This window comes from Barbatula barbatula, assembly GCF_947034865.1.
Source record: "Barbatula barbatula genome assembly, chromosome: 21".
In the NCBI taxonomy this organism is placed as follows: Eukaryota; Metazoa; Chordata; class Actinopteri; order Cypriniformes; family Nemacheilidae; genus Barbatula; species Barbatula barbatula.
Window position 1 is genome coordinate 2568894 of NC_136784.1, and position 54388 is coordinate 2623281.

Genomic DNA, 54388 nt, shown 5'->3' on the forward strand with positions numbered 1-54388 from the left:
AAATTGAAGCTAGTTCTGTCTTGAAATCTCGAGGTGCTAGCATGGGCATTGTTTAATATAAAATAAGTCATATTTATCCACTGCATAATAGGGGTTTCAATTCGGTCCTTAGCTTGAGAAACCTTACAACAATTTACTTCAATTTAATATTTTCTGCACTGACCCCCATCATTTTTAGATATGTAGAATTGAATGTGGCAAACTCTGTCTTATTCCAACAAATGTTTCATTTTATGAGTCTTTTCATTAACTGGCACCAAGGTGAAGACGTCAGGGAAAATCCTTCAAAACCATCATTGTCCAGTTCAAACTTTTCGTCAAAATGATAATATAAATAAATATCTATATGAAGCAAATAAACTTTGTAAATAATATACCTCAGTAGAACTGACCATTTTCCAAAAGATAATATTTAGGCTAAGCATTGCTTCAAGTATTGAAGTTAAATTCTCTTTTTTAAAACATCTCTTTTAAGAAATCTCTAGACCAGTTAAGATCGTTCTGTAGTTCCTCTATCATGATTTAACTCAAAAATCAGGGGCACTTTTCATTATCAAAACTGCATAGTTGAACAGTTTGCACAATGCCGCCCTACCGAACCCAGTGTAGCTCTCTAAATGCGTAACAATGTGGCGACATTAAAACCAAAAATGTCAGTTCCTTCACTGCCAACTATCAACAGTACGGTAAATGACGTTGGTGGCAAATCCACAAAGAAAAAAACTCCTATGTACAAACTTAGTGATGTCACTTCCTCTCACTGTAATTAAATAATATGTGCTTCTTAGATTGTTTTTTTTCTTTGCTTGTTTTTGGTTGCCCACAATAAAACTATAAAGAAACTTTGCTGTGAGGTTGACGTGTTTAAATTGGAGCAGTCCAACGTCGCCAGGTGGTAACGTTCGGTTGACTAATAACGTAACAATGAGAGATTTCGTTTGAACGTAAGCGATCACTCGTAACTTCTGACTATGACTATTGTCTATAACATCTATACAGTCAATAGGTTATTATTCATAATGGGTCTATGGTTTGCCAAACACCATGTTATGCTGGAACGTAAAACTATTTTGCATTTGCTGGCACTGTCCTGGATGCCCCCCCAAAAATAAAAGCAAAGCTAAATAAAAAAGAAATAAAAACGAAAATGTATTTTATTCCTTTGCAGGTAGTAACCCATGTGCTGCTTTTATGTTCAATACATTTACATGTACAGTTTGTAAATATTATGTTTATTTGAACCCACTTTTGTATATATTTTAATCCGCTAGTACGTAACATCTCCTTTGTTTATTTTGTTTTCGATTGTATGATTTTGAATATTCATTCAATTTTTTTAAACCCGATACCCAACCCCCCGTTTTATGACAGTTTCCTCATTTCATGTTTAAGTGGATAAAGCACTCGGCTCTCCAAGTTTTCTTCTCTCGTCGTGTCGTTTAGAAGCCCAGGGTTCCTCCGATAGTGGATGCCAAAACCACTCCCAAAATTACACAGCAGATGATGATCATGATCTTCTTCTACAGAGGGTCAAGCGAAAAAGATGTAAGCAAACATGACAAGCTTTTCATTCTAAAGCTTTTCAGACAAAAGCTGTAGAGTCCACACAATAAAGACTGTTGTCGTATTATCTTGACATATTACTGTAACTGGAAAAACTTTTTTCATTAAAGTCAATGGAAATCATAGAAGCAGGTGGCAAACCACCAAGAGTCTGCGGTCTTTGGAGCACTGCTGCAATGGCCATTTGCCAGAAACGTCAAAAACTGCAGCTAAAGAGCTGCATGCAGACAGCATCTGTTTAAGAACCTGCTGGGTGTTTCACGCTCAAAATCATGAACTCCTGGCCGATCTGAACCCAAATGCACTTCTCTCGCGTCATGTTTAACACTCATAAACTGGGTCAGTTTAACACCTCACATTTGTTAATCCAGGGTTAATGTTCTCGCTTGCATGATTATAAGGTAAAAACTCAAAAACACTCTTATTCATAAGTCATTATAAAATGTACAAAACATATAAATGTATAAAGTGAAAAACAGGCTTGTGCATTTTACTTTAACCCACGGTTGAAGAGAGCTATTTTTACAAAACTAAGAATATGAAATGGTGATTTACCCAGAGTTTAAAGAGGGCTTAAACCTGAGACGGTAGATTTGATTTCTCAATATAATTTAGGTTAAGTTGCATGAATATGAAGGGATCATTGCAAAACACTCATCTCTTGTTACGTTTTACTACAGAAATATTTGATTCAAAAGTGAATGCTCTGTCATCGTTTATTCACCCTATTGTTTCAGCTCTGCATGACTCTTTCACAAAATGTTAAAATGCAGCCTCGGTCACCATTTAACGGTACAATATTTTATACGCTGAAAGTGAATGGGTACTGAGGACTAACATCTCCTTTTGCGTTTTACAATAAAAAGTAAAAAAGAGTCATAAAGGCTTGAATAAACATGGGGGTGAGTAAATCATGGCAAAATTTTAATTTTTTAAGAAAACATTCCTTCAATACAAATTGAGAGTTTTGACATGATCCCCAAGCGAACTATCCCTTTAAATTGTATTTGTGATAAAGGCTCATCAGTGAGCTGTCAGAAAGACAGGAAGGACATGAATCATTGTACATAAAAGATGTCAGGTGTAACAGTTGAGAGGGACGTCATGTTTTACCTTGCGTGCCTGACTCTGGTATTTGACAGCCTTCTTGGTGTCTGAAACTGCTCTCTCTACATAGTCCACAGAGTGTTCCACGTTATACTCGATTCTGTCAATCATTTCTCCCTGAAAATGACAAAAAAACCAAGTACTTTAAAGAAGCATCTTCATAATATCAACACACGCTGCAGTTGGAAACCCAACCGTGGCGGATCCTTGAGTTATCACCACTATGCCCTTGAGCAAGACACTTGTCCTATTTACTCTACATGAAGCCATTGTACAGCAATGTCACCTACACAATTTCCGTTGTCCTTGGTCATGTGGACAATCTCTGCGACTTTGTGTCTTGTTGAATTAAAATTGCACACTTAAGTAGGCTGTAACAGAGGACTTGCGTCACAAGAGTGAGTTTTACCTGACTCTCCACCAGCATGGCCATATCCACAAACATGTCGTGCAGCTCACGAATGCTGTTCTCCAACTTGATGATCTCAGTGTGTCGGGTCTCAATCTCATTTAGCGCCTGCTTGGTCATCTGAGAGTCCATCTTGATCTGTTCAACGGAGAATCAGAAGAATTGTGTTTGTTTTAATGGTGTTAACATAAATGTGCACAGACAGTTATTAGACAACAAACTATATAGTTCACACTTAGAAAACCATACTTTTACAAAATAAATGTATGAGCATAATTAAAACATCAAAAGCAATAAATGGTTTCTACGTTGTTGGCTTTGAGAATTAAGTACTTTTAGTGATTTAGCTTTGAATATAGAATGTTGAACGTACATCATCGGTAAAGATGGCCAGCTTTCCGCTCTCCAGCATATCCTCCAGCTCCTCATTGGTGGTTGTTCTGCCAGCTAATGAAAGAATAAGAAACACACAATGTTTTTATTGTGTTTTTTAGTCTTTGAAACAGGTGCCTTTTGCAGTTAGGTAAGATAATATTAATATAATTTTCCCTTTAAAGAGCATGTGTTCTGGCAATTTTAATCTGCTGAATTGGAAAACAAACTTCAGGAATGACATAAAGCCTCCAACAGCAATGTGAAAGATACTTGAAAGCTGTCAGCCTTATTCCATAATATAGTCATTTTTGAACTGATCCTAAAATCAATTTAAAACATTAATTTTGTGTTGCTGAAACATGAATATGACCTTGTTTTCTTTTAAGTATTCAAGATATAACATAATGCTTGTTATTCTTGTTTCTTTTGACTAATTTGTCCTGTCTCAATTTTCTGCAAATAAAACAATAATTTCATTTGGAATTTGGGAAAGGCGTTGTCACTATTTCATAGATTAAAAAATTATTTATGATTTGACTTCAACACATCTATAAATTGTAAATTAATTAAGAGGAAATAACTTTTGGGTGGTTTGGATTTTTCCATAGCTGTATTTTAGTAACAGGGTTGACACGACATCCTATAGGCTCACAGCTTCAAGTCCATGAATTCAAACATTATGTCGCAGGTTTTAGAAACATAGCTCATCGTGGTTTAAGCAGTTTCTCCACACATGTATGTGAAGGACACAAATGGCTCTGGTTTTTCAGTAATGTGGAGGTTGTTATTAGCTTGATGCCGTGGGTGTACATGTGTCTAGATTCGTGCTCGGAGGACTCACTAATTTCCAGTTGTCTCTGAATGCGGTCCTTGCAGCGGTCCCTGTATTTGGACTGCGTGGTGTTGTACTCTGTCATCACTTCCACAAACTTACGTGACAGCGTGGAATGCTGTGGAGATGTGGAGAGGAGAAGGTTAGAGACGTAAAAATGCCGGGAGTTTTTTGGGGGAATCCAGGTCGTGAGTTGACTCGCTGCCAGTAGGCAGTTTGGTTTGATGATATCGTGGGCTAAGTGTGACCGCTGTGAAAACAGGCTGATTTTTACTGCAGTTTTAGAGATGCCGCACGTGTTCTTGCTGTAAACAGCAGATGGCGCTACGGAGGGGGTTTCACAGAGTTTCTCAGGGGGAGGACAGAGGTCACAGGAAGTGTGTCTCTCCGCTTCTTACAAAATACATTAAACATGATGAAGGTCAGTTGCAACAAACTTCTTAAGTTAAGAAAAACCTCACAGTTAGAAAATCACAGATGAGATCTCTTCCACATCTCAATTATGTCTTAATTGGAAGGCAAATGGAAAACGTGGAACGCCACAGATATTTATCGTAAGAAAAAGACCCAGAAATCTCACAAATGTATCCATTGGAGAATCAGGAGAGATCTTAACAATGTCACAAACTGAGCTCAATATTATTGAAGATCTCAATATGAACTCATCTCAAATCTCATCCAGAAACATCCGAGACGGTGTTTTTACTTAAAACAAACCTGATTGAGAACTTCATGAGCTAGGAAAGAGCAACATATGAGCAATAACATTTTCCTCAATCACTAAGGATTTGTTTAACATGGGAATTTGAATTGATTTGCTCAATGTTGTTTGTATTTGAGAAACATTTTCAGATACATATCTATGACATTATAAAGGCTTTAAAAGTTTCCCTTACCCTTACATTTATAAGTAAAATAAATCACAACATGCAGTAGGAACTATAATATCACAGTACGAGTTTCAAGTTGTTAAAATCTAAATTTATGTTTCAAGAACATGTGCACATACATACAAAAAATATTGTAATCGGTAGTTGTATAGAAATAATGCTTTGACAGATGACATGAGAGATATTACGTTTTATATCTTTCTTTTATATACCTGTGTCTTACGGATTCGCAAATCTGCAGACGATCTGTTCAAACCTTCCTCCTGCTCGATACTTTGTTCGATTGCTGAGGAATCGGGAAAAAAAACACTCAATAAAATAAATTGTTTAATCAAATATGGACTCACATTGTCATATCATATAGCAGCTGTCTCGCTCTGGTTACCCGGTTACAACAGTTACAGAGGTTTCATAGCAACTAGCCAATGGTTAAATTCACAGTAATTGGTTGACTGATCTGCTACAATATAGGTGCGTACGGACAAGCTATCGGATAAAACGCTCCTGAAGTAATAACAATACTCTTAATCTCTATAGGACGATGTATCTCATTGTCCACTTTACGGCACAATAGGTTTCTCACTCCATTTAGTTCTGATGGAGCTGTGTACACGCCATCACTGGCTACATCTGTAAGCGTCTAGATGACAAACAAATGTAGGATGGGACTTGAGTTTATCCTTTGGGAATTTCCAGAATGTGAAATGCTGTGTTTTTGACAGGTGGTTGGGTTGGAAAGCTATTATGTTGATAAAAGATTACCAACACCAACTTTTTCTTCAGAATAACATGCACATTCACAACAAATTAATACTGGAAACCTTTATTAAGAAGGTAAAACCCATGCTGTCCTGTCAGATCTCTTCTGACCTACACTAGGCAAAACATTACATTAATACTTAAAAGGACATATCATGGAAAAGAAGATTTCCCTGCTCTTCCAAAATAAAAGTTTTATGCATCATGTAGTCATACTGTAACGTTCCCTACGAAAAAAGCCCCATCCGCCGTCCATCTAAAACATTTATTGAAACCATTAATCCACAAAATGGGAGTGTGAAACATTTTCGATTGGACAAGATGAGAAAGTTCAAAATGAGTCATCCATGTCCATGTAAACTGTAAGAGGACATAAAGACCTCACATAGTTACAGATTAACTACACAGGGCAAAATAGAGGAAGGCAGATGGGAGAGGACATTTTTTCGTGTAAATCACTAAAAAGTCTCACATAAAAAAGGCGCATTCACATAATGATCAACACAATCTACCAAGGGTAGCGCAAATAGCTGTACAATGATAAACTCAAACTTTAGCGAATCAAATTGCGCGATTCATTTAAATACTCTACTCCCGTAACATTTGCGTCTGAAGAGGAAACTCCTACAAATTCATATGCGATAAAGTAAATCGCTGATTTTCGCTGCATGTACCTTTTAATTTAGAGCGCACTTTATTGGCTGTCTTCTTGATGTCAGCTGTGAGGTCCTCCAACTCCTGCTTGGTCTCTGTTAAAATACAACGAGAATACAAAAAGAACGGGTTTAAATATATACAATTTTACCTTTTAAATGCAACTGAGCAACATGAAATATTACCATTGTCATGTGACCCATTACATTTTTGTACATAATTAACATTTTCTAAATGAACTTTACAGACGCACCGCCAGGATTCAGATATTAACCGCACATACGAACCAGCTGTCTGTCTGACCAGCTGTCTGATCATAAAAGGTGTGTCGTTCTATAGATTTACACTCGAATGAGTTTGTTTGTGATAGCGAAAAACCCTGTTATTGATGGGTAGCTGCTTTTTGCTGTGTACCAGACACCGTATCATTTTTAAAGGCTTTAACCTTTAAAAATATCACAGCTCATGTAATGTTGTTGCGAGTGTTGTGTGGTTGAACTGTGGATGTGTGTCCGGACTGCAGGCTGCAGTCATGTGTTGATTGATAGCTGCTGCAGTGGCGTTCTCTCTCTCTCTGGACTCCACCTCAGCCCTCCCACACACTCCACCTTCCTATGACTAATCCAATGCCTCGCTACTTTCATTTCTCCGGCCACAAAAGTTGCATTTTCCTTCTCTACAATGTGAACATAAATATCGCTTTATGATTGGGCAGTAAACATGTCTGGCTTACGTATTAGTCTAGCCTTCATGTTAAAGAGAACCTCATTCCCCTCCATGGTATGAACACAAAATCAGATTTCTCAAATGTCTTCTTTTGTGTTCTGCAGCTGAATCAATATTTTGAAGGACATAAAGGGGAATAAATGATGAAAGAAATAGTTTGGGGAACGGTCCCTTAGCATTGCTAGGTTTGTATTGCGTATTCGGACCTCTTTACGATCACAACTTTAAGATAAACTGATATAAAACGGGGTTTAATTATATAAGAGTTTTGGGATAGGATATGAGGGATGGGTAATATTGTTTTTGTCTATACATTTGCTTTGTCATTCCTTGATCAAAAAACGAATAAATGATTTCTTTATGCCATTTTAAGGACAAAAACATTCAAATGTACATTACAAATGCTTTATAAAGTGTTTACAAAGCTGCATTACACTGTTAACGTTAAGTCACTCGTGTCTGTTGAAATGCTGTAGTCAGGGTGTGGCTAGTTTGTCTGTCAATCGATTCAACAAAAGTGTAACGTATCCGCTGTCACTGAGTTAACATCATAATATTTGCACACTATTGTCCTTACGGCCAGATAAATGCGCTCCGGCTCTATACAGCTTTGTGAACACAAGCCATTGTCTCATGTCAGCTTTTTTCAGAGATCGATTTTACCTACAAGGATGTTTCTTTTCACACCCACAATTGTAGATGACTTTAATAGCTCTCTTACATTATTTTCTTTTGTATTTTTTGAGGCAGCTGCCACTATACTATTACATATAGATCTACACCTGACAGGACTCTGCGAAACATTTCACGTCCAGAACGCAAATGTAAATGAATACAAACTAACTATGCCTGAGGAATAGGAGACATTTACGTGCCAGCGTCACACCCCCCCAGGGCAGCGTAAGGAACTTTGGGGGCAGGAGTTCAGTGGATGCTATAATTTTGATGGCTAATTTAGCCATTTAAGATGATTGGGTGAAATGTTTTAATGAACTACATCAAAGAGGGCCATTAGTCACCCGCAGAGCCAACAGAGGTCACGTTTCTTGCTCAAGATGATAATTTCAGTCATTAGAATAGGGATGGATTCTCAAGCTTTGCCTTTCGCTAATATTTTAGCAAGCTGGCTTCGTCACATCTATTGCAAACAATTGCAAACATTCAAAACTAACATTTTGTTTCATAAACTGGATGGAAATTAATGAAAAAAGTTTGGATGTATTTTTCTTTGTTACAGCCTAATTCCTATAGTTCCCTTTGTTTTATTTCTTCATTCTGATAAGTCTAGTATATACTGCATAGTTTCTACGAGTTTACTATTATTCTATGCGAAAATAAAATGTACTTGGGGTAGCTTCATGGAGATATTGGGTTGCTCTTAATGCTGTAGATTAACCAAGAAGAGATGACCGTGCTGTATCACTTGGGGTGATGGGGGACTGCGTTCTTGGTTAAGGATCTAAGCAGCTAACGCAGAGTGTGCCCTTCCAAATACAGATGACTCGTGAACTTGCAAGTAACTGAGATTTTATCCCTGACGTGTCCTCTTGAAACCATTCTACAACAGGCGATAAAAGGCATTTACTAAATGGCATCACACCGTCTGTCTTTTTCTTTGTTTCAAACCTGTGCCTGAAGGCTTTCAGAAGAAAATAAAGAGGAACGGTCCTTGAAAACAAGCCTTAAAGACTTACATATACATTATGCAATGTGAATAAAAATACAAACTCCATAAAAAACAGGGACACGGGATCTACACACACAAACACAACTGGAGGAGAATGACACGAAGAGGAGAGCAGTAGAAAGCTAGAGTACATTTCTAGGGAAGGATCTTAGGCAGAATGTCTGAGCATCTGTTTTCATTACAAGGACTGTGGATAGGGATTTGAAGTTTCATCTGTGAAGCTAGACTGTATATTTGATGTTTTTGCATCTGTCTTGCATGCTGCAAATCGCGTTGGAAACAAAGCTAATCGTCATACAACTTCACACTGTACAGATCAGACTAGCCTGACTTTTCAACAGTGGAGCTCACACTGTATAAAGATGATGTGCAGTTTGCGCAGGCCCGCCCGACTTTATAACTGTAAAATGACGCGTGTCTGCACGGCCCACGTTGTATAAAGAAGATGCGTGTCTGCACAGCTTGGGTTGTATAAAGAAGATGCGTGTCTGCACAGCTTGGGTTGTATAAAGAAGACCAACCTCACTTTATAACTCTTTTATTGAATATAACATCAGAATAACAGTGGGGCCCGCGTGTATAAAGAGGACGCCCAGTTTTAGGTCGCCCAGACCCACCTGACTTTATAACTGTATAAAGACGCGTGTCTGTGCAGCCCTCACTGTATAAAGAAGACTTGTGTCTGCGCAATCCACAGTGAATAAAGAAGATGTGTGTCTGCGCATCTCTCGCTGTATAAAGAAGACGCGTCTCACCTTAGAACTCTTTTATTAAATATAACATCAGAATATCAGTGGAGCTCGCATTGTTTAAAGACGACGTGCCTCACATTACACTTATTGAATATAACATCAGAATAAAAATACAATCTAGCCTCACTTTGTAACTGAAGTTTGCGCAGTACAGATAACACATGCCTGAATTAATAACTAACCAGCTTGTGCTGTTTAAAGATGTTTCCCCCACTTTATAACGTTGCAGGGTGATGTCATCGTCCATCGCGATGTTTCACTATAGCCATCGTCCGATGCCAATTTGGTAGACATCGTCCAACCCTATGCTCAAGATATATGGAATATCTGTGGTGCTTCCTTGTCCTTTTATGAGTATGAATCATCACAGCAGCTCAGACATTCTGCTTCACTTTGTTAAAATTAAAATAAGGTTTTGGAACAACATAAGGAGTGGATGATGAAACAAAGTTTATTTTGTATTATTCCTTTAAGAGTTCTCCTCTAAGCACCTGGCTCACAATGTCAGACAGACACTCAACTTCACGGGCTTCCTTAGGCGGTTCCTTCATGCTGCATGAAAACAAACAGGAGAAGCAAAAGAAAAAAACAAGAAAGAAATGATGCACAAGCATGCAACAGAAAACAACAACAAAAACATGCATTGCAGGAAGAACATGCAGTCAGATGCATTAGATGTATTCAGAAGACATTGTGTATTAAAGATTCATCCACAGCAGCTGAGTCATCCGTTAGGTGTGGATGTCTTGAACTAATCTGAGGACACATTGAGGGCATCTGAGGCACATTGAGGGCCTCTGAGGGCATTCGTGCAAAAAATGAAATATCAGCATTGTAATAGTTTTGGCCAGCACAGAAATAGACTACAGAAAAATACAGATTCTTGAACTTTTCAGTAGCCTTCACGTAATGTATTTCTGTGTTTCCCAAAGTTGTATAATAATATTCTTCTGTATACCCGCTCTAAATGGACTCAAACGCATAGTATACTATATTAATATAGCAAATTCTGTTTAACATCCTATGTAGCCCATATTAATATAATGCAACACAATTAGATGTGTATAAAGTAAAACCATTATATCAAGAAGGTAATTTCCTGTAGCTCAGTGTTAAGAGCATTGCGTTAACAATGCAAGGTTGTGGGTTGGATCCCAGGGGATTGCAGATACCTATGTATAAATGTAAAGGGTAATGCAATGTAAGTCGCTATGGATAAAAGCATCCGCTAAATGTCTCAAAATATTAGAATACAAGGCAGATTAATAAATCGGATGCATGTGAAGAAACGAATGTAACTTTATGATGTTTGTTAAGATCGACAGAGTCTGAAGCATTTTCTATACAATGGTTTGTCTGTTCTTTATTTTTGCATGGTAGTAGGAGTGAAGAACTGCATTTAGTGCTTTTAAAGCAAAGTGTCATGCTTCGATGTGGATTATGGGATTGACAATTGCGTGAAACGTTGTGAGGAGATGGAGATGTACAGTGAACCTTTCTCGCTCATGAAACCGCAAGTGTGCTGCAGGTGTGACAGAGAATGTACAGTAAATTCAATCCAGTTACGATTTAATGCCAGACATATTGACCTCAGAGAATAGAGCCGCTGAAACAAATTAAGAGACAAAATCGTTTTCGTTTTTTTATTTGCCTATTTATAAGTATGTGTTTAGTTAAAATTATCATTCGTGTTTCATTCCGTAAACTATTAACAATATTCCTCTCAAATTTTAAATCAAATATTGTTTCTAGATCACAGCTGTCTCTGTTAAGATGAAATATATGTTCAAAATAAAATAGCAAAGGCATTGTCATGATCCTGCCTCTACTTGTCTTGGTTTTCGAGTCTTGTGGCAGGGTCATGTCAGTCCCATGTGTTTTGTGTGGAGAAAGAGCATTGTTTTGGTTTGTCACGCCATGCTCTCTCTCCGGGTGTCACATCCTTTAGCCCCGCCCCCTTGTTTCCCTGTTGGCGGCCAATTAGTGTTAGTCTTGTCACCAGCCCTGGTCCATCTTTCCCTTAGTGTTTCATTCCCCTCACCTTACTCTTCCTAGTCTGTCTTTTGCTACCCTGCCTCGTTTTGGATTACCCTGTTTCCTGGACTCAAGTTTGTGGACTTATAGTTTATTTATTATTCTTATTACTAGTTTGTTTTGTCCCCCTTGTGGGAAGTTTTAGGTTTCATTTGTGTCTTGTTTTTGTTCATGTTTTCCCCATCGAGGGTCTTTGTTTTAATAAAGTTTTATTATTTAGCAAACTGCTGCCTGCGCTTGGGTTCTGTCCATACCTCATGACAGGCATCTCTTTTTAAATGGGTTATAATTCATGTCAACGTGTAAATGTTTAAGGAGCCTAATGGGAATCACCAAGAGTTTGGGTATTAGAAGGGCCTCGCACATTAGTCAGAGAGAATACAGTAATGAAATACACTCCTGCTGTAATTGAAAGTGTTGCTGGGGAAGGATGAGGTAAGCAGGATTGTTTAGGAGCTAGAGAAACTAGCGCTGTAGATGAAGTGTGGGTTGGTGCACTATGAGTCGTGTGGGTTTGATGTAACGCACACTTGGAGCGATGTGGCGGCGATGCCTCTCGTAGAGTGGGTGGCACAAATGCAAGGTATCGAAGAAATGCTCGAATAGTTTTTCATCAAACACGCTTGTATATCTTACCAGAGGACTGCAGTAAAGTCATAGAGCTTGTGTTGGCCAAAAAGTGATAAACAGTTTCGGGAATTTACACCTCTGACATCTCTGCATTTTTACTGCATGTGCGCTTCACCTTTTTTAATTTCGTGAAGCTGTCCGTTTGAACATAGGCCTATATTGTAAATGTAAATTCTGTTGTCATTTACTCACACTTATGTCATTTTACTCTTAGATGCACGACTTTCTTCTGTAGATCACAAAAAATTTGAGCGTGGTAGTATACTCTCTTATAATGTAAGGTAATGAGGATCCAGATGGATTTAATTCAGTGTGCCAAACAATTCATGATCTATATCCCGAAAATAAAGGAAAACTTGGCAAATAACTTTTAATTTGTGTAAAGGAGTGGCCAGAACATTGTTTAACATGTACGATTCTTACTTACATTACGGAAGAACGTAAGTCACATGGGTTCACAATTACTATCCCATAGACAAATGTTTTTTATAAAAATTTGTTATTTGTAGATCTTTTAAATTGTAATAATACCATATATTTTGTATTCATGTATTATATTATATATATGGTTGAAGGAGTAATATGCACATTTTCCCTATGGTGTGACGGCAAAAATGTACATTATATATATATATATATATATAGAGAGAGAGAGAGAGAGATAAAAGTGGACTGAATTAAATTAAATAAGGTTGGATAAATGACACCAGAATTTGTATTTTTCATTTTATACTATTAGTATAATATGGTGTATAGTATAAAAACATAATAAGTATTTCCATTACATCGCTTTCAGTGCAGTCGCTTGTTATCTTGCCTTGAGTTGTGCATACATTATGAATTTATGTATGAGTTTCTGGTTGCTTTACACACGTATTGGGATGAATGGAACTTGGAGGGAGATAAGGGGGAGGTAAAACATGTTGAATTTAAATACCAGATGAGATCTCACTGAGGCATCACATACGCTCAGCTTATGTACTTCACTCTATAGACATGCGTCTAATTTTGTCCCATCGGTTAGACCTTAGATGGACAGCAGAGCTACTCAGGAAAAACATATTTTGGATCATAACAAAATACTCTTTACAAAATATGAATGGCTTGGTGGAGTCTCAAAACAATAATGTAGCAGGAATCTAATATATTTCAGCAAGCATAAATGATATTAGTCTCATTCTCGATGGGATAACATGCAAGATATATTGGTGGTGGGTTTTAACAGGATTCTAGAGGCAGTATTTTCATTTGGTTCACATGAAAGCAGAATGGATGCTTGTTCATAGATGTTCAGCATAGATACAAAGCGTGGTGAATGGTGATTGGTTAAACTCACTTTCATCAGGGTTAGGTGCTGCTAGAATGGCACTGTGCTGCTTCTTCACCTGTTCTACATCCTCTGACAGCTTTTCAATACAGCCACGGATCTCCTCCACCTGTCAGAGAAACATGCATCAGAATGTGCTTGCCATGTCTCAGATTTGTAATATTCATTGACACATTCGTATGCGTATTAATGGAAGTCAATGTAACGAAAGGTCAAGTGTGAACGCGGCTTATTTTGTGTTTGTTATACAGCCTGAAAACAATTGGGACCACTCCAAAATGATTTTCAGTTTTTCTGTATTTATATGTGGGTCACAGACGTTTAGATGTCCCCATTAAAATAAATACAGAAAAGTGATTTTATGTCCATAGAAAGTTATGTTAAATGTTAGTAAAATGTCTACATTATGGTTTAAACCAAAGTCAAAATTAGGTTGAAATAATGTTACATTGTCATCAGTGTAACACAGTATTTATGAACAAATTCAAACAACATGCTTATACTGACTTTTGTAAATATACAAAAGAATAAGGGCGCATATTACATTTGATTGCGCTTTAAATGAGTGAGTTATTATTGACAAATAGGCAAAACCTAGGATTTTGAAAATATTTTTCAAATGTAAAATAACAACTAATTAGCATTTGAGGTGAAAGTAATAGTCTTTTAATATGTCATAAATATATTTTTGTTGTAAATATGCCTGACAGGATTATTGCTCTGAATGACATTTTAGTGGGCGTCTTCTGTGAATCAGGGAATGTACGATATTTATTTTTGCTTTATTTTTATTAAATGCAGATTAATTAAACAGAAAACTAAACAGAAAATTAACAACAACAACAATTTAAGGCAGTATAGCAATTATTGTTTATATGCTTTAACGCTTTTTGTCTTTGACCCATGTGTATGTTTTGGTAAAATGATCAATTTTGTTCTAATCTGTGAACCACTGTGAAAACTGGACCAACTGGTCAAAATAACAAAAAATATGCAACGTTTTTCGATATTGAATATTACAGTTAAAACAAGTTCGTACTCATTTTTAAAAACAATAGTAATTTTTACATGTATTTTAAGAAGAACTTGCGTGTAGACTAGAGTCGTCTCTTATTTTTGAATATTCTGCAATGTAAAATCACAGATTCACGGATCTGTCGCATATTTAACAGATGGTTTGCTTTATGATGAAAATGTTATCATCAACTTGGAATGGGCACGAGTATTCGAGTTTGAAAATTTTATTTATAGACCCAAACGATCATCGTATTCATCATCGATCGTCGTGTCCGAGTACTCGAATACGATGATCGTTTGGGTCTATAAATAAAATTTTCAAATACAATTATTTTCTTTTCAATTATAAACATGACATAATCAGTTTTCAACCTGTGTTTTATTTTATGTTAAATCAAACTGTGCCACTAGACTACCCTAAATTACATTTAAATAATCTCACTAAAAAATCTTTTGATCATGCTTCGGGCACCGGTGACTCTGTGCCAGCGGTGCCCACTCAAAACAACAGGTGCGTGACGCCCATGGCTGGATCCTCTGACATTTCCTCTAGGTTATTCTTACCTGTTCAAAAAATTCATCCATAAAGTGATCTCGGTCAACATGAACGACTTCTTCATCATCATCACTGTCCTTGGCCTGTAAAAAAACAACATCCGTTAAGACTGTGATGTCAAAGCAGATTTCTTCTCTCAAAGATTATAATACGGCTTCCTGAAATACTTGATTCTGATTGGCAGTCTGATATTTCTCAATGACTCAAAACATCTGGGGAGACCATTCACATGAGCTTCTTTACTGGGGCATCCTAAATGTTTCACGTTATAAAATAAGTAATGAAATATTTAATCCCAAATCAATATTTAGCGTGCAATTATTTACTTAAGTGGCAGGTAGGCGAGTAATAAGCGGTATAATGTACATTCAGGCGGTCGTTATCGCAAAAACAAACCCTTCAGTGTGATACGAGACCCCTCCGCTCCACGAGCATGCACCGGTATTAATGGTTAAGGCCATGTGTATGCATGCTAAAGAAATAATAGAGCAAAAACACTTGATATGAGCCGTGCCGTTCAACCACCTTCTCATATAGAATAAAGTAGAGCGAATGCAAATCACATGTTTTCAAATGACCAGAGAATGGCACATTTATAATATCATTTGCTTTTATTGGGCTGAGAATTGGGGATAGCTGGAGGCCTGTCTCAGATTAGCTGTACGGCCAATCGGCACCAGACGGAACTGGAAGATTTATCTCCGGCGCATCTATCTGTAAAGACCGTAGCCCTTTCCAAAGTCCTGCTCATCTCCAGGGAATCAATAAAGCTTCCCAGGTCAGGCGGACTGCTTCCCACCCAATAAAAAGGTGTATATAACAGACAGGAGATTGATCTGGAATGTTCACATTTACTGGAAAATTCAGATCACTGTAGTGGGAATGTTTGAGGAAAATCTGGCGGGATCACAATTGACTGCAAATGTAGGTATATTGATTTTGCCTATAAAACGAGAAGTGATGTTTTGAGTTTTTATGAACACCTCATACAGGATTTTGATATCTATTGAACTGTGATCAAAATGTAATATAAAGAGCAGGGTGCATATATTACACTTGTTGAGAGCAAAGGACAGACAATGTTAACAGCTAAAAAGGAAATCGCTTCTTGCAAGATTTAACATGCATGCGATTTCCAACCCAAAGAAATTGAACAGTTTCATTTTCATAGCATTTGATGCGTTTCATATGAGTTTCAACTTTTATATTTTTCCCCTGGGAATACTTTACTAGCAAGTCAAAATTTCCTCATGTTTTATTCACCCTGGATGGTGGCCCAATGGTTAGAGCGTTGCGCTTGTGATCAGAAGGTTGCTGGTTCTAATCTCAGTGCCAGCAGGTCATGACTGAAGTGCCCTTGAGCAAGACATCTTACCCCTGATTGCTCTGCAGTAATGTGCCACTGTATAAAACTACTTGTAAGTCGCTTTGGATAAAAGCGTCTGCCAAATGAATAAATATAAATGTAAATACCACGTATCATTTCACTGATACCAAGCGGTATAATTTTAGAAGCTCCAAACCATCCATCGATCGAAGAACTGCTCGACACATGGACTTAACAAAGGTCTTCTGAAGCAAATCGGTGCCTTTGTCTAAGATAAATATCCGTATTTACAGCGCTATTAACGTTGATGTCTAACTAACGTCGTCTCTCGAATGCACGTGAACCAGAGGCTTGTTTCTTCGGGCAGAGTTTCCATTTGCTCGGCATTTAATCTCATTAATGTCTAGGCGAAATAAATTAGATATTCGATTCTTCCTTCTTAGAGGAATTCATGTCAATTTTTTACTGTCATTTTCCATTTAAACCCTTATGCAGATAATTTTTTTGTAAGGAAATAAATTTGACGCTGTATGCAAGTGACAGGTTGGGATATTTTTACAGTAGCGCTTGGCTAGACGCAACTGTCTGCCAGATAAGTGATGGATGCATCAGGCCACCGAACGTCATTTAATCTATGCAGAGGCTATTTTCATTCCTCCGTCATCAGATAATGACAATAACGTCTCTTCCCCACGAGCAAAGGTGAACCATCTGATGTCTACTTTTAGCCTGACAATCGCTTAATGATTTGCCACTTTATCCCCCACTTCTGTTTTAACCTGCGCATTCTATGCGTTTCCCTACGCCACTATAATCGCATGTCAAAGCACAATGACCAAGCATCAGAAAGCAGCTCTCGTGTTGTCTCATCAGCCTCGCTAATGTTTACTCTCTTGCTCCTCTTATCTGGCCGCTCCCTTCCCAAGCCCTGCCCCCTCAGCATCTGGTTTCATGGGGAGTGGCTTTGGCTCCCCTGTGTTCTGTATGTCTTTGCTACTGCAGTATATTTACATTTATGCATTTGGCAGACGCTTTTATCCAAAGTGCTTACATTGCATTGTAATATACTTTTTTGTGTCGGAGTATGGACAATCCCCAGGATCGAACCCATGACCAGCACCATGCTCTAACCACTGAGCTACAGGAAAGCAGTACCAGTCTCTTATGATCTTCACCAAAAATGTCTATAGCAACAGATTTCAGGAGCAGAAGCAGGGGAGGCCCCACGCATTCTGCATTGAAGGGCTGAATTTGATCAGCGGTGCGCGCGGGTGCTTGATGGCTGATTTCGGAGGACACATTTTGTGTCTACAAAGCTGGGAGGCACAGATAAGGTCTGGGGGACGAGTTCGGAGACGATAAATCTCCTACCATGTTAGACTGGGGTCACAGCAGGGCACCAATAAACAATTGGTATCCCTTTTCATCTCTCTTGTGGTTGATTGACAAGGGATTGAAAAGAGCATAGGGAGACATTCTTTGGTATTGTTTTAGATATAATTGGTTCTATCTCACAATATGTGGGTGTATAACGGATTCGAGGCTTATATATAGTTGCTATGATAACAAAAAAATTGCCATAATTTGTTCACCCACACATCATTTCCAGTTTTGAACTTGCTGAACTGATTTGTTCTGTCGGGGATTACACACTGCTACTGCTCACATTCAGGCTCTTAAAGGGATAGTTCACACACAAATCTAAATTTTGACATTTATTTACCCTCTTGTTGTTCAAAACTTGTATTTGACTCGTTTTATATCGATAATTTGAGAAATGGTCGACGGTCCATACAATGGAAGTCAGTGGGGGACAGTGTTGTTTGGTTCTCAACGTTCTTAAAATATCTTATTTTGTGGTTTTCATACAGGTTTAAAGTAACATGAGGGTGAGTGAATAATGAAAGAATTTATTTTAATTGATTTAATTTGAAGACGCCTGAGATTTTCTCTAAAAAATTGTTTATATTCCTTGTACACATTTCTTAACAGTAGCTCAGGATTTATTCATTATAAGAGCGATAGAAAAGACATTTTGCTCAACGTCCTTTATGGTTCGTGACAGGTGTAGGACAAACGGACATTTCTTCATTACAACCCAAATATAGAGATATTAAATATAGATATTCCTAATGTTCCTTTTGACATTATTCTGTATAATGACCTTTAGAAAAAACACTAAGCTCTGCTTTGGGATGTGTCACATCTACTCATCTCCTCACTTATGACAGATCCACTGCAAAACGGCAGAAGGCAACTCAAGGTCATGCTAGTCTATGTAACTGCAAAGCCAATGACTGATGGTTTTATAATAATACAAACCGGTTATTTGGAGATGTGTTTGTAGCTACAAGCAGAATGTAGCTTTAGGACCCACATACAGAATGTTATGCAAGTCAATAAACGGCATATTTAATAAGCGAAATATCACTTTTCTGTTTTATCATCGGCTAGGAAATGGGTGGCACATATCAGATATTTACCAACCGTTTACATATGACAGCCTCAACCTGGATTTTACATCGGACAAAATGTCTTTAATAGTCTTAAATCAATTAGGGAATAAATTATTTCAATTAATAGAAGAGACTCGGCACTATGCTATTATTAAGTGAACTGTTAATTTTGTAATGCATACAGAACAGCATGGCCATGTTTAATATGGGTCATGTTTTCTTTTACCTTACACACTTTTTCATGTTTTTTGAAAATGAGGGCAAGTGAAACATCTGTCCATGCTGGCATCCGCTTCATTTGGCTATAGCAGCTTCAAGTGACACGTGAGTCTTCACAGCAAAATACTTTGAGTTTGATTGGACGACCAGCAATTGATGTCAACAACAAAAGATATCGGTAGCATTTTCTCCTCATAATTAAAGGCTTGCAAGCTTAATGATGTCATTGATATGCTGGGAAAAAGACACACAAGTGAGGGGACTTGAGCCCTTAACCATAAAAAGTTCAGCTTTGGTTATCGTATATGAAGAGAAAATATTCACCTTTTTAATGACAAATGTAGTACATTTGGAAAATGTTAAAACCAGCAGCTATATATCAGGCTGGTTTATGTTATATAGTAAACTTAGTATATTTTATATAAAAGTTAGTATATTTTACAAAAAAACCAACCAGATTAAAATGATATGGAGTTCTCTGTTGAGTTTAAGTCAAATCAAATTTCTTCTGAAATTTCTTTGGAGAAAGAAAAAACAATTCACTGTTGTCCTTCTGAAACCTCATATCTCCATATTTGGTGATTAGAATTTTTGGCCATAAATCATTCTTAGTAGTCAGCCTTTGTTTTTTCACAGAGTTTTGCAAATATCTAACCAATAAAAGTATTAAAAAGTATTTGTCAACTTTGACAACACAGTATTTAATCATTTAAAAAGGACAATGTTTTTTCATTTCCTGAAAAACATGGAATTTGGACATCCGAGGATTCAGAAGGACAGCGACGATATGAGACAATTATTCACATCCATGAAGATTATGGAGGTGTAAAATAATTGTAGATTGTTGCGGTAAAATAATATGGATTTGGGTCAATTTAATGAGAAATGTTTGAGTTCATATTGAGACCTTCAATAATATCGACTTTGATTGCAGACTTGACAAATCTGAGCTCAGTTTGTGACGTTGTTAAGATCTCTTCTGGGGGCATTTGTGAGATTTCTGGGTCTTTTTCTCTCAATAAAATACCTGAGACGTGCAAAAAACATTAGGAAAGTATATTTTTGCCCTCCATTTAATCACACTAACATAAATAATTGAGATATTAAAGAAAGCTCATCTGAGCTTTTTCTTTCTTATGGTAACCTCCTGCATATAAGAATATTAAAAACCACTTTTGCCATTCTTCTCATTGTTTGCATTATGTAAGGCGTGTACTATTATGATTTCTGAATCAGATTGTGAGAAATCCCAGTAGGGCATCCTGTTGCCCTATTTCACTAGGAACCTCTGGAGGAAGCGGCTCAGGTAATTGACTCGTCTATATAGAACATCAGGATAGTTTCATGCATGCGCAGCTCAGTATAAATCAGAATAAACAGATCTGGAGTCCGATCTTAGCCTTTAAATTATTAAAGGTCCCCCTTTATGCTGTCAAGATAAAATGAAGTTTGTTGGCGTGGCTATTTACCATCTTACATTGAGTTGATTCCGCCAGGCCGAGTCCATTATGCTACTCGCGAGATTTAGTGACCCAGAATGTATAACCTAACCCACCGCGTGCACAATTACCAATAACAAAATAAATGTAGCGACTGAATGAAATATTAAAGGGGATAGTGCATAATATGGGACTATTTTTCAAGCCAGCTGGGAAGCCATTTTGTCGTAGTTGGGTTTTGTTTCTGTCCTAATGTGCGTCGTTTTAAAGCAGCTTTACAGAATTGGTGGTGTTACAGATTGGTGGGTGGTGCAGCCGAGGGGACATGACATTGTGCCTGCAATAACGCTGTCCTCACATTAGACCGGAGGCGTAGTCGTACCCACACAGTGATCGGAATACAAACACACATGTTCGCTTCAGCTTTTATGCCTGTAGTCTCACAAAGGGCAAGGCAGAATATGCAGTTAACGCACAATAAAATGTCAACCCCGTAAGAGATGTTTCAATAAAAAAAGCTCATTCTCACGTATTTCAAAAGTCAGATTGTTTTGTAACGCTGTTAATAGTTTTAAAAAAGTTCAACTTTAGGCGAGCCAAGGTGAAACTTGCATTGAAATGTGCGATGCTTTGACAAGACGCGTCGCCAACTCCCATGTTGGGAGACAGGTGTGGAGTCACCAGAGACTCGCAGTGCGAAGACAAGAGCGAGAATAAACAAACCTAAAGACAGAGAGTCGCAACACACTAAAAGTGCGCATCTAATAGAGAGTGAAGAGCGATGAAGACCTACAGTACAGAGCCCATGAACACCAGTTTATAACATATACTGTACTCTCATTGTTTGAGCATATATTCAGATTTCATTGTTATACATGTTGTCTATCTTCCTACTGTATACATATGATATATTAAATAAATATTTATTTCAAATGATCAGAACTTGGTTTGATATCTAGATATTTTCATAAAATAGTCAGCTGTGGCCTAATGGTTAGAGCGTTGGGCTTGTGATCAGAAGGTTGCTGGTTCTATTCTCAGTGCCAGCAGGTCATGACTGAAGTGCCCTTGAGCAAGACACCTTACCTCTGATTGCTCTGCAGTAATGTGCCACTGTATAAAACTACTTGTAAGTTGCTTTGGATAAAAGTGTCTGCCAAATGAATAAATGTAAATGTCATAACTTGCCTACATTATAACTTTAGTGAACATTCAAATGAATTGTAACAAATAAATAAAAGTCAATCTAAGAAAAATGCGGTATAAGATATAGAATTATAAACGGAGATTGTCCCGTGAAATATATCGTTACATGATAAAAAATGACTCCTTCTGTGAAAGCGAATTTTGGTCATTCCACTCATCCCTAGATTAACAGTAAATACATGAAAAGATGTTTATCCTCTATATCCTCTTAATGATTAATATTGTATTGTTATTGTGAAAAATCTCTATGATATCAATTGTATTTTTTAGGCGTCAACGAGAATTGATAGAGAGCAAATGGAAGCCCTTCTTACGTCCTCTGCCCCTCGGATATTTCTTCTGAGAAAAAGAGTCAGAGATGTCACAAATGTCGCTGTCATTAGTTTCAGAAGAGATGTCAACAATGTCTGGAAAGTCAATATTATTGACGATCTAAATATGAACTCAAACATTTCTCATCACATTTACCCAAATCCATATTATTTGACCTCGGCAATCTACGTTCATTTTACACCTCCGTACTCTTCATATATCTGAAGGATTGTCTCATTTGTCTGTTTTAAGAAATTTTAGGAGAAACATCTGACACTGTGTTGATCCTTAAATGAAACGCTTAACTCCATTAAATCTCTTGAGCTATAAAAGACTATCTGCTGTGCAATAAAAATGTCTTTTTGCGTGTGGTTTTAAATGCAGCTATATTTCATTTGAAATAATATGGCCCTTAAAACATTGAAATATTTTATTTCCCAAAATCCTGACGAATACACTTACATTCATCAGTTTCAAGAACGTACCGAATTGCTCAAGTGGGGTTTTCCGTTTTTTCTTCATCTGTTTTATTTACCCACTGGAAAAAAGCCCTTGGAAGGGATGCAGCAGTAAAGAGCATGCTTAGGAAGCAAAAGCGAGCGTGTGGCAGTGAGAATCAAGAGGAAGAGAAATGTGCAGCTGTAGGGGGGAGGGTCAGCAAAGTGCAATGAGAGGGGGATGGTGATAGAGAGAGAGGAGCGAGAGACATAGACCTCCATAGGGAGAGAGGGAGTGGCGGGGAAGGCAAGCCAGAACGATACGGAAGAAGTTGTCATCAAATAGGACATGTAAAAAAAGACATTTGACGATGGATGCATGGCCTCCTAAAAGTAAACCAGATCCATGCTATCGCAATAATGCTGGAAAACCAGGTGCAGGGGTAATGCAACAATGTCAGAATCCTGCATCCCTGCCGACGGCCCATCTGTGCTAGGGATGGCCGATGGCCACAGGCATCAAAATCTCGAACCTCCGGTTATGCCATTAGCCTTGTTATACTAGATTAGGTGCTGTTGACAAACATAAGGAACGGCGAGAAAGGGTGGAAAATGCGATTATATTTCCGAAGTGGACGCAAATTACATTCCCTCACATTCTAACACCGTAGATTCTTTCAACAGAGTGGTGCATTCTGGGATAAAAGACATTTGAGGGGTTGCATTTGTAAAGCAACATGTTCTTCTAAAAGACAGCTTTACGGAGAAAGAGAAAAATAGGCAGTAATAGAGAATGACGCATGATGCATTCAGTGCATGTGTTGTCTCTTAGAGGTACATGATGTGGTTTCCTTTCCACCCAAGGGACGGGGTTATCCCCAGTTCAACTGTGCCATAAACCGAGCCTAATAACAACAGACCAAAGGGACGGAGAACAAGCTATTAAGTCCTTTGTCAAAGAACCCAAACCATATATATGTTAATCCAAAGAACATCTACAACAGGAGAATGCAGTCAAAAATCAATCCATGGAGATGTTACAGGAAGCAGTCTAAAATGCCATAGACGAAGCTACAATTATTTTCATTATAGGGCTACAAAACATCTTCATAAAAAATAAATACAAAAAAATAAGTTAAATAACGAGTTCTGCGTAATAAAGTGTAAAATGCAGAAGTGAAGTTTTTATATTCAGATTACTGTAATGGTTGAAATAACAGCAGGGACTATATAATATAATCTTACAAACGGTGAGAAAGAGATTTACGGATAATACTGTGCCTGTCAAATATTTTTCTAGCAAGGCAACTAGACCAAGAGAGAGCCACAGAAAAAAAACTATTCTACAGTGTAATAGGACAGAATGATATGATATTATTTTTTTTTGTCGATGCCGTTTGCTATGGAACCAATGTTATCTGACAAAAAACAATTTGTCAATTTAAAACCATTTTATTTTTTACCTTTTTTAATATAACATGCTTATATGTAAAACAACCTAGAAAAGGTCAATTTAGATCAACTTTTCCTGACAGTGTTTTTGAGGTCCAGAATGACAAAACTATTTATTTTGTATAAAACAAACAAATGTCTTAAGAAAAGTGAATTTTAGAACACATAAAAATGTTAAGTGTCAAGACACGTGTCTAAAAAGTTCAGAGAGCCGCAAGAGTTCATATTTTAGGGCGAGACTGAGACTCTCACACCATTTATAAAACTGCTTTCGGTTTTCTCATCGAAATAGCCTTTTATCACATTACCCAATAATGACAGCAAACCACTGGAGAATAAACGACAAACACCCTGACTCATCCAACGTCTGCAGTCAATTTACAGAAGAAATCCTTCCATAACTTTTTAAATCATATCAAATCTGACAGATATAATAAAATAGCCGTCGGGTTGTGTTTTTGTGGACAGGACAGAATGAAGTTAAATCACCGCAGGTCAGCGTGTGATGAATTTTAAAGGCCATGCTGTTATTACCCTGGCTTCAGTCTAAGCAGCTTGATGCGGGATGCTGCTTACAGATTATTTTGCTTTAAAAAAGTCAATATTGGCAACATTCAAGAGTTTATTTTCCTCAATTCAATTTGTAGCTTTCTACTTTTCCTCAAAATCAGGTCCATGTTTACCTTGAGGAAACGTTTTGTGTAGTTCTAAAGAAGAGAAAAGGAAAAGCTAAATGAATCTATTTCATAATGAATCAATATGATGTAACTGACAAATGTTCTCACTTAACAATTCCTCCGTTAATGCAAAGACTGGAAAGCTCTTAATGATGGGCAATCATAAACACATTACTCCAGTGGTCCCCCAACCATGTGTGTTCAGAACAATGTTAAAATGATAACCTGGAATTTTTACATAAATCAACTATTTATTCTTTAAAATGTACTTCAAAATTAGTTTTTGATTTAAACAAAACTAGTTCATTTAGATCAAGATTTAGATTTAAGGTTACCTGACAACACGCTCCATTGCAAATTAAAATAGATGAATCTTAAAAAACTTAAAATGCTGATTTGAATGAATAAAATATGTTTCTTGCTAATCATACAAAATTATCCAATAACAGTTTATCATGGCTCTGATCAAATTTCAGGATTCCTTCAATACGTTTTTAATATTTAAACGGAAGATTAGATAGATGATGTTTACCTGAAACATTTAAACAGAAAAAACATTGTACAGTTAACGTTATTTAGTGTCAGATCCAATACTGAACAACACTGATTTAAATATAAAAATATATATGTCTTGGCTATGTTATGAGTTTGAATTATGTTTTGGCTTTCTGTCTTTCACAACACATTCAGTCAAGAATTCAGCGAAGACAACAAATAAACAACATATTTCTTTTTTTAAAGTCAAATGAATTATCGGTTTTGAATCAGTGTAAGGGAGTCCCTCGCTTACTGAATCAGGCGGATCGACTTCACTGAACCGCGACTCATTACGTTGAACTGCAAAACATTTACTGTGCCATGAGAACGTCAAACTCAATCTCTGTGACATCTGTCTGGTTATTCAGTTAAAATGCATATTAATCAAAATATTAGAAATATTGTTTGTAATAATGAAGTTAAAAGAAGCGATAATTAAATAAGTGTTCATTAAATAAGTAACTGGAAATGCTAAGCGGACTCACGATCAGAAGCTGAATCATTAAGTTCTTTACGAAGCTCATCTCTGCATTGGAGGTCTGTAATTGTTATTGCATTGCAAGTTCACTGAGGGCTTTAATATCTACCGACAAGTATTCAGATTGCTTTCACAGCACCAAATTACAATAATGAAGTCAAACAAACAACCATTTAGCTCACTCCCGCTCACCATATTGCCAACTGAACTAAAACCAGATGAAAGAGTAATGTAGCTATTTACAGGGGTGAAAAAAAAACATGACAGCCTATAGGGGGCGCTATGCTGCTCAGAGATCCAAATACCTCTTAAACCTCTTAAATATGATTAACCAAAAAGACTTATAACTCTGTTTCGTTGACGCGTTTCATAATAGTCAATAATGTACTAGAACAAAAAGCCATGAGAGGCTACAAGGTGATGTCACTATAGCTGATTGGTGAGGTTGACTGGTTTTCCATAATATAATAGTAGTTCTTTAAAAGTTGACATCATGCTGTGCTTTATGAGTTTGAAGTTTGACTAGGAGAAACTCTTTCTGAAAAGGAGCTTTAAATGAATTCCCAATAAAACATTCAGACTTCACATAGTACAAAAACCATTAAACTGTATTTGACGATTTCTATTTTGTTGCCCGTTTAGTTTACTTTTGTTCAAGTTGTAGAAATTTGTGTCACCAAATAAACTACGATAAATCCTAAAAAGTTGAACCACTCTGCTAAAAAAAACTGTACAGTCTTAAGTGGAATCATTCAATTGAGTCTTAAGCATCCTCACTACATCACATACCGCTCATCATCTATATGCCCATAGAGTCAACAAAATGAGTTTATGCTACCGACCCAACTGTGAAGTGTCAGCACAAGAAATTCATTTTATAGTATCAGGAAGTGGTTTTACTCATTTCTTTCACATCAGCGAATCTACCCTCCATTAATATACACCAATAACCCCACAACCCCTTAGCCTTAATTTAGCTACCAACAAAATGGCATTTCACTTCAAACTCCATCTGCTACGGCACCTCTGGCCATCACAGCTTCTTCCTTCAGATTCATCATCCTCTTTCCAAGCTGCCTGCACAGTGATTGGCTGAAGGACTTCTCCATTGCATTTCGTTGTAAAATAGCAAGCTCTCACTGTACCAGAAGTGTTTTCTGTTGGTCCGTGACCTGCTGTGACCTCTGTGTCTTGTTGGTTGTTGGGCAGCGGACTTATCGTCATGCAGTTCCCCATCTGTCTATTCTCTATGTGTTATCTACCTAGTTCTGTAGACGGACCAAAAAAGCCTTTAGAGTCATTTTTTTACACATGGCTGAATGGGACGGAGTACGGGTTCCATTAGCACTCAATTATCATTAATATTTAGCACAATGTGTCTGAACTCTTGCTTCTCTGGACCGGATGAGATACTGTGTGCGATCTCTCGGACTCTTGCCTGTTAATCTCAGGTTGCCAATGTTCAATGTCACACCTGATTTCTCACAAAATAATCATTTAGATATCCTGATTAATAAAGTGATACACAAATCATATGTGGACAGCACCAATGCATTGAGATTGAATAATACACTAGTGATAAAACATTATTTACAGCATATGAGGTTATGTGGCGTTCTCTTTGAGGGAACGAATCATGCTAATGAAACGTATTCTATGTCAGTCATCCTCAATTGGCGGATCGTTGCTTTTATTTCAGTTGCTTAAATTGAGGCCACGTCAACACAGCGGAGAATCACACGCGTTCTTACGCACATTTATGTAATAGATCTTTTGCCACTATATCCTATTATATCTTTATCTAACGCCAAGCTGCCAAACGCACTTCATTTTAACCCTTTACGCTCCGTGCGCGCTGCTTCTCTCCCGCCAAAGACGCGCTGCATGAAGAGCAGCAAACATGTGCTCATTTTAACAAAAGTAGTTTGCTATATGTCTCCAACCTTTCGACCAGATTTGTGATATTTCATCTACATTTAGCATTAGCATTATTAGCATTATCGATCAGCATGTAAACATTTGTGACCCTGTGAAAACCCAGGCTAAAGTCTCATAATCAAATGAATTATCAGCATTAGCATTTAGCATTAACAAGCATCACGGATTCCTTTCAAGCATTAGTTCCACTAAGATTTCAGTCTTTAAAATGGCATTATTCAGTCAATATTGAAGATATTGTTGTTATAGTTTCACAGTATATTATGTAGTGTGATTTTATTTAGAAATACTTTTGCTGGGTTTTCACAAGCAGGGTCACATTTTGTACTGAGCAACGTTCTAATTGGGAAATTATGGAAAGGCTAATTTAGTAAGTAAATTTGTTTTCTGTTTATGATGAGAGCATTTTAATTGTTACATTACATTTGTTGTTTGTATGTTGTCAGTAGATTTTTTATTGCAAATATTAGTTATCAGATTTTTATTAAGAGGACATTCCCCTCGCCACAGAGCCTAGATATATGCATACTGTGGAAATCAAAATGTAATAATATGGCCTGATATCCAACTGGGCTAAATTGAATAAATATTTATTTTCAAAAAACATAATGTCTGGACCTCCGTCTGGAAGAAAGTATAAAGACCGTACCTCTTGGAACCTTAATTGAATGACTATCATCTTCTATATAATTTCTATCAAATCCATCACTTTACAACTTTACATGATATTTGTAAAAACAAAACTCTTCACTTTAATTTAACAACATCCAGCAAAGCAACGACATCCAGACAGATCGTGCCGTGGAGTCGGAGTCTGGCAAACAACTTTTTACTCATCTGACCTATTCTTAACTAATGTGAAAGCACAAAAAATACATTTCTTATAAATTGTGTATCACTTAGTGAAATTAAAGTTCATTTACATTGACAGTTGAATGTCTTCACTAGAGAGAGAGAGAGAGAGAGAGAGAGAGAGAGAGAGAGAGAGAGAGAGAGAGAGAGACATTCAACCTCGTCTCTCTCTCAAGGACAGCACAGTGCACAGCGGAGCACATCAATACGTTGTTCATGTTTAGTAACAGGAGTTTATTTAAAACACTTCTGTGCATATCTCCTCATTTTATCGAGTCCAACGATTAAATTATTTAAAATATAATATAGCATATCGATTTATCACTGACAGCCACCAAAAGAAACCAATGGGATAAGAAATGAATACTAATGAAATCATATGAAAAACTGTACTAGCTAAATGTAGATGACCATTGAAATTCTTCTGTTGGTGTGATCTAAAGGTTAAGGTTGATTTAGTCACATAAATCACATTAAATAATATTTTAGACTGGAATAAAACCAGATCATTTAGTTGTTAAAATTAACATTTGATAAAACAAAATGTAAACCATGTATTCTAAATAAACCTATTAGGGAATGTCTTCATTAAGTGTGGAAAAAATCAATAAATGCAGTCAATATATGAAAAGTTTGGTTCCAACTCGGTTTAAAAAAAATCAAAAATCTTGTTTTTTATTGTACATTCAAATTAATATCAACAAAACTGTAGCTGTTTATTTTTTTATTTAAGCCATAATAACTCAAAAAATACAGCTAACTAACACAATAAAACATTATAACATCATAAAAACATGATCTTTGAACGTTTTCTCATTTTGGAGCCAAACTCTTCATGTTGTGATGTCGAATTAAAACTATGGTCACCTTGAAACATAATGCTAAAGGCTATAAATCTCTTATGAGATTTAACCAAGTTTTTTTATCTATAGTAACCATGTAAGTACTACAATAGTAACCACAATTGTACCATGGTTTCACTACAATAACAATAAAAAACAGTTTAACAACGATGTTTGTAGTCATACAAATATGAATCTGCTAAAAACATGGCAACCACACTTTTACTACAAAAAAACCATGGTTAATTTTCCAAAGGTTGCAATTATCGTATCCATAATGACTTCATCGTGTAAAGTAAGGTCATTCCCTTGTTTGGCTATAAATATGCTACAGTTACAAATGAAACCTAAAATGGAAAAGGGCAAGGTCAGTGAGTTCCGTGATTTATCCTTGATTGTCTCCGCTATTCACAGACACGCGCGCCCTGCGCACGCCCACAGTCACCCGTACATCTCCCTCACCGCGCGACCGATACGTCACAGTGATGCTGACGATTACATAAAATGTGATTACTGCCCAATCACGTCGGATCACATCCGCGTTGAGCTATTAACACCTCTCACGAGCAAGACATGTATGTTGGAAAGCCGGAGTCATTTGGGCGCATCACATATAGCTGCAAATTCAGTCAATCCGATTATCCGTAGATTACAAATCAATGCTATACGTCTGATAAGAAAGGGGTGTTATCAGATGCACCTGGTATGCAGTGGTCTCCGGGGGAATAGGGGAGGTCTCGGGCTTTGGTACAAATTACTTGCGAGGGGCTCACCTAAAGCTGGATAGTAAAAGTGCATCTCTTTATCCAAATGTGTGCAACTTCACAGTTCAACACGAACATGGTAATGTACATCTCTATGTCCATCATTCATTGGCTCCCTCGGAAGCGCATCACACACGCGCACTATTAAGTGCAGTGCACCGGGTTCAGGCGTTTCCTTTAAGATATTTCATTCATCTCCGGCGACGGAAAATGTATACTCGAGCGACGCATTAACGCCTTGAGGCCCACCTTTAACACGGCTTTAAACTAAAAATGATGAAGTCGTTCACCGTCTCTACCATAAATAGAAATACTTTGGCGGCCATGTTGTATCCATTTAGCCCCGTCTGACGATGCATGCAACAATATAGCATCCGTAAACGCATGTCATATGTAATATAGTGGCAAAGAACGGCACAGTGCACGCTGCAATAGTCGCATATCCCACCCGATGATTCAAATGCGTCTGTTGAACGTTACATGCATTCAGGAAGATGTAGTGTGGAGGTGCACAAAATTCCCTGGTGCAGAGCCCTTTTCAATATCTAATAGAGTTAAGAGCGCGTGCCACAGGGAATGCCAATCCAATAGAAATACATGTCCTTTTCAGTCGAAAAAAAGGAATTCATATTTAATCACGCGGCAATCATGGATTTGGACATTGAGACCGTGCGTATCGGTGTTAAGGATAACTGTCCGCAGTAGTCTATACCCTAGATCACACTCCTGGGCGACGTGTATCAACGGTGGTCTCTTTCAATGCATGCTAATGTGGGGGGGCTCTTTTCGCGAATTACGCCATATAACCCGCTTTGATCGATAAATCGATACACCGTCCATCGCGCACGGAACGGGTGTGAGTGTCTAAATTAAAAGCCCAACGTTTGTGCGATACGATGCACAGTTCCATGTGTAATTCTAGTCATCGATAAAAAGAAAAGGGGAAAAGGGAATTTGGAAAAAATGACTGAAAGCGTACCATGCCCATAAATGCTCAACTGTGAGCGAGCAGCAGTCATCTGCTGACGCCCGGTTGCGGTGAGGAGACTGAGAATAAGGGAGGAGATGAGCGATAAGGCATCATCATGGAGGAAACGCGAGAAATGACTTACACTTCGTAGTTCCTGCGTGCGATCCTTCATTTTTCCCCGCCGTGCTGGCCAAAAACGTCGCTTGAGATTTCCGCTGCGTTAATGTATTTATTACCAAGCGTCTGGCTCCTGTCTGTAGTTTTCCACAGATTTGGGTGCTTCTCAACAACGGGTTTCCCTGTTTTCCCCCTCTGCGCTATTTCACGCCCTTTTCCCCCTTTCCCTATTCCTGGTTCAGTGATGGTGCGTCCTCCGTTGCGGTGCAGTGATGCCCCGCAGCGCGCTCTGACTCCAGCACACGAATGCGATTCCGAACGCGGTACTGATGCTGCAAAAAAGTGGTGGGGGGAGGGGAGCGATGCGGAGGGATGGAGCGCGTGTGCGCATGCGCCGCCCGCTCCTCGCCATCCCTTTCGCTCTTTACCTGCCGCCCCTCCCCCATTCCTCTCGCTTTCTGTACAGCGCGTCTCCGCAGCGCGTAACTGCCCCGCGTTTCCCATGATAAGTAGGGAACTGTAGTTTGTTGTAGGCGGAATGAAGAAGGCAGGGGCGGAATTTCGTCTTTTCCACCGGGTTGCACGAACAGAGGAGGTGACGAAAGGATCGACGTGCGTGCGTTTTATTCTGATGCGGGCAATGGGTATGGCGCATTGGAGAACATACTGTTTCAGATATAAACCTATACACTTTAAAAAGACAGCACTTTAAAAAAATGTATATTCTTATGAAGGGTGGAGATATACGGGAATATATGCGCAAGCAATGAAAATTATAACCACGGTTTAATATAATTTTTGGTTTTATTTGTAGTTACCAGACATTTACCACAGCTTAACCATAATGTTTGTATTAAAAGTATGGTAATACAACATCGAAATTGTGTCAAGGAAATCATGCTTACTATATTTTACTATAATAAAACCATGGTTAGTTTTTCCTATGAGTAAACAGTAAAACGTTTTTTTGGATGTCTTGATCACAGACATTTACATTTATAAGCCTCACCGTACACAAAGAAAAATATATGTATGTTAGCCACCTCGATTCAATGCCTTTATTATCACATTTTACTCGATGATATTTCAATCAAATCTGCTGTAGGGATGTTTGGGCTGTTGAATTGAACTGCAGTCTTTTTCCTAAAGAGAGCGCTGTTTGGCTCACAAACCCACTTTGTTTTAAACTTTATTTTAATCTTAGATGATTCATTGACTTGCTAAAAGCATTTGTCTTTCAAACCTATTTAATAAAGATGTTTTGTAAATATAAAAAATATCTATGTAATGTATAAAAAGGTATTGTTACACTTACATAAACAATAACAGCGAATGATGAAATTAAAATGTAACAGGTGCCATTTTGACCTTTTTACATTCAACCTTTTCTATACATTATAATTGAATTGAAACTAAATAGAACACAAAATTGTACAAAAACATAAAATACCTTAATATTTAGACATTACTTTATTTTAATACTGCACACGTCTTAAAATCAAATGGGATTGTTGGCATTTAATGCATTAGCTATAAAAGTAAGATTTAATATTTTAAGGTTATATGTTTAAGGATTGCCCTGCTTTTAATCCAAAATATCTACATTTAATCAAAAACACTGAATAATCTTTTGTCCTCATGGTGAATAATCAACAAAATTATATGTCTGATGAAAAGTATGCATACAGTTTATCACACATTATAATTTTAATATTTTTCCTTATTATGTTTGTATTTTTTCCCTAACACGTTCATTCACGTAATTGTTCATTTATGCGCTCTTATGCGCTTACTTTTCAGAATGCGTTTGGAAAATTGTCAACATACACTTTTAACACTGCAGCAATGAGTTGACGCCTGTGTGTGGATGCCAACACTGTCAAAAAGATAAACGCTGACCCAACTCCACACCAGTCAAACGTTTTTTCTTCCCCCACCAAATGTGCCTCTACTCTAAATCACTGTTCCTAAAACTATATTTCTAAACAAAGCATTCAAAGCATGTATTCAGGAGAAAGATTTTATAAGACTTAACGTTTAAACCTTAGATGTTAACGAACAAGCCCTTCTCATTTCACCCACCACAATTACAACCACTGAAATAAAATATTTTGTCTTTTGTAAAACACTAGAGGGCTTAAACACAATATTTAAGTATTTTAAAAAAGGTTCTTTATTCTGTCTAAAAACATCTGTTGTTTTTCCTTACTACTTGGAAAATGTATCGAAATATACTGGCAATGTAATTTAAGGGATGTAAAGAATTATTATTGCAGATCTTTAGTTCAAGTTATGTAGTAAAATTTGTGTCCTTGTTGTCAAATATTTGATCTATTTTAATACATTAGTTAGCATTTTAAGTTCTAAATCAAGATTTAGATTACATAACAATCAAACGATTATGTTTTTACAGAAAAGTGTTTACAGGAAAACCATTCGATTCTTGGAAGGAAACTGGGTTGAAAGGGTTGTAATCGGTGAGAGTATTGACGCTATCTGGTGCTGGGGCATATTTTTCACAGTATGAACCTGCTAGACTCGGACCGCAAATTGCAGTAATGGAGACCAGAAGAGTGCCATGCTTAAGCCTCATCTGTTTCTTCACGTTGTAGCCTTGAGATGGGACAACAGAAACTTTTCCCAGCAGATCATCATCCCAGCGGTTATCGCGGTCCCACACCTCAAAGTTCAGTGGTCTGAAAAGAAAAAATGATTATTATTATTTTTCACGTACAAAATTAGTCTCTTGTAGGCCAAAAACATTTTTTTTACATTTACTCACTTTCTCGCCGTCAGTTCCACGGTTCCAAAGGTATGCTTATGGTTCCACTGAGGAAAGTTGTTGTTCCAAATCACAGGGGTCGTATCTGATGCACCTCCGTAGAATATTTTCACATAACCGTCGGTTTTAGAGAACCAGTCTCCCCACAGTCCTGCGGCGCTCACCACGGTCACACTCAAAGTACCCACTCCTGGTTTGCTTGGACAGCAATTACTATCAATACGTTGATGGCCGCTGCATTTACACGCACAGTTACCGTTACGCCGGCCCACCTTACATTTGGAAGAACAAGAAGTGGATACAGCACTTTTTGTTATGTATGTACTAATGGCCGCCTGTAAACTGGCTTTTCTCTCTGGGTCGTGTGTAACCAGCATGTGCAGTGAGGTCAGCGTATAGGACACCACGCCCGGCACCGTCTTCAACGTCTTGAGCCATGCACCATACCCGCTTTTGTTGCTTGGTGCAAAGAGGATATCCTGAGCCTCGCCGTTGCCTCCCATTATTTCAGTGACTCGGTCAGAGAAAGATGCGCTGAAGCTGTTGCCCCTCTCTAGTTTTTTCTGTTTGGCTTTGCAGTAGCTCATCGCTCCGCTCACCTTCACACCCTTTATGACTGCGGACGCCTCTGCCGATAAGCAGTTGCTCACATCTTGTACCGAAAGTCCTGTCATGGCGACCTTGCAGGTCCTCACGGCGGTGGTTGATTTTACGCGACCACCCAGGTCGACTTGCCGCAGAAAGTGTGTTCCATAGATGGAGATGAAGTGGTTGTAGGCCGCCTCGGACTTACTGTTGAATTGAGGTGGAAGGATGTTGAGGGAACCCTTGAACTCTTTGGTCAACGAAGGTCTAGCGTGGAGACGGAATCTGAAATGAGAACCCAAATTAATTTACTCACTTGTCATTGAAATAATCAGTTACGTGCACAAACGCGCATATATGAGAAAACTTACGAGTAATAGCGACAGGAGAAGGTATGGCTCGTGTAGGAGAACTTGTCCTGAGACGCGTGGCTCTTGGCAAACCTGGAGGCACTCGAATGAGTGCCACCCACAGACACGCCCGCCACCATCGGCACGCTCAAGCCAACCTTCCAGCTCACGCTGGTAGAACTGGCGGTATCTTTAAGCACCGAACTAGCGGATTCGTGCACCTTGGCGCTGAGGCTACGGCGACATCGAACCTTGATACGCCAGTCGACTACGGATGCCGGCAACTTCTGCTTCTTATTGAGTAGTTTGTTGTCACAGAAGGTGCAGTTTCCGTGCTCCCCTCCGGTCATGTAGTTCTGCACGTCCACCACGAAGGCTCCGGTGGTCTTCATTCGTACAATATCGAAGCCCTCTCCTACCAAATTATGCCCCGGTACGAAAGGCAGACTGTCGCATTCGGTGCTGGGGGCCGTTTGACAGCAGAGGGAAAGAGGAAGAAACAGCAGCAGAAGAACTGGAGCCATTTGTGCTGCAGAAAGAGTCTGAGAGAGAAGATGCTGTTAGGTTACAAAAGACATTTTTTCACATTGAATTCTTAAAGATCTTTCCATTTCCAGTTCCTACAGGATATGTATGTGTAATAATTTATACCATTTAATTCAATTGGCAGGCTTTAGCCCTTTTTCAGGAAAGTGATTAAATAAAAGTAAATGACAAAAATTAACCATATGCTGTCTATGTTGCTCATAATTGGAATAAAGTTTACATCATTTCGTAGAAGTTTTGCGTAAATTTCTATGGTTGTGAAAAACGAATCATGGGACACACGAACGACACACGAACATTGGCAGAATATTTTTTTTTTTATTAATTTAATAAAAAGATATTGGTATCTATTGGTCTCTTCTGTATTCTCTATATTATAAAAGCTTTTATCAAATACATTATATGTATAATTTTAACAATTCAATGTTCTTGAATACACAGTACGTTATTTTGGGTTTGAATAAAAGCACCTGTCAGATCAATTGCATAAATGTTGGTGTATTTCAGAAACTAAATACAAACTTAACAATCATCATTTATAAAAGATAACATGCTTAAAACCGATTCATATCTCAGAATTCTCATCTATCGCTGCTGAAAACAAACACTTCATAAGTTTCACTGTCAAGTTCAATTTAAAATAAGTGACCTGTGATGCTCTATAAAGAACGTACCATAATAGAAATAAACAAATGAATTACATAAGCTCCGGCTGAACAGAGATCACAGATCATAGAGCTGCATTCCTCCAGTTTCTATTCAGTGAAATAGTTTGAAGACTTACGTGAACAATTGCAATAAATCATAAAACATCAATCTCTCAAAATGCTCTTTTTCAAATACATGCGCAACACTTACACGAACAATTAACCTGTAAATAATTCTTAATAATAGCATATAATAGAAATAATTAAATAACAGCATGCGTTATACATTTACCCAGTTGAGGTTTTTCTTATCAGCCGTGCTTAAACGGTAGAGCAGGACAGAAGTTTCAGTTGAATAACACCAAAGTTATGAAGAGAAAACGGGAACAAAAAGATCTGACTCAGTAACACCAGGTTGAAACGGTTAGCAGTTCACATCAAGCACAAACACATGAAGTCTGCAAAAAACATCCATCCAAACACACATTTTCTTTTACCCGATGTTTTGTTCAAAGACAACATTACTGTATCCCATATTGTTTGTTGGTCGTTTGCATTTAACGCAAGGGAATCATGACATTGTCTCAATGCCGGGTCATGCTAATCGAGAGCTGATATCAGTCTCCATTCCTTTTTTATTGGTTTGTTTTAATGCATTCAATCGCCGTCTGTTGACCTCCATACTGACAGTGATTGGCATCTCTGGACCTGTGGTCTGTTCGCTCTTATCTACCCTAGATAAAAAGAAAGAGCAAATCATTTGAAAACAGTCAGTCTCTGTATTCTAAGAGCAACTTCATTGGAGACATTTGACATTATAACATTCATGTGACCTAACCACTTTCAAGACTTCAGAATCCATATATAGATTTGCTTTATGTTATTTAATCTTTTCGGAGTTGTAGAGAGAAGCTGAGGTGACTACAGAGGAACAGTGCTGTACGCGCCATTTCTGTAAAGTTAACACCCAAGCATTTGCGAGCCTTATGGTTTCACTCCCAAAACTTTAAGGAATGACAGATCTGTGACAGTTTTTATTTCATTTTAGCTGTGAATAAATGAGCAAAGCATAAGCTCCCAATCACAATTTTAGATGGTTCATCATTAAATCTCCCGGTGTCACCACATTTAAATTGAGGGGAATTTATGTGAGATTACAGTCCATTGAGAAAATATTGCAAATTCAATTTTAAGATTTTTCATATATTATACTATATTGTATAAGCATGTACAGAAATCCTAATGGTATTTATGTATTAAAACTGTATGTTTTGTGTGTGATATAAAATTTCTACTTAACAAAATTGTGCCAGAGACTCGTGAACAATCTCATCTTCAAAAAACATTTGACTTGTCTCATGTTGTCATTAAATAAAAACCAAAAGGAAAACGCTTCATATGATTAAATTAATTCGTTCTCAAACTCACTTTCAGTTTGCCAAGAGCCACAATCTGTTTATGACCTAATGTTTTTTTTATTGTTCTTATTTATTGTTTCACACACTAAATATCTGCATGGTTTCGTTCATCCATGCAGCTATGAGCAAAACATGATATACAGCACACACCACAAATGTACATGGTTTAGAATAACAGAGAAAGGCTTATTTTATTATACCGGGTTTAATAAAGGTGCAAGTAGCTCATTTGAGTTCTGAACCATACGTGTGATCTAAACTACTGGTTATCAGTGGTATACTGCATCAGACCTTAGTTGAATCCTGATCTAGGCCATGAACACTTACTGTGCTATGTGGGTTAACCCATTTACACCAACAGCGTAGCCGAGTGCGACCCAGATGTTACATCAGTTATAAAGTCCTTTGGTTTGACAGGCCTGTGGACTGAAAACTAACGTTACTTTCTGCAATTCATTATTTATGAATGAGCAGCGTCTTTCTATTGGTTAACATCTTGGTTAAGGAGATGAACAGCATTCATTCTGGAACAAATCAATATTGAATAAACAATGTAAATGTTAGCTGCATCATTTTGGTTAAAGTTGAACAAAAATAAAAATCAGTTATTTACTTGCCTGCACTTCCTGTCAAACATATGATTTATTTTCCGCCATGAAACACCCTTTAATTTTTACGATGCCTTTTAGTCATTGTTAGATTAAAATGATATTCCACTGATTGTTATGCTGCATTGATTATACACCTGCATCAAGTCTTGTTGTCTGGTTTTGCAGTCTGGGCTGCTCTTTATTTCCCACATGCAGGTCAACGAGTGCAAACCAGCGAAGGGAAAAACCTGCAGTGTTTCTTAAACGCTTGCCAGACTGCATCTCAAAGCTGCAGCAGTCCTTGCGCTGGCTGAAAATGACACAGGACCTGAAGAGTGAAAGTGCAGCCCAGAGGTTGTGTTTTCTTTTTGCCACTTTACAAAAGCTAAGTAGCTCTACAACTTTACACATTTAAAGAACAGGGGGACCAAAATGAAGCAATTATAACAGAGAAGATTAAATGTTAACCTCATGTAACACACATGTTTTAAGTGAGCTAGACAATGTAAATAAATATATAACAGTGGCAATAATATAAAGGACAAAAGTCAGGTGTAGTGTGGGTAAAATTAATAAAATATTGGGCAACAAAGAAGAAGCATGGAAAACGAGTATGTAAGGTAGGCCATACAGCATCACATTCTGGCATTGTCTCAATGTCCGGTGGGCACTCCTGCAGTGTCTCAATGTCCGGTGGGAACTCCCGCAGTGTCTCAATGTCCGGTGGGCACTCCCGCAGTGTCTCAATGTCCGGTGGGCACTCCCGCAGTGTCTCAATGTCCGGTGGGCACTCCTGCAGTGTCTCAATGTCCGGTGGGAACTCCCGCAGTGTCTCAATGTCCGGTGGGCACTCCCGCAGTGTCTCAATGTCCGGTGGGCACTCCCGCAGTGTCTCAATGTCCGGTGGGCACTCCCGCAGTGTCTCAATGTCCGGTGGGCACTCCCGCAGTGTCTCAATGTCCGGTGGGCACTCCCGCAGTGTCTCAATGTCCGGTGGGCACTCCCGCAGTGTCTCAATGTCCGGTGGGCACTCCCGCAGTGTCTCAATGTCCGGTGGGCACTCCCGCAGTGTCTCAATGTCCGGTGGGCACTCCCGCAGTGTCTCAATGTCCGGTGGGCACTCCCGCAGTGTCTCAATGTCCGGTGGGCACTCCCCCAGTGTCTCAATGTCCGGTGGGCACTCCCGCAGTGTCTCAATGTCCGGTGGGCACTCCCCCAGTGTCTCAATGTCCGGTGGGCACTCCCCCAGTGTCTCAATGTCCGGTGGGCACTCCCGCAGTGTCTCAATGTCCGGTGGGCACTCCCGCAGTGTCTCAATGTCCGGTGGGCACTCCCGCAGTGTCTCAATGTCCGGTGGGCACTCCCGCAGTGTCTCAATGTCCGGTAGGCACTCCCGCAGTGCTATAGATGTATCCGAACAAAAACTTTCATTCTAATTGCACATCACTGCTTGTTGCTAATAACTCTAAATAATAATAGCCTAGTAGCTTTTGTCAGCGTTTTTCTCAATGTCATCAGTTGCATGTAAATGTTCCTACTATGTGTTACCTAGTCAGTTGTTTATTTAATGTGGTGTATGTGGCAGCTCAGCCATGACCAAGCATAGTGTTCAACATACTGCCCACTACTGTCCTGTTGATTTGGTGATTTTCTCTGGGCCCACCTACATTGTGGTTCCGTGCAACGCCACTGATGAGCATTATTCTGTACAAAAGTTTTGAATCGTATGAATATAAGTTCATATTTATAGCCACACTTGAATTGGTAAATTAATGTATTAATTTGTATAAGCTTTATTTGTATACATGACATTAAAAACGCGACTGCTATGTTTTATTAACCCTCAGATGGCGCTGTTTTCGACACTCGAAGCTTTGAATCTTTTCTCGAGACGGTCAAATGGAAAATCGCGTTTTTTCACTTGAGGCTTGATTTCCCATTACTAGCGATCATATGGATTGTCATAACGTGACCTTTCTCTCCTCCATTCTTGCAGTAGTTTCCTCATATCTTACCCCGCCCAGCTCGCAGCTGCCTACGATAAATATTTGCGCGCTCAAACTGCAACGTGGCAGTGTCCGATATCGCCCACTGTACCCTCATTCACTATTCCCCACATTACTTCACTAATATCGTCCACTTTAAGGAGCGGGTTAAAACGAGTGAGTAAATTCGTACACTGGAAACGCTGCGGGCGCCATCTTGTGCCGAGACGCGGGAATTCAATAAGCTACCCGGTTGTACACTCGTTATTGTGATGCATCATGAGATTGAATGAGTGCACTCAATAATGTCCACTATGAATTCTTCCATCACTAAAAATTGATGTCCCCTCAAATAGTGCACTGTGTTAGGGTATAAATGGCTATTTAGGACACATCCCGGGGGTTATCCATGTGGTTACTGCAGATTCTTCCATCACTTCCGGTGCTAAAAAGCAGGCCACGCCCAATTTGTTTTCACCTGCTTAGCTGTTGTACTTTGAACAATAAAAATTGTTAGCATTTAGTTAGCGTTTTCTATTGCATTAGCTAACACGAACTAACAATGCATGACGATTTTTGGCATTTATTTATGAAAGTTATTACCAAAACAATTGTTCATATTCACTTTGTATTCACCAATGTTGCCAGTCAGTGTTAACGGGTGCTTTCACAAATTGTCAGCATATATTAAATATTCATATTTATGCATTTATACAGTTGTTGTTTAAGTAAGTGATATTATATCATTTTAAAAGTTCTAGATATTTTTCAGGGCATAACTATAAGAATTTTGAAAAACTTCGGTACGTGTTGAATCAAGTTACATGTTTTTTTAACTGGATAAGACCAATTGATTTGTAAAAGACATATAAACTAATAACACACAAAATTTATTAGGAGAGAAACACAACAGATATCATACTGTGCCCCCGGTGTTTGAGAAAGTGTCGTTTATTAAAGTTTGATTCTTGGCTACATGATTTTTGAAGCAGTTGCATATATTGTAACAGAATATTAGTTTTAAAGATGTTAAAGTCAGATAAAGAGGATATGAATACTAACATTTCGGGTATGGGTATCCACGTCTGGCAAATAGGTCACTTTCACATGACTGCAGCCGGTGATAAGGCCAACACCAGCATGTCCAGGCAATTTGTAGTTTTTACTTAACATTGTTTATTTATTCGTTTTACTGAAGAGACCTTTTTGAAGGATATTGGTTTCCTTTTGAGCACTTAACTGGGATTTGTAGGTGTTTGTAATAGATGCAGGCTGTGGTGTCCACCTTGATTTGTTGCAATTTTGAGGTTTTAGTTTGATGTGATTGCTGTCCTGACGAATCAGCCGTTTCTTGTTTTTCACTGGGATGTCTCTTAAGTGTTGAGGACTGGTTTTGCCTTAACTCTACATTCAGTATGAGTAAAACACCCCAGTACTGTTAAAATCAGATACACGAAGACTTTTACTCCAGCTTTTTTGTCATTCGTGAATTGTAACTTGTAACTCTGTACTTTTACTTAAGTATGGTTTACAGTTACTCTTTACACCTCTGTTTATGATACACTGCCTGTGTGTTTATCTATGACCACACATGCTGACACGTGTTAACCACATAGTAAACTGCCGTCAATGCACATTCTCTTTTACACTGTAATACCTTTAATACAGCATGTGATCTATGCACAAACTGTGACACATCAGCATTGCTTTTGTAAATTACTGCTCGAAGTTTAACTTATTTCTTGTAAGACATATTACTTTTTGATATCTGTGATTGTTTCAAATACATGCTCAAAGTCAACACAAGCCATCATAATACATTTTTGACAAACATCTCGGGATGTTTATCCAACAACAATCCGATTGAAACATTGAAACACAGATTGCATAACTCCTGGGGTATCTAGTGTCTGCCTTCTTCACCTCATGAAAGAGATCAACAGGTGTAACCCACAAAATTATAACAAAAGACTATAAGTGAAGCTGCAGAGTATATAAGAATAAATACATGATAGAAAATGATGTTCCAGGTGGACGCCTGGCTTTCTCAGCCGGTCACTAGATAAAAGCATATGTATACATTTACATTTAGCCATTTAACTGTACAAGATTAAGATACATATGAAACGTATTACAATAATGAGTAATTCATGAGTAACAATGAGAATTGTATTGCTACTAGGCAGTCAAATATATGTACATACAACGTTATTTAACATTTATGCATTTGGCAGACGCTTTCACCCAAAGCAACTTGCAGAGCATTCAGGACGCATTTTGACACTTTGCTGACTGCCATCACTGAATAATAATAGCTGAATATTGATGTTATGTCTCTCTAGTAGTCATAAACACTTTCTTAATGTCGGCCCACAGTCTTCCTCCGCTGTTCAGAACAGGAACCAGAGCTGCGGTAAAGTGGCATCAAGGAGTTTTTATTAGGAATGCAAATAACTTTGACAGCTCAGTTGTTAAAGTTAAATCATGCTTTTTGTTACCAAAGAACACAACATGATAGAAAATATTAGAATTATTCTTTACAATAAGATTGTTACAAGTTAAATTAAGTGCATTAGCTAGCATATGTATAAAGATTTTAGTTCATGTTCACTGTGAACTAACTTATGTAAACAGGTACAACTTATATCATTATTTTAAGAAATGTACTTTATTAGGCCTAAATTCTGAAATTACTGTGAAAATAATTCTACAGCATTTATTCACTAGTTCATTGTCAGTTTATGTTAGCTAATGTATTTAATAAAGATCTTATTGTGTTTTACAAGAAACATGAAATGTTACATTATACACAATAGCGTTACAAACACGTCGTCAACGCAGTCGGTAGTACACGTTTGAATCTGTTATATCTGCCATGATACTGTCGCGCCGCCTTCCTCTTAGATCATCCAATGCCCGTTTACCGTAATCACGGTAGAAAACGCGCTTAGTTCGGTGGCAAAATGCGTTTTTTACAGCATTTGCCAAGTGATTATTTATATTATTGAATAAATGCAACGTTTGTGTCTAACAGCGCATATGAAAGAGAATTTTATGTTTTTTATTCAAGCAAATTCTTATAAAATGTTATTTAGCTTCAACACGAATTAAATAGGCAGTCCCCCAAAAAAGTAAATGTCAAAAAATAATGGTTTCCATTCAAATAACTATGATCAACTACACTTTTACTCCAGCCTACCGTGTTTTGATAGTTATTACATCAGGATCCAATGATGCTTATTCGGTCCCCATCCGCCAGATAAACTAGGCTACCCCCAATTGAGACCCCCAACTTCCATCATAACCATTAAATCCACTATAATGCTCGTTTATGTGCGCAGTATGTTTCCATAGGCTATCCGGGCCAAAATGACGCATTGGCAGACACCCCAACGTGCTTGTTGGGCAGTCGGACACGGCGTGCGACCTCACCAAGTGGACTACGGTACAGCATCCGAAGGGGTGTATACACACACACACACACACACACACACACACGATGCGTTTCCAGAGAAAGGGGTAACCGTTCGTCTCCAGGCACTTGCTCCGCAGGACTTCTTTACATTTAACACTATTTTGGGGGTTAGGAAGAGGAAGAATGAGAGAAGTCTTCCGACGTAGCACGCGTAAACATGAACGGTGCCCTGTACATCTCGTTTTTTCAAGGTCAGCTGGAGTCCGCGCTCGAGCAGGTCGTGCAGCTCGCCGTTCAGGAGATCTCCAAGACTGTCGGGGCCACTTTGAATTCGATGCTGTTGGAAACGGCCACTAAAGAGCAGGAAAATCAGCGTTTGAGGGCGACCCTTCAGTCCCGGAAGCAGGACGGTGCGTGGAAAGGCAAAAGCAACGCGTCTAAGGGAAGAAAAGAGACAAAGCAGCACGTCCCCAGCCAGAGCTCTGAATGCGGCGCGCAGAGCGAAACGCTCCGGCGTGAGCAGAAAGGGCGAGCGGTCGGTAAGGCTGTTTGGGATTAAAACGTGCATTTGGACATCGAAATGCAAAAAGCTGGCTGTGTGTCGCGGAGGCGCTTGCGTGTATTGCGCAAATGTGACGGGCTTGAAAACAAAACACCATTTTGAACGGAAGGAGGAAGTCGCGTTAAACTTCGCATGCGTTGGCAACCGTTTATTTCAGTTACCTTGTGGGGTTAGACTTCCATGTTTTTCATACAACTTGGACCTGATATCAAATTAGAACCACGTGCCTTTATGCAATCGCGAAACTTCTTTGGGTTAGTTTGGTTTTGGAACGGTTTGGGTGAATGGGCTTCTGGTTTGGGTGCACGGCTTTAGGGGCTGGTTTTCAAACGGGTCCAAATGCGGAAGTGTACACCAAGGACTAGGGGCTGTTTGATGCTGATGTGCACGGTCGAGGGTTGTTTTTGAAATGCAGGCCTTTGAGGAGTGTGCGTACTATGTTGTTTGGCTGACTTGTTGTTTCTGTTGCCAATGGCTGGATGAAATGACGACGCTTCTTCTTGTGCTGCACCTTAGCGCTGCTTTTCATACTGCGGTGACGGTAGTTATGGGGAGGGGGCCATCGCCTTGAGTTTCGGCCAATGGGAGTTTTTAGGGGAAACCACGCCCATCTGGCTCTGCCGAGGGTACCCATGGTTCGAGCTTGGTATGGGGGGATTGCCATGAAAGCCAAACCATAAATGTGATGCACTTTTATGGCATGGTCTGTATTATCCGGGATGCTGGTTGGGACAGCGGTTGCCAAGAATGTCACAATTTAAAGGCAAAGTTTACACAAAAATGAAAAATTCATACCAATTGACTTTCTTTCTGCTGCAGAGCACGGAAGAAGATATTTTGGAGAATGTTGGTAAACGAGCAACTAGAGATCCGGCGATCGGAATCGGAGAGTTTTTTGGCATGGCCGGGTCTCGCGTCTTTCCGATTTCCGATGCTTTTTTGGCCGGCGGCGCAGACAATAACGTCACAGCCAAGCGAACACTCACAGTCACGTGAAAACATGTCGCTGGTGTGGAAGTTCTTCGCTGTGAGTGTAGACGACACAAAGCTCGCAATTTGTAATATCTGTCCAAAAGTGGTGGAACCACCACTAAAATGTTCGGCACAACAAACCTATTTAGACACTTAAAATCGCATCACATATCTGAATATGCCCAGTTTGAAAAAGGGAATGCGGCTAGGGCTAATGTTAGCGCTAGCAGTCCGAGCCAGAGCTCTATGCCAACTACAAGTCTGCAGCCTCTCCTAACTTTCATTGGTATTAGCAGTGAAAAGACTAAAGCAATTATGAGAAAAATTATGGAATTCATGGCCCTCGATGACCAGCCTTTTTCCATTGTTGAGGACAGAGGCTTGAGAAATTCGATGCATTATCTCAGCCCAAAATACATTATACTGAGTCGACTGTAGTTTTCTGACGTCGCGTTAAATGAGTTGTTTCATGTCGTGTCTTGTTATTTAGATACTACCCACCGAACCTATTATTACATTATTGCACATTTCTGTTATATTCAGAAGAAGGTCAGTTTGATAATTGTGTTTGTGATATACAGGGATTTATTTTCAGTTGTATGTTCAACTGTTATTTCAGTCTTTTTCCAAGTTTCTTTTTACCAAAAAAAAAATTAGAATAGGCCAAGAAAAATGAAATCTCTACAAGCAACATCACCACTGATTGACTTTAATTTGCTAGCCATACAAAGGTTGTGGCTTCTCGGGGAACACACACTGATGAAGAATAACTGAATGCACAAAGTCGATTTGGGTCATTTTTACATATATGTAATTTTTTATATGAATAATTAGGATTGAGCAGTATTTTGACAGACTTGTGGCGCTGGTTACGTGGCACACGAATTAGCATATTTGTGACGTAATCGCGCAGTGTTTGCATCGTGTTAGTGTTAGCACTTCATCTGTTTTTCTTCTACTCTCTGATCTGTCACATTAAATCGTATTTTACAACGGAATGTCACCAGTAGTCTCTTTAACTGCTGCTAAAATCCTGATTTATAATCCCAACAACATCTGCGTTGTAGAGCGGCTATGTATTTTTTTTTATAGAGCGACTATGCTGTTTGCCCTTTCTCGACAATGTGTAGCTGTATTATGAACGCTCCTTTGATTTTAAATGCAAGTAAGGGCTGCTCGATTATGACAAAATAACATCATTATTGAGATCCCGATTATTTAACACGATTACACAATAACCCTTAAAACAACATAGAAAATAAAAAAAACTTGGCTTTTATACTCTGAAACTCTTTTTTTAACTGAAAAATAAATATGAACCCCTATAAAGGAAATGTGTGCGCTTATGTTATGCGGACGAGAGGCCGAAGGCTTGTACACGCATGGAGCTCATCGGAAGAGAGTGCATGTGCCACTCACACCAAACAAGTCAGGAAAGAGAAGATGTGGAAGCGCTGTTTATCCGTTAGTTAATTGATCAAAGATACAGTCATTATGTCCACGGATGGATAGAAAATTACAAAATGTGATGCCAAATATGCTTGGGAAGTCATTAATATACCTGGGTGGACCGCCCAAGTGAATGCATTGTATGGGAAACGCTGTCTTGTGATGTTTAAGTTATCACTCACTGTATTTGCCTTGAAGAGAAGTAGGGACCAATTTTGTTCAAAATAACTTTTTGGGTTTACCAAAGACAGAAAGTTGCAAGCCAATGTTGCATATTTTCATCATGACTAGGGTGACTCATTATTTGGCATCTAAGATCAAGAGAACATTCATAGGCGATGCGTTTTCATGTTGGCAGGTGATGAAAAGTAACATTAGGGCTAATATATGCACTACATTACTAAAATTCATGGCTATTTTTGGCATTTACTACGCAGAATAACCATTAATTGTAACTAATAAATTATATTTATCTTACTAAAGTGTGATGTACGATCGGTGTCATGCAATGCTATGTTGTAATGTCTGTTGGTGTTATGATAAAATAAGTTTAATAGGAAATCCTTCATGTTGACTTAACAGTACATAACACCTATGGCAATAACATGATATTGTTTTATATAACGCCAGGGGAAAGTAATATAATTTCAAAACAATTTTTAATGTTTCTGATTTTACTATTTATGGGTATGTGCTTAAAATTAAAAAAATTATTTTATTCTGTGAACTACTAACAATATCTCCCAGTTTCTATTTGGATCTTTTGCAGAAAATGAAAACGTATCGTCATGACAGAAACGATGCAGAGTATTTTTCACACGTCAAATAGTGCAAAGAAAACAAGTTCAGATTTACTTTTTCGAAATACACAAAATACTAATATTACTATTGTATTGCTTAAAAGTAAAAAAAATCTGTTTTAAATCTGTCAAAGTTTTTATATGTGACAACCTTGACTGGAATGACCACAGTATATCTAGAAAATTTTAAATGAAAATTTGTAATGATGTCTTCATTTTTTCCATGGCTTTATATAAACACCTTATGTGTCCCATCTAATGGCACTATATGCATTCTTTTGTTATTAAATAAACATTAGTGGTTTGATATAGTGAGTTGGGTGGACAGGACTGCATGCCTTACTGGCGCAGACAAATTGATGGACAAATTGTTGTCATTCTGTGTCCTAGAAATAAGCTATTGATAGCTTCCACCTCAAAATCTAGACCTGCGGCATTTTTCTTTGATTTGCTTTCAAGTCACCGCCGCCCCATCGCCATGGGAACTGTGAGACGGTTACGCAATTGCTTTTGTGTCCAGAAATGCAGAATTTGGGTTTTTGAGATCTCTCTTTTTTGAGGTATCATTCACACTTTGCGTCAGTGTTTTTGAAAATCGCGTAATGCAGACAATGCAAAGGTGTGATATAATAATCATATTAGTATTTACTGTCAGTCTAGTGCTGGACAGTATGAAGCTAATTTACTTATTTTTTTCAATTTGTTTCAGGGTTTAATTCAGGATGAGTTTTAGTAAACTGTGATGTGTCGTAAGCAAATCTGTTTAATTATTAGTCCTGAAGTTGATCGCACCAACAGCCTCTTTAAATGAATTAAAACCGTTCATTTCATCATTCTGATGACAAACACTAGAAAACCATCAGTGGTTTCATTTTTGTTAGTGTCTTTAGATCTTCATATAATTGAGTCTTTAGCTGAATGGTGCGACACAAATTGGTGTGAATCTCAGCCAGCGGTTTTCATTTCGAGCAGCGTGTTTGAACAGAAAGTGATTTTGAAGACACCTCTCCTGTACAGTCAAAGCGTGATGAAATGTGTTTTTCAGGTCAGCTGAAAGCTGTTATGGAACACGTCCTGGACTTCGCCATTTGCGAGCTGACCAAAATAGTGGAAGACAGCTTTGACGACCTGCTCGTGGAGTTCACAGAGAAAGAACGGGAAAACCAGATACTGAAAGATCAGATACGGGATAAAAACGTAGCAGAGGACGATGAGTTGGTCGTTGTGAAAACGAAGGATTACGACTCCGACTTTCCTAGTAGTTCCAAAGTGGAAAGGCGAGACAGCCCAGAGGGGCCATTGGCCAAAAAAGGACGGGAAAAGGAGCAGACTGAAACTACCAATGGTATAAATTTTTTCCTGTATTTATATCTATTTATTTACTCATTAAGAATGTTTGCAATGTTGAATAAATGCCTTTTTTGTTCAGTGCTGGAGGAACTTACTGAGGATAAATTGTGACCTTTAATAGCTTAGATTTATTTGTATGCGATGCACGCATCACTTTTAAGGCCTTTGTAAGAGCAAACACAAACATAAAAAAATCTGCATGTTGTATCAGCTGTGAATACCAAATATAGCTGCAGAATTTACCCATTATAGGGATGTGTTAAGGGAAAAGTATCGTATTTGTTTTATTCTGTGAACTATTTACAATACAAATTTCATATTCAAATATTGTTTCTATTTGCATTGTAGCATAATTGTTTTTACTTGACAGAACCAGACAAGCAGTCCGTCATTGCAGTTGCGCAGGACTGGGTGCCGATTCTTGATAAAGTGTTCGGTCAGAAGTGGTGCAGTGACCTCTGGCAGATCAAAGAAGTCACCAGTAAGGAGGAATGCACCGCGCTGGGCTCCGGTTCGATGACGGATGTGGACAGCTTGATTCGAGAGACGCTCATGCCGTCCTGCCTGGCCTCCCAGAAGAAGCTTGAGCTTGAGGTGGGACATCCGCCGTGGTCGCAGACGGAAGAAGTACTTTCTCTGTCTTCGGACACGCAAGGCATTGTCAGTTCCACAGGTATCTTGCACTGCTCCCGTGATCCTCTACTGTCACAGATCGAAAGCACAAATAAATATTAACATTTCTATTTCTGCTTTTACCACAGGTGACGATTCTCATTTCAGATCTTCCTCCATGTTACAAAGACTCCTGACTCTCCCTTCACAGTTGCTCGAGGGCGACGAGGAGTCCAACGATGCTGCTCCCAGTTTGGAAGTGTCCCTGGATCCGGCCGATTCTGAAATGGGCAGAGAACTGAAGAGCGATCGGACCCCAGCGACTACAAAAAGGGAAGAGAAGAATGAGGAAAAGAAAGAAGATGAGGCGGACGAGGATGATGACGATGAGACGAAACAGTCGAAACACAAAGGTAGGAGGAAAGCTCATGTGTGCAAAGAGTGTGGCAGAAAGTTCAGCCGTACACATCTTCTCAGAGCTCACCGGCTGACACACCAGGAGACGCCCAACCGATGCTCGCAGTGCGGAAAGAGCTTCTCGCAGCCGTCAAAGCTACAAGCTCACGTACGGACGCACACTGGCAAAGCAATATGAGAGCACGCAGAAGATAATGAAACCAGCTTTCTGCGATTTACGAAAGGAGTGAGCTTGGTTGTTGTTTGTTTGGGCGAGAGGTTTCGGATGTGAATTATATTCTAGCCCATCAGTCAGAATTTCAAATTCTTTTTAAGTGTTGGTGAAGGAAAAACATCTACATCATTTGTAGACTTTTTGTTCATTTGAAGGTACTCTGACGTGACAGCGAAAAACGATTTGTCATCCTAAGTTGTTTACCTCCATTTCTCCGTTTCTTTTCGGCGTAGAAAGACACAAACTGAATGCAGTGTGAACATCAGAGAAGGGTTGTGCAGACCACCATTTTTCATACAGACTACATCTGTAAATAGTTCAGTGATGTCATATGAAGCTGAATGTGAATTGCAGCACTCAAGCTAAGAAGAGAAAGATGATGGCCGATTCTCAAATTGTTGATGGCTCCCTTGGTGGTCTTTGTTCACCCCTCTGAATGTGATCAGATGAACGATCAAAAATCGATTCATCATCGTTTCTGACAGTCTTCTGACTTTCCTTTAACATGAAATACCTCTGTTTTCAGTTCTTGTACTGGAGTTTTTTAAAAGAACTTAAGTTATGTCATTCTTGAAGTTCTCTTCAACTTAACAACAAGCTGACTTTACAACAACAACAACCATGCGTTTTTTGGTTTGAACGTGACAATAAATATGAATGATTGTGTAATGTACAACCGGGGTGAATTCTTCACGAGACATGAAGAAGTGGATGTGTTGAAGGCACGCCATAAAGATAAAGTTGTGACGGAGGAAATGGTTATCGCACAGAAACTTGACTTTCAGTATGGTTGCCTCCGTTTGCATCTCCTTTACTGACTTTCAAAAGAGTTTGATGACGGGAGATGACTCACCTGTTGTAGATATCACAGAAGTTAGCTAAACTGTTGTAGTGTCTTCCTGTGCTAATCGTGCGTAGTGCTTGAATGGATGTATATAGAGACACAAAATGGTCGTTGTCAAATATCGGTTTCCCAATATTAGTCGTATGTGGGTTTCTAACAGATCATAGAGTCTTCCGTATGGAAGGAATCCTCCAATCGACCCCTTCTCATATACACCCTGAATCTGAAAGCTCACTCCAGAAAACAACATGCACATTCCCCGTTCGAAGACTCTGAAGTTTACCAAATCTGTCAGTAATAAACATCATGGAAAAGTACAAGGTATTACTGTTACTCTCGGATCCATACCTCATCGCTGGACCATGTTTTTTGGGGACGTCTGCAGCTTCAGGAGTTCTGGTCCAAACGTTTACAAAAATGGGACCGTATTATTTGTTTGGCTACTTTTTGTTCGTGTTTTCATTGGGATATAATGGGAAATTCGGCTTGATTTGTTTGCAGCTACCTATTGATGTGTCCATGCAGGCAGGTACCAAGAATTTGCAACCCAAATTTTTATGAAGGGAAACATGTTTAAAGCATACAGAGGTTTCAGCTCATTTAAATTAAATCTAAACAGTTACCCAAATTTACTTTGTATTATGATTATGGTGAGTTCTTACAGTTGGGTATAATGATTGTGGTTAAGGCCAATATGTAAATTTTGTCCAATAACCGATATATTGGGCGATATATACAGTATCTTGATATGAATTTATTTTTCTGAGACTGAAACAAAAGGCAAAAAGTGGACAACTGCATTTATTTTAAATTAATGACCTCAGAAAACAAGGTAATATTTCATGCTTTTATCTGAAAATCATGTACCAAGCCTACTTTACACTGGATACAGATTCTTTAACTTTTCTGGTATCATTTTTATAAAAATAAGCTAAACATATTCTTTTGTTCTTCCAAAGCAACCCAGAAACTATTTCTCAACAGCACAAGTCTAACAGGTCTCAAGACAGAAACCACCAGAGAAAATGATTTGTAGTTGACCTGATTTTATTATCGTGCAAATGTCCATTAATCGTCTGAAAGTTTTCCGATATGGTCGATAATATATCATGCATCCCTAATCGTGTTATTCAGAGGATACACCTTAAAACTATTAAGTACGTCATCTCTTAATACTGCCTGGATAAAACATTCGAGGGTGGAGCTGTAGTGGGGAGAATTGGGGTGGGGTTTTAATGTTTTATTTAGCACCCATATTTTTGTTATATATGTTATAAACTTAATTTTTCTCTTATTATTACCAATAATTCTGCATATCTGCTGAGCTATTGAAATCGACAAATCAGCTGTTAGATTTTTTACCAATAATGATGTTAACTATTAGTATAGAGCTATAACGATAACAATACAGAGGAACGATATTGTTGGAATCACTTTTTTTTGTTAGTTGATGACATCCAATCAGAATTCTTTCAAATTTAAAGAGCTCACGCACTTAAAAATGTGAATCAACAGTGTACGAGCTTACAATAAACATAATGCTATGGATGCTAATACGATTATTGATATAGTTATCGTTCTCTGTGTGAACGGGCCTTCACTGTTACAGTTGTCCATATGTTTAATCTATGCAGATATCCAGAATAGATTCCACTTGAGGATTTTAACCTTTTTTGAACATTACAATTCATAACCATCAATGCTAAGAAGAAACTGACGTGCTTAAGCGAGTTTTGTTATTTACGCGAATACGCCTAGAGCTACTTTTAGCTAATATGAATATTTGAAGGAAGTTTGCTTGTCCCCTGATGCAATATAATATGGCTGTACTGTAAGTATGCCAATATCCCATCGATTTATGGGCTTAAATACAAAGATCATCAAATAATAAGCGTAGCATGTAAAAACGCTTTTCGGTGCAGCTATTTATTTACTTCGTATTGGTGAATGTTTGATGCAGTTTCTTGTACAAACTACATTTCAACGTTGTGCAGTACGTAATGCAGTTCTCCACACGCCTAAAATAATGCCCTCATTTGTGAGTCGCTTTGGATAAAAGCGTCTGCTAAATGACTAAATGTAAATGCATTTGTGTGTGTGTATCTGAGGTCACTGGGTTTTTGACAGACTTACTTTTATATCATGTATGATTTTATCTTTTCGGAGAAGGAGCAACTTATATTGGTTTAAGAAATAATGAAGTACATGGTAGAAAATTGTAACAGACCAATTGGATCATGTCTTTTCCATGGATTATGGTTGGCAGGTGTCTTATTTTACAAAATGGTAGCTCTAAATAGATTATATAGCAGAACATCTGAGCAAAAAATGCCAAGTATTACTATGTACCATTATTTTTACTTTTTTCGAGTTAGATATATATGTATTTTATATATATGTACATATATTTTGAGCACTGTTTCCTTCACACATCCATACCTCAGTGTTGTTTGAAAGCATTATTACCTCAGAACTCGTTCTGGTTTGATCATATTTACTTTTTCATTTTGCTGTTAAGAAGATTTGTAACATTGATTTTGGCAGGGTGTGAATGAGAGCTGTCTACATTTCTGATTCAAGTATGTTGAGCAACCACAATTATAGAAAATCGTACAAAATCTTTTCTTTTCATGTCGCATAAAATATTTGGTCAAAGTTCTAAATTTGTTACGATGGAATTCTGTGTATTTGTGTTTTTGTTTCAATGGTCTAGATTTTTTTTATTTAGAGGATAGTTACAACCAGCAATTAATTGCTTCTTTTCCAAGAAATTGTTTTGTCCATAACTGAAATATATTTTATTGTGACTGGAAGTAACTGTAAATTTGAATTATGGCAATACATTAAACTGTGGAAACTGCATTGATTACATCCTTAGTCATTTATTAATCTGAGCTCTTATGTTTGTAAGAGAAAATCCTATAGATATTCAATAATATAAGAAAACCACACAAAAGAAATATGCAGATATTATGAACTGACTCCGTGAACTTTGTTTATTGTTTAGAGTATTGGATCACAGTGAATTTGTTTAGGCTTTTTTGCTATTGATCATGAGACAAAGACTCTTTAATGTCAAGGAATAAAACTTATTAAAGTAGAATCCCAAATCTTAATTATTCATTCCCTTTAATGTGCCAACTGGAAAACGGTTTATATGTAAATTTTTATATCCTAATGGGTCCAAAACTGAAAAAGATGTGGAATGAAATTTGAAGTATCATTTAAAAAGTTGCATTCTAAAAATAGCTGGGTTGTTTCAACCTATAGGTTAAGTAAACCATCCAAACTATTTGGTTTAAATAAACAAATACGTCCATATTTGACCCTACCATGCCTTTAAACAACACCGGATTGGTTATTTTAAACCCATTGGACGTGCTTGTCCATAGTTTGCGTGTCCATTTTTAGAATGTACATTTATATCAAAACATTCTTCGAGCAGAAATCTACAGTTAACGGTCTTTAAACTGCATTCACAAATACATTGTGTCTTTGTTTACATTTTT

At 38.1% G+C, this 54388-nt stretch overlaps 3 protein-coding genes across 3 annotated transcripts; 1 reads left to right on the forward strand and 2 right to left on the reverse strand.

The window, feature by feature from the left end:
- Window positions 1-458: 458 nt before the first annotated feature.
- On the reverse strand, window positions 459-31666 carry stx1b (syntaxin 1B). Its single transcript, XM_079484608.1, has 10 exons — window positions 31367-31666; window positions 15327-15401; window positions 13755-13854; window positions 6610-6684; window positions 5389-5462; window positions 4296-4404; window positions 3453-3526; window positions 3080-3217; window positions 2677-2787; window positions 459-1520 (listed from the first exon to the last, which is right to left on the reverse strand). The coding sequence occupies exons 1-10, from the start codon at window positions 31394-31396 to the stop codon at window positions 1440-1442; spliced, it is 867 nt and encodes a 288-aa protein (XP_079340734.1). The 5' UTR covers window positions 31397-31666; the 3' UTR covers window positions 459-1439.
- Window positions 31667-32130: 464 nt separating this feature from the next.
- prf1.3 (perforin 1.3) lies at window positions 32131-35594 on the reverse strand. Its single transcript, XM_079484981.1, has 3 exons — window positions 35080-35594; window positions 34124-34993; window positions 32131-34037 (listed from the first exon to the last, which is right to left on the reverse strand). The coding sequence occupies exons 1-3, from the start codon at window positions 35580-35582 to the stop codon at window positions 33749-33751; spliced, it is 1662 nt and encodes a 553-aa protein (XP_079341107.1). The 5' UTR covers window positions 35583-35594; the 3' UTR covers window positions 32131-33748.
- Window positions 35595-43737: 8143 nt separating this feature from the next.
- On the forward strand, window positions 43738-53743 carry LOC306910415 (uncharacterized protein). Its single transcript, XM_079484986.1, has 4 exons — window positions 43738-44198; window positions 48488-48787; window positions 49163-49465; window positions 49554-53743. The coding sequence occupies exons 1-4, from the start codon at window positions 43877-43879 to the stop codon at window positions 49997-49999; spliced, it is 1371 nt and encodes a 456-aa protein (XP_079341112.1). The 5' UTR covers window positions 43738-43876; the 3' UTR covers window positions 50000-53743.
- The last annotated feature ends 645 nt before the right edge of the window (window positions 53744-54388 follow it).

Bases quoted from the DNA above. Each gene is read 5' to 3' on its own strand.
- stx1b (XM_079484608.1), bottom strand. From the start codon at position 31,396: ATGAAGGATCGCACGCAGGAACTACGAAGT. The intron at 3,218-3,452 runs GTACGTTCAACA...TCCGTTGAACAG, and splicing joins TGGCCATCTTTACCGATGAT to ATCAAGATGGACTCTCAGAT. The intron at 1,521-2,676 runs GTAAAACATGAC...GACCCTCTGTAG, and splicing joins ACCAGAGTCAGGCACGCAAG to AAGAAGATCATGATCATCAT.
- prf1.3 (XM_079484981.1), bottom strand. From the start codon at position 35,582: ATGGCTCCAGTTCTTCTGCTGCTGTTTCTTCCTCTTTCCCTCTGCTGT. The intron at 34,994-35,079 runs GTAAGTTTTCTC...TTCTCATTTCAG, and splicing joins TTCTCCTGTCGCTATTACTC to ATTCCGTCTCCACGCTAGAC. The intron at 34,038-34,123 runs GTGAGTAAATGT...TTTTCTTTTCAG, and splicing joins GTGGAACTGACGGCGAGAAA to ACCACTGAACTTTGAGGTGT.
- LOC306910415 (XM_079484986.1), top strand. From the start codon at position 43,877: ATGAACGGTGCCCTGTACATCTCGTTTTTTCAAGGTCAGCTGGAGTCC. The intron at 48,788-49,162 runs GTATAAATTTTT...TTTACTTGACAG, and splicing joins GCAGACTGAAACTACCAATG to AACCAGACAAGCAGTCCGTC. The intron at 49,466-49,553 runs GTATCTTGCACT...CTTTTACCACAG, and splicing joins AGGCATTGTCAGTTCCACAG to GTGACGATTCTCATTTCAGA.